The sequence below is a fragment of the Octopus bimaculoides genome, chromosome 23, assembly GCF_046866305.1.
Source record: "Octopus bimaculoides isolate indiv1 chromosome 23, ASM4686630v1, whole genome shotgun sequence".
Classification (NCBI taxonomy): Eukaryota; Metazoa; Mollusca; class Cephalopoda; order Octopoda; family Octopodidae; genus Octopus; species Octopus bimaculoides.
This window is the reverse complement of record NC_142950.1, coordinates 13,020,599-13,092,687: the sequence shown is the minus strand read 5'-3', so window position 1 is coordinate 13,092,687 and position 72,089 is coordinate 13,020,599. Positions and strand designations below refer to the sequence as shown.

The following is a 72,089-nucleotide window of genomic DNA, read 5'->3' as shown; positions in this document are numbered from 1 at the left end:
CCCGGCCTACCCACGTAGTACTGCTAGGCCTGGGATTTTTGGAAATTATCCATGGGTACCGGCCCGAAAGTCCTCCGGAAAAAGACCAGCCAGTTGATTTTCATCAACGCCCAAATTTTCCCACAATACCGTCGTCGCTTTTCCTCGCCACTAATCCTTCACAGAACGACATGATGGATCATTTACGATTGCATTACCTGACTAGTAGAGGATTATGAACTCTTGGCGATGTTTTAGATGCTAAGTTTTAGTTTTTGCTTCATCCAGGGCTGCAGCTTTGTCAAAGAGCTGAACTGAGAAAATACCCGTCTCGGCGCCCAGACCTATTCACCGGAAAGACCCAGCCCCAGCGCATGCTTATGCATCATCAGTTACGGCATGCCCAGTACTACACACAGCGAATGAAGCGCCTGACCAATGCAACTCGTCCCTTCCAAAGAAAACGGAACAGCAAACGCTCCAGTTTGATCAGATTTAAACCGGAGAAAAACAATGTGGAAGTGAAAAGTAAATAAAGCTTTGAGGAAGGGAAAATATATTTGCATTATTTATGTCTGGTTATGGTCTATATGTGAAGTTATGTAGTAAACAAAAAGTATTGGATTTAACCAGAAACGATCACGTAATCTTATAAACTAAAATTTGAAGGGAAACAACCCTAACATTATAGATTTTTCTTTTCATGTTAGAGTTATTTCCCTTACATAGTATTTTTCTTTCGTCATCGTCGTCGTAGCTTTATTTTGTATTCGAGGATTTAGTTTCTTTGCTGAACGCTTCCTTTATAGAGATGCCGTTGATGATTCTAGAGACCAATTGCAAGATTGTAGCTTCGACTCCTGGACCAGGCGACGCGTTGTGTTCTTCAGCAAAACACTTTGTTTCGTTTTGCTCCACTCCACTCAGCTGACAAAATATGAATAATCCTGCGCAGACCAGTGTCCCGTCCAAGTGGGGAATATATAGGCCACGGAAGCCATGAAACCGGTCCTATGCGCCCATATTGCTCGGGAAGCATCTATCTGCCTAGTACATGTTTACCGTCTTTTCCAGTATATAATTCGAATTTTTGAGACCAAAATTCACCGCTAAAAAGAAAACGTAGGTAGATTTATATATCAAGACGACTTTGAAGGACCAAATATTCCATTTGAAAATCATCGGATTTGAAAAGATAATGACGATGTTTGATGGTTAATCCTACATGCTTACACAATATACTACATCGATTTGTACACCGGAAAATACGGCCATTAATTCCCCGCTCTCTCGAATTCCATTCTGTGTTGTTGGACAACTTGAACAACTCATGGCAGTGTTGCGGGGGGATAAATTAACAAAAACAAATAGAAATCGATATAATACCTATTAAATTAATCGATATATCAATCAAATTGAATTTTCTGTGTCGTATTTTCATTTCGTAAACAGGACAAAATCATAGATCAGTTATCATTCTCTGCAAGACTCCAAGAAACCAGCGATCCGCTGTTATTCTTCAGTTAAGGATATCAACACGCTAAAAATAGCAGCCAAAGTATCCCCCTACCTAAATCACACGCCCATTGTACGTAATGTCCTAGATTATCCCTAAAAAGACGGTTTGCTGAAGACTGGAATGTCTTTGATGATAGGTTTGCTGTATCAGGCTTGATTTGAGGCTAAATAACAACAAAATTATGGTAAATTTCTATATCAACACCCGCACGATTTTCACTAAGAAACAAAAAAAAAACTTGGATTTTTTGCGTGGAATCAAGTACCCTGACCTCCTTATATGCTGCAAATCCCTTATTTTAGGTCGGAAAAAATGGGGGCGCCCCCACCTCCATCCTGGAATTATTGGAATTTTTTTTTTTTTTTTTTCATTGAATGAATTCCTGTGACCTCCTAATATGCTACAAAACCCTTTTTGGGGTCCGAAAAACGGGGTGAGATGAGGTGGAAGCCTCGGAAGTTCCCCTCATACACACACACACCATTGATCTTTTCACCCGCACGATTTTCACTAAGGACCATAATTTTGTTGTTATTTAGCCTCAAGTCAACCCTGATACAGCAAACCTATCGTCAAAGACATTCCAGCCTTCAGTAAACCGTCTTTTTAGGGATAATCTAGGGCATTATGTACAATGGGCATGTGATTTAGGTAGGGGGATACTTTGGCTGCTATTTTTAGCGTGTCGAGAACCAGGTAGAGGCTCTTTCATTGGTTCGATTGCATGATGAGATTTTTTTACACATATATGTATGTATATATATATCATTGGCACTTATCAAACACGAATTTGGCCATTGTCATTCTGTAACTTCTGCCTATCATTAGTGTGTGTGTGTGTATATATATACATATATATATATATATATATATATATATATATATATATATTTGTTTTTTGTCCGCCACTACATTCCTCCATGGCAAGGTTTAATTTGTGTATACAAATTTAATTTGCGGTCCATGGGAAGAGCCGTTTTAGCGATGCGTCCTGCCCAGCTCTTCGAAACGCCGGTGTTAAAACGGGGGTAGCTGATGAAGAAGAATGTTCTCTATGTGGCTTGTGTGTTTTCTCGTCTACGTTTTGTTTGCAATGTCTTGTACCCAGATATGCACCTATACATACAGGTGGATGTCGGTATGCACATACCTGTACGTATATATGCATATACTCATTTACTATTTGTTTTAATATATATATATATATATATATATATATATATATATATATATATATATAATGAACCCGGAAGTTGTTCGCAAACAGCAGCAGCAATAATTTTCTTCAGCTGAATACACGTCATTGATTGGTTAAAATTACCCAAATACAACTTTAACACGAAATAACTTCTAAAATACAAAATTTTGTCAAAAACGTTAGGAGTAAACTCTGTTCTATGTGACACATTCTATCAGTATCCAAAGTTTCAAAGTGCTTAGTTAAAACAAAATTAGTTTTAAAAAACCTGGCCGTCAAATTGAATAGATCTAATTTTTGAAGTCATAACGTTTCCGTTTACTAAATTCATTGACGGGTTTGGTCGCTCCGAAGCTACAAGGTACTGCTCAATAAAATTGAACCTAAAACTACGTGGTTGCAAAGCGAAGTTTTTAACTACTCTGTTAAGCCTGCGCCTGTTCAATTAAAAAGAGAAAAACGTGAGAGAAGAGAAAAGTCAAACGGAAATGGACAGTTTTAGCTAGAAACGGTGTTGCTAGACAAACTGTTGCTTTAAAGGAAAGAGAGAAGGCAAGGGAGAGCATTCTTGCGTTCTTAAGTAAGGCAAATGTCAAAACTTGTGTCAGTTGATTTCCCAGTGCTTTGGCGTCAATCTCAGCAATTTACGGAAATTCTTTTTTTTTAGGGCCTTGTTGATTGGAACGAGGTTTCGATGGAAGGATCGTTCTCGTCGTGCTCTTTCGTTTCGACTGACAGTGCCCCAGCATGGCTACAGTCTTTGGACTGAGTTCGACAGTGTCTTTCATATGCTGGAAATTGCTGAACACACGCACATAACATACATCCTTTTTTTAAGACAAAAATTCCCGTAAACTGCTGAGAATGACGTCATAGGTCGGGAGGTCTGCTAGCTCGAGTTTTGACACGAAAGAACGCTACAAGTGTTTACCTCATTCTTAGTTTTCTACAGTTAAAAATATTTGTAGTGGTTAAAGTGTATCAGTATGTGTTAAGGTAAACAAATGTGATAGGCATGTGGAAGCCTTTGGGGTAAACAAATAAATGACATCGATTTATAGTTAAAATAATTTATTTACTGTACTTGCATTTGCCTTTGGTATACAATAAGCTTCACTACATGTAATTGTAGACAACTGCTACGAGTTGCTAGTCATAGAAACAGGGCACATCTATGGAGGTGATATGTCAGAACTGAATGTTTGTGCGTGTGTGTGTGTGTACATACATCGTGCATCTGAGAATGTAGTCTACCAAAGCCGTCTGTCTGCGTGCGTGGTATGGCCTTTCTGTCCATCTCTCTGTTGACCACGGTATTTTATAACCACTGTGGCAGCTAGAAGGACAGGCATACTACAGAAAGAGATTGTGCCGAAATAAGTCAGCTCCTGTCCATTTGAACTTCGCCTGACATGGCTGAGGTCGTAGGTCAAAGGGAGATGATTTATCATTTTTTTTTTTTTTTGACAGGACAAAGAAAACCTTTTTTTCGTGCCTGTTGATCGTGGTGGTTTGGGCGACGAGAATCCTTAGATTCGGTTTCGAATCTAAGCTTGGAGAAGGAAGTGTTAATTTTTACATAGTCATTTCTACATTTCAAACAACAGAAATTATCCTTTTATAGATATTTGTATCAAAATTCCAACTTTGGTTTTCCACACATTCACTTCTCTAAGTCTTTGATATTTTTAGCAGCTCAATAGAGTCATTTAAATATTCGTGCCACTGCATAGCACCGAAGTTCCCGCCATCTCTGTCTGAACCCAATACTGTAACCGCTTAAAGACCAAAGACCCACAACTTTTCAAAAGATTGCCAAAAAGGCCTCGGAGGTCGACGAGGTGTAGATGTGGATGTGTTTAAACAATTAGACATGTTTACTTGATATACCAAATGGTAAGAAACGTAAAAATGGGCAGCTCTGTCCAACGCATTATTTCATTAGGATTGATTCTAGAGACAGGGTTGCAGTGCCCCAGCATGGCCACATCCTCTGACTGAAAATGATTATAGGATAATAAAATACAAGAAGGACGGATTAAGAAATTTGAAAATACATGGATTTTTGGAATAATTTTTTTTTTTTTTTTTAATGTGAATTACAAGTGTTTCCGAATGTGAGATATGAGAATGTTAGAATGACGAAAAATAACAAGAGAAACAAAAATTCAATTCAATTGTGGCAGCTACTCTAAAAAGTTAACTAAGAGATACGGAGTTAGGTTTTAAAAATCTGCTTTTTCTTTTTTATATACAATGCGAATTACATGAGTTTTAGAATGTGAAATATAAAAAGATGAAAAATACCGGTAAAAAATTATTAACATTAAATACGATTTTATTCGTGTCAGCAATTCAGAAAGTTTGCCCAAAGACCAGTTCTTCAATTCAATGTCACCATTTTCAAGACCATAACTTAGGTATCCTACTACGTATAACTATAATTACTGCTGTAGTGGAGGAATATACAGTTGAGATGTAGTAATCTTCATATTTTCCCAATAGTATTTCTATAATAAATCATTGCTGAATCCGAGTCACTATCAATTGGACCCTGGCGGGCGAACGATGTCATAAATAACAGTACCACCGGTAGTTGTTGTTGACAAACAACGGCACTAATTTTATTCAAGGGAAAAGATCCCATTACACCACTAGGACGTGTTCTTTACATTCCACAGCAGTAATTGTTTTCACCTCAATAGACGTCAGTGATTGGTTGAAATTACCGAAATACGACAATTTTAACACGAAATAACTTTGAAAGGATAAAATTTTCTCAATAACACTAAGAGTAAAAGATGTTTTATATGACACATTCTACCAGTGTCCCAAGTTTGAAAATGTTTCGTTAAGAAAACAAGTGGCGCCCGCCAAATCAGAAAGATCCTATAGTACTTGCCTTAAGACGACACAATTGTTTTTTCAATTGTATTGACCACGGTAAATTAAAAGTTAAAGCCTATCTCGAACTTAGTACAATGTTCGACCTTTAAAATCATGAGCCCAATACTACTAACCACTATTCCACGTTCTTTCACATATAATCTCTCTATAGTAAATTACTAAAAAGTCGTAGTTTGTGATGACATAAGCGACCCAACGGGGAAAGAAGGGACATGTCCACCTGATTAGCTACTAGAAATAGCAGCCTAATCTCCCGCAAATCACCAAACACTTTTTAAAAACTGTTTGGTGATTACGCCAAGATTAAATACTCACGATAGATTGTAGGTATAAATAGAACCAACTTACCAACGAACGGCTTTATCACAACAAGACAGCTTTTACGAATAAAAGCTGCCCTGATTTTAGATGGGTTGTTTTTTCCGGTTTAAAATTTTTCTAAATTGCTCGAAATCTCTTTTGTAAGTTTTGGTGTCGTCCTAAAATAGTCCGTTCATGCATGTTGTATTTAATAGTTTAGCAGTTTATTTGTGAAATAATTGTAGCTATTCTGCAGTTGCTGTCAATGAAAAGGGTTTTCGTTAATTAGTCACGCTTAAATAATAGCAACTAGCTGAAGCTGCCGCCAGTTTTATTTTTTGCTTTTGTTGTTGTTTTTTTCATTCTTCTACTTTGGATTAAATTTTTGTATCATGTAATAACAAATTTTATCAAAATTTGTCTCAAGGCTGTAGCATCGATAAAAACCGCAATTTGGAATTTGTTTTGGTCGTACTAATTTTTCTTGTCCAACTTAGTTTTCCTTTCAAATTTGTTCCAAAATTTGCTCTAGTACATAAAGCACAATCTATTCGCCATCATTGATACTGACAATGGCATCAAACTTTTTAAACCTACCGCAAGGTGGCGAGCTGGCAGAATCGTTAGCACATCGGGCAAAATGCTTAACGGCATTTCATGTCTTTACGTTCTGAGTTCAAATTCCGCCGAGGTTGACTTTGCCTTTTATCCTTTCGGGGTCAATAAATAAAGTACTAGTAAATCTCTGGGGGTCGATATAATCGACTGGTCGCCTCTCCGCAAAAATTTCAGGCCTTGAGTAGAAATGTTTTAATACTGTTGCTAATATACATTTTTCAAAAAATATATACAGGGTGTCCCAGAATTAACTATCAATTTCAATGAAATCGAGCAAATAAAAAAAAAACTAACAGAATTTTATGTTTATTACTTAATTATGATCCAAAACAAACGGATTTATAAATCTTAAGTCTAAACTTTATTGAAATTTTTCAACATGTGTTCCGTCTGTATCCCTGAAAATTATAAATCTATCCTTAGCGTTGCGACAGACATTTTGAAGCATTTCAGGCGTTATCTCCTGTATTGCTAATTGAATGTGTTCTTGAAGTTCAGCTAAACTATTGCTGCATCCTGGAGATGGCGGTAGACAAAATTATTGCGGCCAAATTGCAAAAAAGTTGTCGTGGACAGATAAGCGGGATTCAACAGGAATGAAGATAAAATTATCTTTAAAAAATAAAACTATAAACAAAGTTTTAAATTTATACACTTTTAACACCTATTAAACGTGATAAACATAGATAAAAGTTTGTTTTTCTCTTTTAAAATTGTCCGGTTTCACTAAAATAGTTAATTCTGGGACACCCTGTATTTATAAACTTTTTGACGCCAGGAACGTATCGACATTCACTCCATGATGGTACAGCGGACTGATCTTGCAACAATTCGATTTGCGTCGTACTCTCTAGAAACACAGCCAAAGTAAAAGTATACAAATTCTGTATAGTTTGCAAGAAAGGAATACCTGAAGCCTTTCGAATTGTTGATTTCGTTGTCTAACGATGTCTTATCATTTCTAACTCTTTTATTAAAGACAAGGTATGAAGCGAAATGACTTTGGAAGAAGTTTAAAGGAAGCCTTAATTAGAACGTTATTATGAAATTCTTAAAAATAGACCAGGAAAGTAATGATAAACAACTGCTTCTAATCAAGAAGACCCCCTCGATGTGGATACAAGCTAGTATTTATGGATACGTTCCAACCATCCCTACTGTTATTGCTCAATGCCAGATAGGGCTTTGCTGATTACTGCTATCGTGCCATACACCAGTCTTGTAAAGGACCAAGATCACTCAACTACATTAATGTTATTGACGAAAGCAAAAATCGTAAGACCGTCAGAGAAAAACTTTGTGGTATTTATTCCCGAATCCGTGCGTTCTAAGCTCAAATCCCTCTGAGGTCGACTTTGCCTTTCGGGGTTGATAAATTAAAGTACCAGTCAATCAACTATCCCCCTCAACCAAATTTCAGGCCTTGTGCCAATAGTAGAAAGGATTATATAAGGCGGCGAGCTGACAGAATCGTTAGCACGCCGGGCAAAATACTTAGCGGCATTTCGTCCGTCCTGAGTTCAAATTCCGCCGAGGTCGACTCTGCTTTTCTTCTTTCCGAAGTCGATAAAACAAATACCAGTTGAGCCTTGGAGTCGATGTAATCAACTTACCCAACTCTCCTGAAATTGCTGGCCTTGTGCCAGAATTTGAAATCTTTATTATTATTCCTCTCTCTCTCCTCTTCACAGCTTAATAGGTGAGCAGTTCATTTTTTAAGGGACAGTTGGTGAAATGTTTGAATGAAAGGTTGAGAGTAACGAGTACAAAGGAGATTGACGACACGGCAATGAACAAGCCTCTATATGGCCGTCCACAGGTTAGAAATAGCAGTCAAATCATTTTCATAACATCACATCTTAGCATCTTAAGTAGGGTGAAAATAAACGATGTATATGATAACTTGACATGTGTACTGGGTCTGAAATAGGTCGTAAATGGAATGACTTCTTTCTTCGTGTATTCATAGAAATGTAGGAATGGTGTTGGTGGAAGGATTGGTTGGGGATCGATATGTGAATGTTGCTTTCTAAGTTCCTTCGACGAAACTTATTCCGGAGGAGAGACAGAGAGTGAAAGGAAGATAGAGAGAAAGAAGCAGAGAGAGAGGAAAAGAATTAAAAAGAGAGAAAGAAGGTAATAGAGTAAGAAAAGGAGAGAAAGGGATAGAGAGGAGCGAGGGAGAGAGAGAGAAAGATGAACAGAGAGAGACAGGTACAGAGAGAAAGAGCCTAGTATTTAACTGGTATTTTATTTATCAATGTCGAAGGGATGAAAAGCAAAGTAGGCCGGCTTCGATGCGATTTTAATTGATATTGCAACAAGGCAGAGCAAATACCGCAAGGTACTCTGTACGCTTGCTCTAACGATTCTGAGGATTTCACTGCTTTTGATCATCGATTTACTCGATGTGACCTGCCTTGGGTTGAACAACAACAACAACAGGACGATGAAACCAAGGGAATTAAGATGGAGAGGTTGAGTAGAAGAGTAAGGAGTAATAAAAGAGGAAGGTGACATTTTTTTGTAAGGAGTGGGGGAGAGAAAGAACAAGAATATGGTAAATTACCAATACCGGTTCATTACTGATTCATCTTGAACCGGAACTAGGCAAAGAGCAATCGGAAGTAATATATAGCAGCAACTGCAGCAGCAGTCATGCTGTAAACAGTCAAATGTCTGAGTCATATTGGTTAGAAAGTTCCTCGTTTTGTTTACCTGGATTATATCCGTTTCGTCACGTTGTCTTCTGTCAGAATTTTATATATAGATATAATGGCATACCTACACAAGTGTGCCCCGCCCCACTGACTTTGTTTTCCCGTAACTTGAAGATAAATGGGTATTTTTTAATGAAATTTTCTACAAATATCTTTCAAAAAGTGTAAGCTACGACTATATTGGAATTACTATATAGATATAAATCTACAAAATGAAAGTTGAAATTTTGAATGATATATATATATATATATATATATATATATATATATATATATATATATATATATATATATATATATATATATATATATATATATAATATGTGTATTTCTGCTATCTTAATGAATAAAAATTCTTCTGATAGAATAAATGGGTTAATAGAAACCAATGTAGCAAAGAACACAAAATAACTGTGGTTTAGTTCCTGTTTTTAAGGCAGGAACTCCTTGAAATTTTAGGTATTTGAGTATAATTAAGTATATTTGAGTATATATATAATGCATATCTTATTTATTTTTATTTTTTGTATTTTTTTCGCAAGTTTAATTCCTATATAATCGTTATCTACACCATCTGAAAGGTATTCGAAGAAAATTTCTTTAAAGATAATATTTATTTTTCTGAAAGTTATGAAGAAACAAAGTCGGCATAGAGTATATTGCAGCCATGGTGGGGCACCGCCTTAAAGAACTTTTTAGTGCAATGAATCGACCCCGGTACTATTTTTTTTTCAAGCCTGGTACTTATTCTATTGATCTCTTGTGTCGAACCGCTAGCTTACGGGCACGTAAACAAACCAGCACCAGGTGTCAAGCGGTGGTGGGGTATAAACACAAACACAAATACAAGGACACACACACAGATATATACATACATACATATATATGTGTGTGTGTATGTATCTTTAGATAGATAGATATATGTGTATATAGATAAATATATGTGCGTGTGTGTGTGTGTATATATATATATATATATATATATATATATATATATACGTAGACACACGCACACACACATATATGATGGGTTTCTTTCAGTTTCCGTCTACCAAATCTACTCACAAGGCTTTGGTTGGTCTGAGGTTATAGTGGAAGACATTTGCCTAAGATGTCATGCAGTGGGACTGAACCTGGACCATGTGGTTTGGACGCAGGTGTCTTACCAAACAGTCATACCTATAGTTAATGTGTTTTTGTGCATGTGTAAGCTTTATCATAATTGCTTAAGCTCAAAACCAGAATAACTATCAACTTATAAGTATCAGAGGTAGAGGTTCTTGCATGGATAACTTTTATAACCTCATTATTCCTTGTGTTCAATGTACATCCTTTTCTCCCCTTTAATAAGATTCTGATCTTCAAACAGTTGGAGGATTAGAGTATGGTTAAGTACCCACTCATTATTTATAAGAAAATAAAGTAGGAAAACCATAAACCTTTATTTATTATATAAAATACTCTGAATTTCAGAATGTCAGTTTTAATCCTGGAATTCAGGGACAAGCAAAATGGCTTTATGGCTTTAAACCTTTAGCATTTAAAGTGGCCATATCTGGCCAAAATATTCTACATGCTTTGTGTTCAAACTGACCAAATCTGGCACTTCTCGCACCTACCCAATAATGACATTCTAAAAATAAGTAGACGTTCCCTTCTTGAATCCATCATACCACCATCACTTTAGAACAACATGAAAACTTACTCTAGGGTTTCTGTTTTCCTTTATTTATTTATTTAGTATTTCAGAATAAATATAAATCTTTTATCTCCATGAAACTCTGTTTACCTAGTAAGCTATTAATCTATGCAGCTAAACCCCTTCAATCACTCAGCTTTTGTAGCCAAGACATACATACATTCATACATACATGCACACACACACACATTATATGTGTGTGTGTGTGAGAGAGAGAGAGAGAGAGAGAGAGAGAGAGAGAGAGAGAGAGAGAGAGAGAGAGTGTGTGTGTTTATCTATTTAAGAAGGTAAATACTCAACGAATTTTCAAGTATTTCACTATCTCAATTTTTTGATAAGGTATAAAAGTAATGAAACACTTGTTGGTGTGTAAGGTATTTGTCTACTAATATATATATATATATAATATATATATATATATATATATATATATATATATATATATATATATATATATATATATATATATATATTCATACGCGCGCGCGCACATACACGCACGCACACTTATATGTGTGTGAGTATATATGTATGTATGTGTATGTGTAGATAGATAGATAAATAGATAGATAGGTAGATAGATAGATATTTGAATCTTTCGATTTCGACGATGTTTCTCTCTGTCTCTCTCTCTTTCTCTCCCTGCATATGTGTTTGTCTATACGCATGTGTGTGGGTTGGTGGAGGTAACATACCGTTTATTGTCATAAAAAAGTGAAAGTAAAATATATTGAAAAAAATGTTAAATAAGCCAGAAGTGACGCCACATATAAACCCACCCATCGGATATCAAACGTGTTCCTGCTTATATCCAATGTCTTGTAATGGGTCAAAGTGATTCGCTCAAACAAGCAGTATTTTCCTGTACCCGTTTCCACTACTTCAATACCCAGTGCCCTTCATTCTACTTTCCCCAGTGTTATTTCCGATGCCAATATTTCGATTCATCTACGAAGAGTAAACATGGCCACTTTGCTGGAAGAACAGAGATCAGTGATCCGATTTCTCTGGTCTGAAAGTTTGTCAGGGACTGAAATTCACCTCAGGCTTTCAGTACAATACAAGAAGAGCGCTCTACTGCATAGAAGTGTGTATGAGTGGATCGAGAAGTTTAAGAATGGTTAGAAAAGCGTGAAGTACCAAGAGAGAGCAGGACACCCACCAATTCAAAAGCTCAAGAGATGGTTCTGGTGGACCGACAAGTGACCATCGATCGGGTGGTACGTTCTCTGCAAATTAGTCATGGTTCCACCATCGAAATCTTCCACGACTAGCTTCGCTTCGGTAATGCATGTGTGAGATTGTTACATGACAAGGAATGCCCACATACGATCGCCCACACCATTGAAACCATTGAAAAATTTGGGTTTTGAGTTACTGGAACACCCTGCATATAGTCCAAATCTCGCCCATTCCGACTGTCACCTCTTTGGACAGATCAATTGTCCTTACGAGATTGTCGTTTGCTACAGATGAAAAGGCGCAGGAAGCAGTGCATAAATGACTGCGCAACCAACCGAAAACCTTCATTTCCGATGTAATAATCAAGTTTGTGGATTGCTGGAAGAAGTGCATTGAAAAGCAAAGAGACTATGTTGAGAAATGATGTAAATGTTCAATCTCTGCTTTTGTTTTTATAAATTACGGAAACAAGAGGCGTAAAATGTTTGATTAACCGTAGTATTTCCATAGTAATCCGACATACCGCATCATCCAACCCATTGAGTTGCTGCTGATGTGCTTCCAAGTACTGCTCACGGACATCTCTTAGGAAACTACACCAATCAACTGCGGCATTTTATTTGTCACTCAAAAGTCATTTTGTTCTGCTGATAGTCTCTTACACGTGCGTTATTTGAATTATGATGGATAGAGACAAATGGTTCTTCTCAAAAAAGAAAAAAGCTCATATAGTCCTAGTGAATCCACAGGAACAACGCCACCTCTTCCCGTCTGTTATGTCTCTACAGCTCATTAACTGTGCAGGACTTTTACATCGCTAGTATGTACGATGAAGTACTGAAAAGTTTCTGGCCTTGGGTAAAAGAAAATACTGGAAGATCTGTTAATTATGATTTTATTCAACATATTCTCCTCTCAGAGCAACACTCTTTTTCTGATAACCTAGAATACATGTCCAAAGTTGCACGACTCTACTGCAACGTATCATCAGATGAAAGGATGAGCCTATATGAGCAGAAGACTATACATGGATATATTAATAGAAAGCTCCGTGATGATAATAACGTGGATCATCAAAGCAGTTTATCATGGACCAATAGCCGGATTACTACCTCCCACTTTGAAGGGTATGCATTTGCAATCCAGGAACAGGAAATGTCAACCAAGTACCTGATGCATGAAAAGCAGTAAAATGTGACAACCGATGCAGACTTTGTGGCGTTCACACTGAAGGTATCACCCACATCATAAGCAGTTGTCTGAAAATGTCATCACGGTATTATCTATCGATGAGACATGATGTTGTAGCTAGGACACTATAATGAAATCCGTCGGAAGGATAATTCCAAGGACAAAGAAATAAGAACCTACAATATGGTAGAAGCCATAGCCACTCATAATGAAAAGGAATACTGGTGGAATGTCCCAGTGAAGACCTCAATAAAATGTAAGCACAACAGACCTGATATAATGATTTGGGATAGAGAAGAGAAACTGTGCACAGATGTGGATATTAGCGGCCCAGCGGAATTTAACATAAAGCTGAAGATCAGTGAAAAAGAGAACACTTATACTGAATTATTGAGAAATCTGCAGTTACTCTATCCAGATTACAAGTTCAGGTTTATACCTGTAATTATTGGGGCCTTGGGATATGTAACACACTGTCTAAATACCAATCTTGAGAAATTAGGCTTCTCAAAACCAGAAAGGAGAAAGCTAATTCGAAGACTATAGATCCAATCCATCACTGGAACTGTAAAAATCTGTAAAACTTTCCAGAAGTTCATCATTTAAATATGATATATTTATGATTTAAATATATGAGCATGTTTACAAATACATCTATATGCATAAGAATACATAAAACATACATAAAAGAATACATATGAGAAAACATACATACATACATACATACATACATACATACATACATTAACTGCCTAACTGTCAGGCTGGATAAGCTTGGATTTTCAGAAAAAGAAATCAACCAGCTAATTCGCACATTACAAATACAATCTGTAAGTGGAACAGTGAAACCATGCAAGACTTCTGTCAGGTTTAAAACGTGACATTGTTTTCATTATCTTCATTCCAAAGATGGAGCTTTGCATCTTTGTTAGAAACCAATTCCTTCAAAGGAAGAATTTAAATGATCAAAAACAGAAGACACACACACACATTATAGCTGGGATACTGACATGTGCTACCACTCCGGGTGATACCCTTGGTTTTCGTTAGAGCTTCCTTCTAGGCGAAGAGAAGGCAAACTCGTACAACAAAAGCCTTAACTGCAGTTGTTGATTTTTTTGTCGTCTCAGCTTCTGTTGTGCCACTGGTTTTATGACTGATTGCGCTGAAACGTGGTTCAAGGTCGTGCAACATTTTATCCACTCAAAACAAATTCACGCACAGAAACCTCTTGAACTCTTGGAACGTTTGCATAGACTTATCGAGTTTAGAAAGTGATCTATTCGGTCAGATGTGTAACGGTTGGTTCTTGGAAAAGCTGCAATTCTCTTGTTCGGGTTCACCACTTGTAACGATAAAGTTTTTAGTTAGTGTAGTTAATAATTGTAACGGGTAAGGTTGATTAGGTACACAATAATATGAAATGTCGGAGTCAACAGTTGTAAGGATAAAAATGTGTTGTTATAACGGCATGTTGTAGGATGTGAAATATGAACAATGCATGAAGTTTTAAGGAAATATTTATTTACCGTTACGATACAATACCTTACCTCGACGGGCAGGTCCAAAAGCATGCGAAGTAAAGTTTGTGTTTGTGTTCTCTTCATTGTTTAGTAGTAATTACAGAGAGAGATAGAATGTTGTAAGAGAACAGAATTAGAGCTAGTGAGAGTTGTAGGGTTGTAGGACGTTGTCTCACAGTTGCCGACAGTAAACTTCATTTCTCCCTCTGACCAAGGTTCTAACTGATGAGCCAGACTTCGTTCTCACCGAGTTGTCACCGAAGTGACTAACTGGTTGAGTCGTCCCCAAAATGACTGAACTCACTTTTGCTTGAGGTTTATGCTTTTATAACAATCCAGAAGGATAGACGTATCATTGAGAACAATAGATTTAGTTGGTGGTCTTGTTATCTCTATTCTAGCTTTTGGTGGAGTAGAAGAGGTTAGAAAGGGTCAAGTGGTGAAGACATTATTTCAGCCTAGCTAAAGGCATCTGGCATATGTAAAACTGCTGTCAGAGAAAAACCATTGTTCCACCGTGGGAAAAGTTCTGTTGCAGTGTTAATTTAAATTTGGCTATGGTGGATCGAATCCACTTCATGCCTGCAAGATCCTACAAATGTATGAATGGTAATGTATGTTTGTATTCTGAAATGAATTTTTTTAAAACATAGACCGATACAGGCACAGGTGTGGCTGTGTGGTAAAAAGTTTGCTTCCTAATCACATGGGTCCTAGGTTCACACCCACTGCGTGGTATTTTGGGCCAATCAAAGCCTAGCTAATGTATTTGGTAGACGAAAACTGAAAGAAGCCCGTCGCATGCGTGTTTGTCCCTCACCACCGCTTGAGAACCGGGGTTGGTGTGTATACGTTCTCGTAACCTAGCGACACAGCAAAAGAGACTGATAGAATAAGTACCAGGCTTTAAGAAATTAAGTACCGGGATCGATTCAATCGATTAAAAATTCTTCAAGTTGCGCCCCAGCATGGCCGCAGTCTAATGACTGATACAAGTAAAGGATAAGAAATAAAAGGAAAGTCTAGATTTTCAGGTGGTTTGTAAAATAAGACAGAAGCCTTTGGTTAACAAACTTCGTTTATTTTCTCATCTCCCCCCTTTTAAAAGGAGAGACGAACTATAAAAACATATGCTTCGAGGCCATAGCTAGCAACGGCTAAGATTTTAATACCCCAAACTCAACGTCTATTAAACCTACCACTTCCTTTTGTGATTATACTTGTTTCGGTGTAGTTTTATGTATTTTAGTCTTGAGGAGACTTCAAGTGTCACTTAGCGAAAGTGTGTAAACATTACCCATGAGTGGCAGTGGCGGTGGCGATGGAGGTGGAGGTGGAGGTGGAGGTGGTGGGGGGTTAAATGATACGCGAGACTTATTATGTCAATTCTCGCTCAAGGACTGCCGCCCCCCTCTTGTGTGTTTTGTGCGTTGTGTATGAGTGTGTCTTCCTTTGCCCTTCCCCGTCTCTCCCCCTCTCTCTCTTCCCTTATCTTTCCCCCTCTCTCTCTCCTTATCTTCCCCTCTCTCTGTCTCTCTCTCTCACACACACGCACGCACACACATACACACACACATACACACACACACACACACACACACACACACACACACTCTCATCTATCCATATCTACCTAACTGGGTATCTGTCTCTTCCTCTCTCTGTATATTTGTATATGTACGTATACATATACATACTTATACACGTGCATATATATGTTTTTATATATGACTGTATACATAATATATATATATATATATATATATGGGAGAATGTACGAAAAAACAACAACAGACGAGGACAGGTGGTGTAAACAACAAAAGGATGTATTAGTATGACGCTCGGGAATACGGAAAGTCTTTAACGTTTCGAGCTACGCTCTTCAACAGAAAGAATACGGAGACAAGGAGAATATATATATATATATATATATATATATGTACCGGAGTAAACACATAAATGTGAAACAAGGTGGGGAAAAATAGTACTCGAATACCGGCGGTAGAGTAATATGCTTTATTAATAAAGCTGCAAAGACATCACAAAAACTGAAAGAAGCCTGTCATGTATATATATATATATATATATATATAAGCTAAAAAAAACACAAAAAACAATAACAAAAAACAACAAAGTGAGGACGTGATACGGATAGTGTTATTGGACGCTCGGGAAAGGAAAGAGAGCGTGTATGACGTTTCAGGCGTAGCCCTTCGTCGGAAAGATGGAAAGTTCGGAGAATGGAAAAACGGAGAAAGAGGAAAATGGTACCGAGGCCCACAAGGTTACATTGTGAAAGGACCGGAAGAGGAGGTGGTGGGGGGAAAGTTCTTTCTAAGACAGGAGAGTGAAAAAGGGAGATGAATATCTGTGCGTGCGCGAGAGTCTGCGAGTGTGTGTGTGATAACAGAACGTGTGTGTGCGTATGTATGTGTGTGTGTGTGTGTGTGTGCATGGTTTGGTGGTTTATCTGTTAGTGTGTATGTGTGTTTGTGTGTGTGTGTGTGACGTAGTGGAAGGAATTAGTAGCAGGAATAGTTAGTGGGTGCTTATGGACAATGTTAAGTGGAAGGTCAGCAGGCGGTTTTTGAGTATGTGTGTGTGTTTGTGTGGGGTTGTAGGTGTTGGGTACGTGTACGTGTGTGTGTGTATTTTGTATGTGCGCGTGTGTGTATGTGTATGTTTTTGTGCGTGCGTGTGTGCTTGTGTGTATGTGTATGTTGTGTATATGTGCGTTGCTGTGTACGTGTGTGTGCGTGCGTTTGCTATTGTATGTGCATCACCCTTTTAGATACGATAAACATAGTAAATCTACAACACTCGCCAACCACATAGATCATCTCAAAAATAAATATATATCCTATACTCTATCATGGTCAATACTGGACCCAGGGCCTCCCTACCGAGGTCAACGCTCAACCTGCAAACCTTGCTTGAAGGAGGCACTTCACATATTAAAGCATCACTCTCCAGCTCTGCTAAATAAACATAATGAGGCACTAAACACATGTAATCACCGCTTCTTTCACACAAATGCCAAAATGACCATGCAGTACATTTCCACAATACCCCTTAGGTAATCCCTATGACCTTATAAATCAATATTTTAACTTCTAATCCCTATCTAACCCCTCACTCATACTCATACTCGAATTTCACAACCATCTAATTATATTCATGTGCGTGTGCATCCATGCATATGTGCGTGTATATGTATATGTGTGTGTGTGTATGCGCGTATGTATGTACGTGTGTGTGTGAATATATGTATGTATACAAGGTACATATACCTGCATGTACAGGGGCGATAATACATCAGAGTAACTTGGGACTTATGAAAGGAAAGTTTTATATTACTCAGAGCGTATGAGACAAGGGTTTACTAAAAGTCTAAAAGCAAGTATGGATGTGTAGGCCAAACTTATGAAAATGCTTTGGATAGACATAGGGATTAAACAAAACATACGTTTCTCTAAAAAACCGATATGCCCGCATTAGGAATATAAAAACAGCTGGGAATGTGCATTATATATGATGCAAGGACATATTTCCATTGTATCAAATGTGATACACAGGACAGGCAAACGGGTTAACACATATGTCTCACACGCCAGTACCCTTTTCGTAAATGTTTGATTGTATTCGTTTCTGATTTAGGCACAAACCCAGCAATCTTAAGGACAGAGGGTATTAGTCAATATTATCGATTATGTCAATATTATCGATTATGAAAGGCATTGTTGACCTACACACCAATCTACATATGATATTTCTGTCGAAGTTCATTCAAAATGTCGGCGGTAGCCATTTTCTTTTTATCGATAAATGATGAATGTTTCGGATCATACACTCAATAGTTTTTCGCAGTTGCTTTGATCGAAAATGGTCAAAATAAGCCAGCAGTTTCATTGAAAAATGTCCACAATGTGTAACTATGATATTCCAATCTCAGTAGCTAGGAATTGAACAGTCTATTTCAGCTCATATATTTAGACGATTGACTTTTTCATTGATTAATCACTTTAGATTTTAAGCTGATATATTATCGAATACTTATCAATAGCTAGTCTTATTAGATAATAGTTTTAAATATTAAGATTAAAATTCTATCTCTCTTTTTTTATACTTCTTAAATTAACTGACCTCTTTTTGTTTACATTATATTATTCTTTTATACTCTAGGCACAAGGCCCGAAATTTTGGGGGAGGGGGCCAGTCGAATAGATCGACCCCAGTACGCAAATGATACTTAATTTATCGACCTCAAAAGAATGAAAGGCAAAGTCAACCTCGGCGGAATTTGAACTCAGAGCGTAGCGACGGGCGAAATACTGCTAAGCATTTCGCCCGGCGTGCTAACGTTTCTGCCAGCTCACCGCCTTTTCTACATTATATTATTGTCTGGTGATTGTGTTAACTGAAGTTTACGTGTTTAAACCCACATTATTTAAAAGAATGGATTTATTATTATTATTATTTGTATTCATGTACAGTTTGAGTGAGATATGATCAAATGAACAGAAATAAAATTTAATCATCAATATATTTTATTCCATTGGCCACCTAACGGAGAAAAAATTTATCATCATTATATATCCCTATATTGCTTGCTTTAAACTATGCGACTCTATTGTATGTATATATACACACAAACACATTTACATCCACATAAATATTTGTGTGCATGTATGTACGTGTGTCTGCATATGTATGTGCATGCATATATACATGTGTGTAATTAAGTTTGAAAACAGAGAAATCTAATGGATACAAATTAATTTATTAATTATTTAACATATTCACCTACAATTGTTTCATCTCACAAACATTAATTTTGTTTGTGAGATGAAACAATTGTAGGTGAATATCTTAAGTAATTAATAAGTTAATTTATATCCATTAGATCTCTCTGTTTTCAAGCTTAATAATAATATTTGATATTTTATGACATTTTATATAAATAATATATTCATTGAAGAAATATCTCTTCAAAATACAGTATATTAAACCAGTGTATCTCGGATAAAAATACCCCTATAAGAGGTCTAAATATCTTCATTGTGACTATGTATATATAAAATACTACATCCATGCTGAGGGACCGCATTGAAAAATAGGGATCTCATGAACCAGTGCGGGAGCTTTTATGTAGTCACTTGACCTTCATGTAACAACGGGGAAGTAAACACACCAACACCGTTTATCAAGCGGTGTGGTGGGGGTCAAACATAAACACACACACACACACATATATATATATATATATACACCCGACATGCTTCTTTCAATTTCCGTCTAACAAATCAACTCGCAAGGCTTTGGTCGACCCGTAGCTCTAGCAGAAGACATTTGCCCAAAGTGCCAGACAGTGAGACTGAACCCAGAACCATGTAGTTGGGAAGCAAACTTCTAACCACACAACCACACCTAATATATATATCACAGATGAACGCTGTAAGCAGGACGATAGTGTGAAAAGGGCGAGAACAGACAGGATACGAAAGGAAGCAGATAGAAAAGGATACCAAACAGGATATAATTGACGCGACTAATATAAATAGAGTGGGGGAGTAATTGTGTTAAGGATGCCTGTAATAATGGCGGGGGAGAATGTATGAGAAAAATCCAGGGACGCCTGTTGCTTGATATTTAACAGTAAAGGGAGAGTGAGTTACACTAATAACAGTCGTTTTATATATATATTTATATATATATATATATATATATACGGTGTCAAAGATAACGGAGGTAATGTAAGTCGGCTGCTGCTGCTATTGAATATGCGGGAGGGGGAGGTTGATGACGTCGACAAAGAGCCTGCCCTTTCAGCCAATCGGATTTGCCGCTTGAGCAGATCGATATCAGTCATTATCACACTGACTCACCTCACCTCAGCATAATAAGAGATGAGTCATAGCGATGGAAGTGATGGCGATGGTGATGCTGATGCCGGTGATCGTGCTACTACTTATTGGTGGTGGTGGTGGTGGTGGTGGTGGCGGTGGTGGTAGGGGTGGAGGTTGTCGGTATTGTTTAGGTCTCAAGTCAGCCCTGATGGAGCTGGTATATATATATATATATACGCACACACATATTGTTATTGTTTAACCCTGAGTCAGGCCCTGACCGAGCATATCTCTCGGGCAGAGGTTTTATGATTTTAAGCTATTTCGGCCTTGACGAGCACAGCTTTATTTATTTATTTATTTATTTATTCATCTACCTATTTATTTTACTTTCGTGAGCGCAGTAATTTAAACCTGACTACGTAATGTAAATGTGACATATTTTTTTATATTCTTGTTGCTATTATTTAAGGCAGTAATATTGTTGCTGATGTTACTGGTCAGGTAACATCAACAGGGAGAGGAAGAGAGAGAACGAGAAAGAGAGAGAGGGAGAGAGATGTGATTGCGTTTGTGGAGAGACTGGCAAAGATGTGACGGAGAATGGGAATGACAGAAGTGAGAGAGAATGTGGTATATATATATATGTATGTATGTATGATTGTATGTATGTTCTTTCTTTTATTCTTTTATTTGTTTCAGTCATTTGGCTGCGGCCATGCTGGAGTACCGCCTTTAGTCGAGCAAATCAACTCCAGGGCTTATTCTTTGTAAGCTTAGTACTTATTCTGTCGGTCTCTTTTTGCCGAACCGCTAAGTTACGGGGAACGTAAACACACCAGCATCGGTTGTCAAGCGATGGTGGGGGAACAAACACACATACATATATATATATATATACATATATACGACGGGCTTCTTTCAGTTTCCGTCTACCAAATCCACTCACAAGGCTTTGGTCGGCCCGAGGCTATAGTAGAAGACACTTGCCCAAGGTGCCACGCAGTGGGACTGAACCCGGAACCATGTGGTTGGTAAGCAAGCTACTTACCACATATATATATGTGTGTGTGTGTGTGTGTGTTTTGTCACGTTCTGTGTCATGCTGAATCTCCCTGGGAACTATGTTAAGGCTATGTATGTGTGGCTTAGTGGTTAGGGTATTAGACTCATGATTGTAGGATTATGGTTTCAATTCCTGGACCGGGCAATGTGTTGTGTTTTTGAGCAAAACACTTCATTTCATGTTGCTCCAGTCCACTCAGCTGGCGAAAATGAATAATCCGGCAACGGACCAGTATCCCATCCAAGTGGGGAAATTTACACCATGAAACCAGGAAACTGGGCCTTATGAGTCATGACATGAAAAAGAAACCTTTCTTTTATGCATGTCTGTGGAGTACTCAAGCCACTTACATGCTAATTTTACAAGCAGGTTATTTGTTCTGTTGATTGGATCAACTGGAACCTTTTCCTTCATAATTGACAGGGTGCCAGTCAAATATCAACCTTTTTGACCCCAATGAGGTTATATTTTGTCTGACAAGTTCTACATCTATAGAGATGATAAACATACTGTAGAAGAAGAAGAAGCAGTAGCAGTAGTAGTAGTAGTAGTAGTAGTAGTAGTAGTAGTAGTAGTAGATGAAGCAGTAGTAGTAGTAGTAGTAGTAGATGAAGCAGTAGTAGTAGTAGTAGAAAACAAACCTAGATTCACCATTCTATTTTCTTTTTATTCTTTTACTTGTTTCAGCCATTTGACTGCAGCCATGCTGGAGCACCAGCTTGAAAGGTTTTCATCAAACAAATCGGTCCCAGGACTTTTTTTTAAAGCCTAGTACTTATTCTATCAGTCACTTTTGCCAAACTGCTAGATTATGGGGACACAAACACAATGGGACTGAACTTGGAACCATGTGGTTAGGAAGCAAGTTTCTTACCACGCAGCTACACCTGCACCATTCTTGACAAACATTTCAACAGCAAATGCACAGTGCATACTGGCTCGACCGATACTCTTTTACTCTTTTACTTGTTTCAGTCATTTGACTGTGGCCATGCTGGAGCACTGCCTTTAGTCGAGCAAATTGACCCCAGGACTTATTCTTTGTAAGCCTGGTACTTATTCTATCGGGCTCTTTTGCCGAACCGCTTAGTTACGGGGATGTAAACACACCAGCATCGGTTGTCAAGCGATGTTGGGGGGATAAACACAGACACACAAACATATACACACACACACATACATATACATATATACAACGGGCTTCTTTCAGTTTCCATCTACCAAATCCACTCACAAGGCTTTGGTCGGCCTGAGGCTATAGTAGAAGGTGCCACTCAGTGGGACTGAACCCGGAACCATGTGGTTGATAAGCAAGCTACTTACCACACAGCCACTCCTGCGCCTTGATGGTAATTTGAAAAGAAATAAAAACAAAAGGATTTGGCTGTTATTACTAGCCCCATTTTTCAAAAAAGATAACGTTACAGTCTCATTGGAGGAAGGTTTAGCTCTTATTTCTAGCCTCATTTTTAATGATAAATTTTTATTTTACAGTTATTTCTGTGTGGATGACATTTGTTAGCTGTGGCTTCTTCATATGGGACTAGCGAATGCGGTGATGTTACTCACTTAACGTAACTGTATGTACTCTGGTTTCTGCCTCTCTGTCTGTCTGTCTGTCTGTCTCTCTCTCTCTTGTTGTCTGTATATGTTAGAGTGCTTAAAACTGAGGAATGGTGATGATATACCTCAACACTGTCTAGTTTTATGCCCTCATCAAGATAATAATAATGAAATTATTGTATACAGTGCTCAGGTGCACTACAACTTGTCAAAAGTGCGCATAAAGCATATGCAGTATTGTACAATTGTCTGGAAAGTGAACAGTGTATGAGTCAGATACATGTTTGCGTGTGTATGGAGGGGAGAAAATCAGGTGTAGTGTTGGCGAATCTCAGGAAGCATGGAAGTTTTGAAGGATGCAGTGCTCCGACAACTAACAACTGACGCTGGCAGTTTGTTCAATACTTCAGCAACTCTTAGCGTGAAAAAGTGTTTCTGAGTCAAGGGAGCTGTGCTGTTTTCTGACTTTGTAAGCATGTCCACGGGTGTTAGACAGGTGGAATTTGAAGATCATCATCATCATCATCATTGTCATCCACTGGCTCACGGATGAAATTTGCTGATGGGATGCAAACCCAGGTCCAAAATGTTTTTTATAAACAAGATCTTGTTTTATTTTTTTTCTTTATATTTGTTCTTTGAAGAAGAAACCTAACTTCAAGTTCCTTTTTACAGATTACTTTTCATGCACTGTTTTCTAAACCTGAGAAAACCAAATAGGGGTGCAAATTTTGATCTTGCACCCCTCCAAAAATTTTAGGTGTACTTGCACCTCCTGCAGTCCCTGTTCCCAGGCCTAATGTCATCATCACCATTCAATGTTCATTTTTCATGCTGACATGAGTTGGGTGGTTTGCAGGAACCGGCAAGCCAGAAGACTACACCAACCTTTACTGTCTGTTTTGGTATGGTTTCTATGGCTGGGTGCCTTTCTTAACATCAACCACTTTACAGAATCTACAAGGAGGTGCTGAAAAGTTCCTAGCTTTAAGAGTATTGTGAAAGGCCTCGTTGGAGACTTCAACCTTCCAAAATGTTTTCTAAGGCTTAGAAAAACTGAAGGACTGCTGCAATAAGTGTGTGAATCTGAGAGGGGAATATGTTGAATAAAATCATACTTAATTGATCGTCCTGTGTTTTCTTTTACCCAAAACCAGGAACTTTTCAGCACCGCTTTGTGGTGTGTGCTCTCATAAGTGAATTTGTTTTTTTTCACATACAGTAATATTCTCAAGATCACTCTAAACAAGTATATATTCTGAAATCCTCTATTGATGTAAGCAAGTTATTCCTAACTGGTGTACATTCAACTGGTTTCATTTCTAATCTGAGTCTTTTTTTTCAATGTTCAACTTAACAAGGTGGGATATTTTTTAAAGGCTTTTTCACAGTTCACTTCCTGTGCATATTCTATGCACTGTTCATGCAGTTTTGGTTACTTTTACTGATGAGTTGTAGTGCACCTGAGCACTGTATAGTTCATTATCATTGTAACTATTGGTGAGTTTGCAGAAATGTTAGCACACTGGGCAAAATGCTTTGTGGTATTTCATCCGTCTTTATGTTCTGAGTTCAAATTCTGTCGAGGTCAACTTTGCCTTTCATCCTTTTGGGGGGTCAATAAATTAAGTACCAGTTTATCACTGGGGTTGATGTAATCGACTCAATCCTGATCATGAATTTGCTGGCCTTGTGCTAAAATTTGAAACCATTATTATTATTATTTCATTTTTATACATCAGTACTTTATTTTCATTTTGGTCATGGGTGCAGGCATTGGCTGTGTGGCAAGAAGTTTACTTCCCAACCATATAGTTCCAGGTTCAATCCCACTGTCAAGCTGACCAAAGCCTTGAGTAGATTTGGTAGATGGAAACTGAAAAAACCTGGCACATGTGTATGTGTGTGTGTGTGTGTGAGTTACTATCCTTTTGCATGATAGTAGTAAACAAGTGTCACTGTCAAACAAGCAACGTCCTTCATTTTAAATCTTCCATGATAAACATGTCTGGTCATGAGAAAATATTACCTACTTGGAAACATGCAAGGGTTGGTGACAGAAAGGGCATCCAGCTGTTGAAATTCTATCCAACCCATGCAGGTATGGAAAAGTGGATGATGTTAAGAGACAATGATGATGATGATGATGATGTTATGAAGTTTTGCAGAAATTTCAAATAAACCATTACAACTCATTATTGACTTAATTTCTTCATTAATGTTTATGATGGCTTGTTTTGATAAGATATTTTGTTTAATAAATTTAGTTTATACACATGGCCATGTGGTAAGAAGTTTGCTTTCCAACCACATGGTTCCAGGTTCAGTCCTACTGTGTGGCACCTTGGGCAAGTGTCTTCTACTATAGCCTTGAGTGGATTTGGTAGATAGAAACTGAAAGAAGCCCATCATGTGTGTATGTGTCTTCGTGTTTGTCTCCGACCACACCTTGGCAACCTGCGCTGGTGTGTTTATGTCCCTGTAACTTAGCAGTTCGGCAAAAGTGACCAACAGAATAAGTACCAGGTTTAAAAAATAATTATAAGTACTGGAGTCAATTCATTCAACTAAAAACTCTTCAAAGCAATGCCCCAGCATGGCCGCAGTCTAACAAAATGCTTAGCAGCATTTCTTCTGCCTTTGCATTCTGAGTTCAAATACCGCTAAGGTCGACTTTTACCTTTCAAGTGTCAGTAAAATATGTACCTGTTCACCGTTGGAATTGATTTAATTGACTATCTTCATCCCCCAAAATTTCAAGCCTTGTACCTATGGTAGAATTATTAAACTGGTGTTTGGAACATCAATGGTTTTCATTTAGATCACTTGAAAACAGGAAGTTAGAAGCAGAGGCAGTCGTAGTTGAGTTTATCAAATAGTCAAAGAATATTCAACCCTTTTGTTACCATATTTCTGTTGAATTACAGTTTCAGTTAATTTTGAAAATAAGAAAGAATAGGTGCAGGCGTGGCTATATGGTAAGAAGCTTGCTTCCCAACTACATGGTCCTAGGTTCACTTCCACTGCATGGCACCTTGCACAAGTGTCTTCTACTATAGCCTCGAGTGGATTTGGTATACGGAAACTGAAAGAAGCCTGTCATATATATATATATGTATGTATTTGTGTTTGTCCCTCCATCATCACTTGACAACTGATATTGGTGTGTTTACATCTCTGTAACTTAGCAGTTCGGCAAAACAGACCAACAGAATAAGTCCAGGGATCGATTTCTTCGATTACAAGGCGATGCTCCAGCATGGCCACAGTCAAAAGGACTGAAACAATTAAGTTTAAATTTATAATTGTGTCATAATTAAACTGGTGTTTGGTATATAAATTACCTTGTGTTAAGGTTATCTCTACAGACTTTCTATAGGAATTATAGCCAGCACTAATTTTTTTTTACATTTCATATTCAAATACACCTAATGTAAACAACAATGCGATTAAAGATGGAAACATGGGTAATGGGTGTATATGCCATTTCAGGGGTTTTTGCACCTTCTTCAGTACCACATCCAACAGTTTAACTTTGTAGTTTATTATGGTCGTGTAACAAAATATGGTGTCTCGGTAAGTCATGAATAAATTACCATTTAGATCGCTCTAAAACAGAAACTTTGTCATGGAACCAAGATGCAGCCTCAGGTGACAGATTGTGCTGCTAGGTTAATTATGGTAGGATTCGAACTCAGGAGACAAAGAATCATCGTAAATACCACAAGCCTAATTTTCTTATGGTCCTGCCAATCCACCACCACAAGCTTGTTCATTTTACTGACCCCAAAAACAGAAAAGCAAAGTTGGCCTTTGTGTGATTTGAACTTCAGTCAGTATAAATGCTACAAGAAATTCTGTTCAATGCTTCGATCAATTGTCTTTAAGATGGTGTAACTTGAGGGAACTTTTGTTTGTTATATCTGATATTGACCAGCCATGTTGAGGTTCTGGACTCTCCTTGTTGTAGAGGATAGATGATGGTTCTTACTGATCAGCCTGCACAGATAATTTGATTCGAGATCAAATTTTGTACATTATTAATTCACTCCTTTCTTCAAATCAATGTTTCCTGTAGACGCTTGGTGTTCCAGACATCAGGTGTTGAAGTGATCACAAAAATAGATTGTTTTGCTGAAAAACACAACACTGCCCAGTCCAGGAATTGAAACTATGATCTTGTAATTATGAGTGCAACACCTTAACCACTAGGCCATATACCCCTACTATTGCTATATTACAAATGAATATAATGCCTAGTCATTAGAAGACGGTAAACTACATCAGACAAATTGTTTACCATATACACACATACAGGAAGCCAGATGTGAGCCTAATACCCCTTTTCTATTTCTCATCTCAGTGCAGGCCTGGCTGTATGGTCAAGTTCATTTCCTAACAACATGCTTTCAAGTTTAGTCCTGCTGTGTGGAACCTTGGGCAACTGTCTTTTACTATAGCCTTATGAGTGGATCTGGTAGGTTGAAACTCAAAGCCTGTGGTAGATTAGATATGTGCATATAAGGTGTCTGATTGTTTTAACATTGCAGAATAGTTGTAAATGAGTGTCACCATCTTACAAGCAGTGTCCTTTGTTTTCAGTTTTCTCACAAAACATGTTTGGACCATGAAGAAATATTATCTTATTCATAAACAGGTGAAGAAGGGCAGCTGTCGAATATCTGCATTATTATCTCCTCCAAGTAAACATGAAAAATGGATGTAAAAATGATGGGTGTGGTCATGTGCTAAAAAGCTTGCTTTCCAACCACATGGTTCTGGGTAGTCCTACCGCATGGAACCATGGGCAAATGTCCCTTTTAAACTGGCCACATCCAGCTCAGACATTGTTTTATGTTCAAACTCACTAGGTCTGGATTCTCACACCTATTCTACAATGTCATTCTAAAAGTATACAATCACATCATGAAAACTTAACCCTTTAGCATTCGGATTACTTTACCAACTGCAATGCTCTTTTCATCTTAATTGCTTAGAATTAATCGTACATAATCTTGTAGCTTTCAGATTTTGATGATGTGATTGTTTATTTTTTTAGAATGACATTGTAAGGTGGGTGTGAGAGACTAGATCTGTCCTGCTTGAGTATTTGACAAAATAATCTGAATGCTGAAGGGTTGAATTAAGTCAGCCCTTGTCCCCTGCTGTCTCATCTGAAATCCATTAGAAATTGAAGCAGGAAGAAGCCGAGCTAATCAAATAAAATCATCATTCAATGTCCCCCTTTTCTATGCTTGCAGGTTTCAGACAGAAATTGTTGAGGCAGGTGTTCCTTCAATGGATAGATGCCTTTCCTATTGACAACCCTCACTTGTTTCAAGGCAGGTAGTATTTCCCCCCATAGTTGGACAAACTTTATGCAGAAGACTAGAAAGGAATATTGCTCACTTGGTGACCCAACTATCACAATGACATAAGGGTGCACACACACATTATCATTTAAAGCCTGTTTTCCAGGTTGCATCAAGCACCAGTGCTGCCTATGCCGTTTTCTTTGGTTCAACACCCTTTCTAATACCAACCATCTTACAGTGTGTATTGGGCATTTTTCTCTTTCTTTTGACACTGACACATGCATGGCTGTGTAGTAAGAAGCTTGCTTCCCAATTACATGGTTCTGGGTTCAGTCCCACTGCATGGTACCTTGGGCAAGTGTCTTCTACTATAGCCTCAGGCCAACCAAAGCCTTTTGAGCGTATTTTGTAAGAAGAAAGTGAAAGAAGCCTGTAGTATATATACATACAAGAATTTATGTGTCTATTTGCCCTCCTGGCATCGCTTGACAACTGATGCTGGTGTGTTTATGTCCCCAGAATTTAGTGGTTCAGCAAAAGAGACCAAAAGAATAATTACTTGGCTTACAAAGAATAAGTCCTGGGGTTGATTTCTTTGACTAAAACCCTTTAAGGTGGTGCTCCAGCATGGCCAGTCAAATGACTGACAAGTAAAAGAATATACATACACAAACACCATTGGCTTTCCATTTCTCTCTACCAAATCCATTTGCCAAAGGTGTAACAGTGAGACTGGACCAGGGACTACAAAGCTTGTTAACCAGGCAAGAATGCTCCATGCCACTGAATATAAGTAATCACTGCTTAACCACAGGTCAGCTTGCATTTATGATCTAAGTCAATCTCACCACCCTTTCTCAGTAGACATTGTTAAACAAATCCATCTTGCATGCATATTCTTTTACTAGTTTCAGCTATTGGACTGTGGTCATGCTGGAGCACCATGCCCTTAGATGGTAGACTAATCCACTGTCTGGTTTAACACCACAACCTGTTACCTTGGGTCACTTCAGCACAAAGTCTGTAAGCATTTGAACCAGGGTTAGGGTCTCAGAATCCACATCTCTGCCTCCTTCCAAGGGACATGAGCATCAGACCTTCACCAACTCAATGATAATAGTGTTGCATACCTTGATATAATTTAGTAGTTCAATAAATAGAGACTGATACAGGCAATACAATGAACTAAAATCCCTTAAAGGTTATGATTAAAACCATTAAATGAAAGAGGAAAAGCATTCTGGTTGTGTTTTGTCTTTTTCTCATGTATTTTATATCAAGAATTACTTATCCAATATATTCATTCAATTTCAGGACAATAGGTTGAGATTTGACTTTTATGTTCAGCAATTTGAGCAACCACATACAGGCTGCACACCAATAAGGTGGCTGTGTGGTGGACAAGTTTGCTTCCCAACCACGTGGTTTCAGGTTCAGTCCCACTGCATAGCACTTTTCTGTTACAGTTCAGGCCAACCAAGGTCGTGTTACTGCTGGTAATTCTGCCAATAAATCATCTTGCTTGGTGCCTTTTGAAGAGATCCATTACTTGAAGAACCAGATAAAGGTTAACAGCAGACAGGAAGACCATCCAGCTTTAAAACCGTTGCCCAATAACATGTCTAACCCAGTCGTTCTCAACCAGGGTCCATCAAGGTTTGGGAGGTGGGGGGTCCGCACAACAAAATAGCAAATTGGGGATCCACTATAGTATTTTAAGGGCCCTTGAAAAAATTTTGCTTTAGATGTCTGTATTGCCAAGAAACAGCTAGGTTTCTTTAACGCTTTCCAGTTCCACCTACACAAATGAATGTGTGAAAAACAAAATAGGAATTTTGTAATAAGTTTCTATAAAACTAGTTTTTAAACATCGAACAACTATGGGGGTCTACCAGAATAAAATAATAGTCAAAGGGGTCCACAAGCACAAAATGGTTGAGAACCCCTGGTCTAACAACCCATACTTAACAGTAGTTGTCAAGCAGTAGGGGGAGAGAAGCACCCACTCCACGCCACACACTATATATCCTTTACAGTCATTAGACTGAAGCCATGCTGGGGCACCACACACACATATATATATATATATATATATATAGGATGAGCTTCAATCTACCAAATTCATTTGCAAGGAATTGGTCAGTCCATGCCTATGGTGCTATGTAAATGGACCAAACTCAAAACTATGCAGAGGCAAAGCAAGCTTCTTAACATAAAAAAAAATAAATAAATAAAATTATCAGTTTTCTTAGTGAAAGATATTTATATATGCCCCAGCATGGCCACAGTCTAATGGCTGAATCAAGTAAAAGATAAAAAATAATATATGATGGGCTTTTGCAAAGTTTCTGTTGACCACAAATTACATGGAACTGGCCAACCTGGAGCAAAAGGTAAAAAGTTGCACAGGGTGATTGAACTTGGAACCACATGACAACTGTGAAGCAAACTTCTGGACCATGAAGCCATATTATGTTGTTCAGATAGTGGTCAGACAATCCAAGGAGGACCTTACCCACTGACATCACACAAAGGGAAAGAATGCAATATAAACTACTACTACTACTAACGAGAGAGAAGGAAGGGTGAGAGGGAGGTTTATGAATGAAGAAGTAGCCCCCATCCCCCGCATCCTTTCCCACAACTAACACTGAACTCTGCAAGCATTGGAAATTTTTCAAGAATGCAATAGAATAGGACGAGCAACCTCGTCAGTCATACAAGTCATCAACGGCAACAGACTCCAACAGATTTCTTTTATTATACATTTTCAAAAAAAAAAATAAAAAAATAAAAATAAAGTCAAAATTGAGAGAGAGAGAGAGAGAAAGAAAGAAAGAGAGTAAGAGAGAGAGAGAGAGAAAAAATATTTCCATATTTGGACAAAGTTTCCACTGAATACATTTTTGAAGTTCATGAAATTTCACTTGAAAAAAGCTGACCAAAAGCACTCCACCGACATGTAGCGTCCAGTTGGAACATACATCAAGCAGTTAAGTACACAGATTAACTAAAGATTTCAAAGCCAATGCAACAAAGTTGTTCTGGTCAAGTTAGTGGACAGACCAGCTGAGGAGAGAGGAGAGGAGAGAAAGGAGAGAAAGGAGAGAGATTAAGAGAAATTAGTGTTATATCTCAGGTTGTAGAAGTAGTAGAAGTGGTGGTGGTGGTGGTGGTGGTGGTGATAGCAATGTGTCAAAGTGTGAACAAAGAGCAGAGAGGTGGACAGCAGAGTGTGAGAAGAAACTAAGACCCTACAGCAAGGTTTTTGGGCAGAGTGTGTGTATGCGTGTATGTATGTTTGTACATGTTAGATATATCTATATATATATATAGTAGTAGTTGGGGCCCTACACTAAGGCAGACATCTAGACAATGATTCAAACCACCAACACAGACACATCCCAACACTTATCAAGCAAATTACATCAATCATTATTCACCCTTAGTCTATTGTAGCTTACAGTCAATGCAACCAAGCAAGCCACCCACAAACTATTACGGGGGGGGGGGGGGACACGCACACACATATCCTCTGTATACACAAGCTCCTGCACACACAGCCAGACACGTGGGTGGTAAGGAGGTGAGGAGCAAAAAGGTGACCAATATTGTCGGAATGTAAAATTTATATAAGCAACCTAACTACAGACATTAGGGAGTGGTGGGTCATGTAGGATACTAGATTAGACTCCACCAGACAAAACAGACGGACAGAGAGGGAGGGGGTGGGGTTGTGAAAGCCCAATCTCTTTGAGTTGGGTTCTAAGTGTCCATTTTACAATGGGGGAGAGGGAAACAAGGAAAGGAAAGAGAGGCAAGAGAAAGAGGAGGAAGAAGAGGAAAGAGGGAGGAGGAAGAAGAGAAAAGAGGGAGGAGGAGCCAAAATAAAAAATAAAAAAAGGATGTGAAAAAATCAAATGACAGGCAATGAGATATGAAATGGCCAGTAGATGGCACTTGCAGATGAAAAAAAACTGCATCAACATACACAGATACTCTCAAGAACCGCTTTCTGCCCTTCATCAATATAATTAGTATTATTATTATTAGTAGTAGTAGTAGTATTATTATCATCATTATTTCTTTATTAGTACATTAGTGGAATTTTCTTTGATAATATTGGTTGTTTTCAAAAAAAGTCGGACAAGCATCATTTAAAAGTTTTTTAAAAAAATTGAAAATAAAAAAAGAAAAAAAAAAAGAAAAAAAAGCCAATGCACGTTGAATTGAAAGCTGGCTGGCGGAGAAGCCAATCTTGAAGAACGAGAAGAACAAGAAGACGGGGTGCATGGCTTTTTTTTTTTTTTTGTGATGGTTAGTTTTGATATATGAAGGAAGTTGAAAGATTTTTGGTCATTGGTTCTAGTTCAGTTGGACAGCCCGTTTATTCAATAGTACTGGCTCAGTAAGAATACAGAAAAATTCTTTAAAGAAAAATATTTTCCAGGGAGAGGGGGGTGGGGAGGAAAATTTTTTTTTTACATTTTTCGGGGGGAAAGAAAGAAAAAAGTGTCTGGTTTGTTTAAAAATGCCAAGAACTTTGTCAACAAATGTATCCATTTTTGTCTCTTTCATTTCTTTTGTTTCTTTCTTGGTTTTTTCTCTCTTGCAGGTTAAGAGGTGGCAGAGAGGAAAAACAAAATCAAAAAAAAAACGTAAATAGAAAGAAACGAAGACACATTATGTTGAGCAAGACTTAAGCATGTAAATTAACCAGGAATTCTTAACAAAAAAAAAAAAAAAGATGGGGGTAGAGAGAGAGAGAGAGAGAGAGAGAGAAAGAGAGAGATAGAGAAGAGAGAGCGAGTGAGAGAATTAAAAAAAAAAAAAATTTCCAGATCAAAAGCAATATTTTTTGTGCCAATCACTCTGTATGGCAGAGATGCTTAACGCGCCATTTCTGAAACCTAGGACAGGAAGAAAGCAACAGTGGATGATGTTTTTTTTTCACCAGTAGGCAAATTTTGACACAAACACAAATGAAGACAGCACTTGCGGCCATGTGGCTTGGATGCCAGCAACATTAACTGTTGTCAACCACACACTCGTAGCTATCATCATCTTCATGGACAGACAACTTGTTTTTACGCACCTCTTCAATACGTCTTTCCTGAAAGAAACACAAAAGAACACTCGTTAGAAGGGCAGTTAATGAATCTGTGAGCTGCGCTTCGTGAGCTCGCAATAATTTTAGCATCAGTCAAGACCCGAAAAACTTTAACAACCCAAAACTGATTTAAAGAAAGAAAAATAATTAAAAAGATTCCAACCATAAAAAACTGATTCTAGAAATAAATCCCTGGAATTTAACAAATATGTCTCTAAAGAACTGAGCCAATCCATTGGAAACTGAATCTGTATTAAGGTTGATAACACTAGACACCCTGCTAACACTAAATATTCAAAAGAACTGCATTAAAGACACAAATGGTACACCACCATTCACCCTCCCATGTAACTATTTACATATTGAGGCGAGGGGCTGTAAAAATACCCAGAACCCAGTAAACTTTACTTAGAAACCTGTCTCTGGCTCAGCTATTAAAGGGGCCCCTACCTGTATTCATCTAAGAGAGAACTCAATTATGTTACCCATTGCTGATATTGGATCCCCCACACCCCACCCAAAAAACAGGGGTGAGGGGGAAGTAATTGTAAATGGGGGCATTTGCGACTGATGGAGCATTATTCAGAGCACAAGAAACATGCTTTCTAACTAGGAAACCAAAACATGTAGGATAAAGGTAGTAAATAATGAATATAATAATAATAATAATAATAATGATCAATAACGATAAATATAAAATGACAATGAATGATACGATGAACTCTTCTTATGAATAAGAATAAAAGGATGAAAATATCGTCCACATGCTTTCTTACATGTTCCTGAAGACGGTCTTGAATAGCTTTAATCACTCCCTCTCTGTTCTTGATAGCTGAATCCATTTTCTGGAAAACCTTTTCACCGATCTTCTCCCCAGAAGTTTTGTACATTGTCTCACAAGCATTGTTTACCTCCTTAATATGTTTGTCCTGTTGAGAACAGAGCCCAGATCAACTAGTTATAACAGACAGCCAACCAAACAACACAATCAGAGATTAACAAGCCATTTGCAGAATATCTGCCACCTAAAAACGGTTACTTAGAGCACCAACAGTTGTAACAAGCAACAGCTGAATAATCACAATTGATACAAATTATTATTAACATACACAGAAATTCATATATATATATATATATATATATATATATATATACACACACACATATATATACACATACATACACACACGTATACATACGAACATTCACACATACATACACAGATAGTCTACAAATGGCTCATTTTTCACTAATTTTTTTTATATATACAAGTGATGAAGCAAAATGGGGCATGCACACATATAAAAGTTCATGTTCAAATGTTGGAAGATTAGATGTTAAAGAAAGATCAAAGAATCGAAATGATTAAGTCTAAATTAATTAAGGAATTTAAAGAGAGTTAAATTATGACAAAAAAAAAAATTAAAAAAAGGAAAGAAGTCACATTAGCTTTAAAGTTGACTGTTTAAAAGAATATTGTGAAAATTTTGAAATAGTTTACAAGGAAACCACGTAAAATTATGGAAATGTCGTGGTCGGATTTAGAACGGACCATGCTTAACAAGATGCAAAGGAAATTTAAGAAATGGCTAATTGTGACAGATAAGCAGGGAAGGCTGCAAGAGTTATGCACTCCGCAGCTGCGAAATGACAAGCGATATCTAAGAAGAAGCAACTAGTTGCTCAATGTGTAGCATTGAACAACATATCTAATGACAACAACAACGAAAATAATAATAATAATAATACAAGGGTGCTGTGGAATAAAATATTAACAGACCAATCAGTCTAATAGGTATTCAAAACCTGAAGGCATAGAAATTCAGATTATAAGGGTTATCTCAGATAAACCCTTAAATCTGTCTATCAGATAATTACTGAACAGTCTGAGGAAGGGAAGGAAAAAAAAAAAACTGAAGCCAATTAAATTTAAAAAAATAAAATTAAGATGATTAACTGAAGAATTATACAAAAAAAAAGAAAAAAAAAAAGACATTCCTAAGACTAGCAGAGATTTGTTTGGTCAAAACAAAAAAACCAGAGAAACTTGGTGCTGTGAGGGGAGTGGGAAATAAAAAGTTTTTCAATGATGGTAATTAAAGAAAGTACTTTGGTGATGCAAGACTAGCAGAAAACAGTGGAGGTGGGAAAACGAACAGAGGATCTGAGGAATTACAAACCAATCAGAATTGCTAAAGAATGAACATGAACTTTTAAGGAGAGGGGAGGGGGAAGAACCAGAAGTTTATTTCGGTAAAACCATGCTGCTGCTGCTTCTGTAACATTGATAGAATGTTTGAAGAGGGGATGGCATTCTTTAGATCCATGAATTGGTTGACAATAGTCATGATAATTACTGAGATTTGTTATTAGAATATCGGAGCACAGTAAATGTCGTTATGAGACTTTTCAGCAACAGCAGCATCAAATAAACTTTGGCAATGGAACATGCATGTGCACAAAAAAGTACAAAAATCAAATAAAAAGAAATTTGAAGCAAAAATATTTTCAAAAGTAAATACTGGAAAATACCATTTTTTGTTTGCACTAAATTGGTAGATAGGCCTTGTATAATGACCAGTTTATTTTAATTAACCCAGATTCTCAGTTTACAATGACCAAGAAACTGTTATTAAACATGACATTAAGAGAGAACCCAATTAAGCATTCATTTTGCCCTAGATTTCACTGTTATATACTTAACATTGTTTATAGTAAGTAGGAGCTGCATGGAGAAGCTTCATGGTTGTAACGGACTCTCCAGATCTATGTTTAACACACTGAGAGAAACTTGTTCCAGACTTTGTACCAGGCATCTTAAACAAATTTACATGCTCATAAACTGCCAAATCCAATTTGTTTACAGTAAAGCCAGGTAAAGAATCTTTCCCTCGGAAGGCAGCTCAGTTAAACTGAAAGTCATTCTGAACAATATGCTCAATTCTAACTAAGAAAGGAAACAAAGTTTTAAATATTTTAAACTGGTCAGACGTGGGTGTGTGTATAGTGATTCACACACACACATTGTAATATATATTTAAATAGATAAAGTTTTGTGTGACTGCATACCTGCAAGCACACTATGTATTTCAGGCTTTCCATAAGATCAATTTAAGTCTCTTGTTTCATCTCAGAAGATAAATTCTTCTCCAAATGAAAGGCAGAGGCAATTCCAGAAGTAGTTATAGAAAACTACCTCAAGTTTCCCTGTGAAGCTAATAAAGTCTAACAGCATTAAGTTTAAACATCTCCAGTTAAAACAGAGAACTTTAAAGACATAACATTATGTAAGATGCTTGTTCTTCAGTGCTCAAATCAAAAGCACTTTTTAAAAATATATTAGCAACTTTACCCACATTCTACACCAACTAAAATTTCAGGTCAATTGAGATATTTAGCTATATTACATGTTTGTTTCAAGCAGCATAAAGCCATCTCCTGAAACTATGGTCCTAACTTCATGTTTTAAAGTTATCTAAATTGAAACCTTCTTCCATCAAAATTTCATTTTGATCTGTTTCAAACAACACATTAATAATGAGTTATTTTACTAAATTCATTAGTTTCAAAATTAATTGAAACCAAGTCAGTGTATTTCAACAGAAATATGATAATAAAAAAGTCAGTGTGTCTGTTGCCATGTCAGAATTTAAAGAATAACTTCTGGCTGTTTTTCCAGTGTTTTACTGAAACTCATTCTAGTTTCATTTGAGGAAATAGCCCCTACAGCAGATACTGCTCCCTTAGCACCAGACTTTTAAGGGTCCACAGTTGATAGGTCATTATAATTTCCAAGTTTATTTTATTCCAGTATTACTCAATGATTTGCACCAACAGAAATTTTTTTTTTTTTTAATTTTAAAATAAAATAAAAAAATAAAACTACAAAAAAGTGATCGGGGTAAAAAGCAATTAAACTAAAACAAAATAAAATAAAGACAGCTGGTTGGCCTAGTGACACTCACGTGCTCCCTGAGGCGATCGAGCAACAATTGCATCTGGACTCTCCTGTTCTGATCATATTTCTCAAATTTTTGATTTATCTTTTCCTCCAGGTCTTTGGACACCATTTCACTATTCTTACATGCGTCAGATACCTTCTTACGCTAAACATAAAAGTAGTCACATGTATTCTACGCCATTCTCCAGACAAGGAGGCTTGTTTCAACACTTTAAAGAGACACATGGTTTATTTTCCTGCCCACCACCACAGAGAGTTCAGTTAAAATAACCAAACATACACACAACATAAGAAATAGCAACATCAAAACCCTTTACACTTTATCAATAGTATTAAAAACCAACCTTTTTTATACCAAATCCCTTAATACTATATGAACCCTTTTTAACTCAAATCCTAATACTATATTGATAATATAAACCACCAACTCTTTACATTCTATCAACAGTATTAAAGAGAAAACCTTTTCAAATATCAAACCCCCTTTATACTACAATATCATCCCAACAGTATACAATACCAACCCTTTCTTCAAACTCCTTTATACGACAATATATCAACAGTATATAGCATCAACTCATTTTATACTGAACCCCTTTATTTATAATGTCCCAACAATACAAAGAACAATGCTCTTATATTGAGTCCCTTTATTGCTAATATGCAGTATCAACCCCCTTTATACTACAATATCACGACAGTATTACAATATGAACCAACAAATGGCACTGTAGCAATCTTCCAGAAACTTCATTTCAAAACAAAGTAACATCACTTGGTTATTTTTAGTTCATTCAGATATTTCAGCCCCCAAAAGTGGTACCAAAGAATAAACATTAGTGGAATTATTACATCAACAAGAATGGTTCACAACATAGTTTCTTACAAGAGTTAAGTGGTTCTTCTTAGCAACAGCTACTTGAGAGGAACACTTAAAAAAAAAAAAGAATCAAAAGTACCTAAGTACCAAGTTTATTATTTCAATTTTTGGTATAATCATGATAAAGCAATGCTATATATAATGGCAAATGGTGGGAAAAAAATAAGAAAATGAGTAGACGGGTTGTAATAGGAAATACAGTAAAAAAAAAAAAATTTTAAAAAAGAGTTGCTAACAAGAATCACAACCTACCACTTTTAACAGGGGGTGAGAAAAAACTGTTTCCTAGTGAATCTTCCACCTCTAAACAAGCGTTAAATACTTGCCATCAGGTTAAGAATTCAAGGGGGGGGGCAAAGGATTACAGAATTACTCCCCCCCCCAATCACTTCAAAGAAGTTATCGAGTTGAATCTTAATTTCCCGTAAGACACAGTACCAAATGAAACTGCACTGGTCAACCAGTCCAGAGATGTATGATATAACAAGAGTTGTACTAACCTTGTTTACATTCATTTCAACAGAATTGAGACATTCTCCTTAATGTAAGGGAGAGAACTCTAAATTCTTGCTTTTATTCATTTTTGGTTTTGTAAGTCATTACAAGGACTGGGTTTAACAAATTTACAAAATGTCCCAACGCAAAAAAAATAATTTTTAAAAAAACACTAGACTTACATGTTCCCGAAGACGATCTTGTAATGCCTTAATCTGAGCTTCTCTGTTTTCCTTATTTAATTCCAAACTCCTGCGAAGTTTTTCTTTTGTAGATTTGGAAAAGGTGTTGTTTTCTTCTTGAGCTTTCTGAAGAACTTGCTGTGCTCGTTCTCTTTCTTTCTGCAGTTGTTCCAATCTCTGGGTTTCTAGAGACTAGAAAATTGAAAGAAAACCTCATGAAGTACAGAAGAGTCAACTGCAGAAGAATGAAAGAATACGTGTATGTGTAAGACATTAAACCACTGTACACATGTACGTGAGTATGTTTTACATGTTTTTATGTTTTTGCACACATATCAACTCGGTATTTAGAAATACAACTTAAAAACTTTGCCATTCTCCAGATTATATAAATATGAAATACTGATCATTGGAAATTTTGTTTGGCATCATTTCTGACAGACTATAATATATATTAAAATATCCATAAGAATTGACAGAATCAGTTCTATGCTGGCATGAATTGAACTGGAAATGGTGAGCTTCAGTGGAATAAAGCAGAAACTCATCTCTTCAGAAGGGTGTATTTATCAGAAATGATTACACAATGCACTGGGAAACATTCACTCAGATATACCCAATTACTGTATTCACTCAGATATATATATATATATATATACTCACTATCTTCACTACTACATACATAGATATTACTGTTACACTGCATTCACTAATATTGACATAGATATACTCAGTTATAACACTACAACTATGTACCTTAAAACTTGTGACTTAGAAAAAAAGAAGTCAATTCACAGAAGCATCGACCAACATTTACATTCTAACCCACCAGAGACTGATCTTTGGTTCTAAGATCTAAAATTAAAACTCTCCATCAAAATTTCCCATTAATTTAAATTCCAAACATCAGCTTAATTATGACTTTATTTGATAGATTCTTCATTATTTTGAAACTTATTTCATTTATTACTATGTTGAATTCGCTTGGCTTGGAACAAGAAGATATGATGGCAGCCATATTTGTCAGATTTGCCACATAATAGTTGCAATTCTTTCCTCAATTAGACACTTAAAATTTCTGAAGATCTACACCAACTGCACCAAATTTTTACTCTTCCAAATTCATTTAATCCAAGAGTACTTATCAATCTCCAGATAAATCTCACCCTCTTCAAAATATGATGTAAATAAAATTGGCAAAGCTTCAAATGACTGGATATGCTTTAGTTTTTGGTTGCATTTCAAGTTACATTCCAGTTTGAAATGGATATTTGTGGTCGTACCTGAAGACTCCTGATATTTCCATTTCTTCCAACAAGAGGCCTTTCGAGACTAAGCTGCCTGAAATCACCTTTGGTTCTATGAGACAAACTATGATCTAAACTAAAACCTTTCAAATTTTCACAATTTATTTTCCAGACATCAGTTTAATAATGACAAAGATATTTTACTAAATTCTTTTTAAAATTAATTGAAACAAAGAGTGTATTGGCTATATCTGGCCCAAATACTCTACCTTTTTATGTTCAAAACCAACCAGATCTGACCTCTCATACCTATCCTACAATGTTATTCTAATAAAAAGCAATCATCATTTAAATCTCAAAGCTATGAGATAATGCATGATGAACTGCAAACAATGTGAATAAATAAGCATTACATTCGACAGTAATCTGAATGCTAAAGGCTCATTCACAGTGCCAGTATTAATTAGATTGTCAAGTTATGGTCTCACCAGAGTAAGAATACATTAGGAAGAAAGTCAATCAGTTGAGCTTTATGACCAACATAAATAGTTTACAAGACCAAAGTAGAAGGAGGAGGAAGAGAAAGAGGGAAAACAAACTGTGGCAGGAAATAAAGGATGTTCTGGGATTACACATCAGTCTTTACATATTCCCATTGTTTTATAACCTTAAATAGATAGTCGATAAAAATTGATATGACAGCAGTTTGATATAAACTTCCTATTTATACACTTTTTTTTTAATAAATGGGATTTTTCACCATTAATATCCCACAAGGAGAAGGCAAGCTGAGCCATGTCAGTGACCAGGTTGCAGTCAGTGGGACAAAAGTTCTGACACCAAATGTTTAAGCGAATTGACCATTTTTCTGTTTTTAAAAGGGCTTATATGCATCTTCCAGGCTGGTGGTTTTAGTTTCAATAGTCAGACGAAATCATTTGCCTGGGAAGTACATCTCCAATGCATGCACGTGTGTGTGTATGTATGTGTGTAGGAAAATCCGTAAGAAGCTAAACCAATGTTGTCCAATATGATTCACATTTGAAGGCAAGCACCAATTGAAAATGCTCAGACAAATCCATGAAGTAAATATTCCAATAACGGTAATTTGATAGAATATCCAGATGCAAAGGGATTTTAGCAGCAATAGTATTAATCCAGAAAGAATACAGACAAATGTAATCCATTATTTTTGTTTTTCTGATAGTTCCAATGTGGTAAGATAATCCATAGATAAGCAAACAATCCCACTGCAGTGGAGGTGAGTCTCAAGATTCAGAAAGTTGTGCCAATGTACAAAACCAACGAACAAGATGGCAGCTGTAAATGAAAGTCCATCCACCCCAGCACCACAAAAAGAGGAGGAAAAAAAAAACAAAAAAACTAGGAGACCAAACTACATGATTTAATATCTACAATATATTATATTTTACTGTCAACAAAATAGCTCCAGACACAGAACCATTTCCTAAATGATAGATCATTAATATCATTACATAGCTTACTAACCCATCAGCCAACTTTTGCACTAATTATTAAAGCTATCTTAACGAAACATTGTAATCAAATGGCTAATTGTATGTAATTAAAATAGTTATAATTAAGAACCAAAAAGCTCAATGAAACTATTATGTAAAGCTAAATGGTTCTAGCAATAAAAAAAAGCTACTGATATTTAGGTATAGAAGCAGTATCCTGGTTGAATTCAGTTTATTAATGGTGTGTGCATACCACCCACACACACACACTATATAATACAGAAGTAATGAAGAAAAAATGAAAGACAACAGAGGAAGGACAAAAATGTATAAGTTGTATTAACTTAAGACTTAAAAAGGAGTTCTGACGCTTCAGATGATAGTCCTTCATCAGAACAAAAATATGAAAGACAAAAGTTATATATATACACACATACACACAAGTGGACATCAAATGAAAAACGATTTTACTAAAAATAGCTCAATTATGTGTTTCTTAAACCACCTCCAGGACAAAGTAGGGTAGTGTGTAACAATAAGTATCTGGTGAATCCAAGGAGTAACGCCCAATGAAATGCAACAAAGTTTGAGAGGAAATTCCAAGAAGAGACAGCAGATAATACGTAATCTAATGAACAAATTTAATTAATGCTTTTGATAGCAATCCACTGGAGTCCAGCCTTGGTTCTGTGACACAAACTTGTTTCAAGCCAATGTCTTCTTCCATCAAACATCTGTTAAATTCATGTTCTAAACATCAGCTTGATAATTCTTTCTAGTATAGGCACAAGGCCAGAATTTTTTTTTGGGGGGGGGGGGGGGGTTAGTCTACTACATTAAACCCAGTGCTTAATAATAACAAAGTTATTTTCAAAGTTTCATTATTTCCAAAGTCAATTGAAGCAAAGCGTTATTTTTCAACAGATATAAGGAAATACAAAACTGGTTCTTTAAAGAATGAAGAATGAAAGATGCAAACATCCAAGTATGTCAGATGATAATATGAACACTCCAAGTTGTCATTAACAGAAAGTCCAAACAGTTCTCTTTCCGCAGGACACCTGGACATAAAATTCTGAAAATTAATTTGCATAAGAGGAACTTAACATTTGCAGGTCTTACATGACCTGCTAGATCAGGGATCTGCTAAGTCATCGATACTGACCCCTGAGGGTAGATGGAGACTATTCAAAGGGTCAATAAATGCACATCTACTTAATTATTATTTTTTTGTACATGCCTGGGGGTTGATGAGGGGGGGGGGGCAAGGATTCCATGAAGAAGTTGGTGGTCTAAAAAGTTTGGGGACCCATGCTAGATTAACTATTGCTACAAGCACCTCATGAAAAACACAAATTGAGCCATTTTCATTAAAACAGTATTAGACTATGTCTACCCTAAATACATGTATGCATAAATCTGAAACCAATTTGGCAAAAACATACAAGCATGATACAGAGAGAGGGGGATGGAGGAAGAGAAGTACAGAGATAGAGATAGACAGATTGATACATTACCTCTCTTCTCTCCTGAGCTTTCTTTAACTTATCAGCAATAGCCTCCTGGGTGAGAGACCGAGTCTCCTTGGGAGGAGAACCAGGCTTATGAGGGGTATAATTTGATGCAGGCTTCAAAATAACTTCATAAGCAACACCACCAGTACTTTCCTTGGCCTTTTCTATAAAGAAAACAGCAACACTACAGTAAAACAACAACAACATTTTTTTCACCAGTTATTTAAGACTTCAGAAAGAACTGACAGTTGGTTTTATGGTAAATATTTAATTAAATTAATTATCAAATTTACAGTCAACTAAACTCACTTTCAACACTGAACTCAGAACAACCTAATATCTGAAGCTATATAATTAAACGTATACACATACACACAATCATTAAGATGAATACAGGTGTACCAAGTCTTACACAAGATTAATTCTTGATATATTGTAAATATCTTCACTTCAAGGTAAGGCAAAGCAACACCTTGCAGCGATTAGGACTGACTTCAAATAGAAATGGGGAGATAATTACAAGGAGGCAACAGTTCTTCAGAATTTAGGATTATTTTTCCATCTGGAGATAAAATAGCGTTGTAGACGTTCCTGTCTCAAAAGGCATCATCAGCACAGCCGTTGTCATAGCTTCACATTAGACACAGACAGATAGATCTCTTTTGCCAAACCACTAAGTTACAAGGACGTAAACACATCAACACCGGTTGGCAAGAAGTGGCAGGGGACAAACACAATGCTTTGGTCAGCCCAAGATTATAGTACAAGACACTTGCCCAACATGCCATACAGTTGGGACTGAACCCAGAACCATGTGGTTGGGAAGCAAACTTCTTACCACACGCCTGTGCCTATTATATATATATATATATATATATATATATATATATATATATATGAACATGCATGTGGTCATTACACAGTGGATAAAATACCTTGTATTTGCTCCAACTCACTACATTCCGAGTTCAAAGTCCCAGCAATGTTCACTTCTTTTTTCACATTTTCAGTCACTAATAACAGCTACAAACCCAGAGCAGCAAATTAACTGAATCATTGAAGAGTTGCACCTTTTACTTGTTCCATCAACAATACTAACAATGATACTAGGATCAAACTGTGTTGCTCCAATACAACTTTCTCTTCTGCAAAATAGGTGGCACTAATGGTAGGGAGTTTTTTTTTTTTTTTTTTTGCACAGGCAAGTACTAGGCTTTGCCATTTCTGCACACAGATCAGATGAATGGTCAACACCCACTGAGAGAAGACAATATATATACATACACACATGTAAACATACATATATGTAATCCAAAATGGAGATGAACACTGATGTTCCATGTGAAAGGCTAAATAATTGTTAAGTATTTCCAAACATGAAACCAATGGTAGCCTTAATACACAAAGAATCTTTAACTACCAATGCAGTATTGAGCATACATTCTTAGTGTTCAATATTTATGTATGTATGTATGTACGTACGTGTGTATGTGCATAAATATATATACATACAAACACATACATGTGTATACTATCATTTTAATGCCCTTTTTTGCCATGTTCACATGGGTCATACGGAATTCACTGAAGCAGATTCTCTACAGCTAGATGCCCTTCTTGCGACCAACCCTCAACTGTTTCAAAGGTAACATTCCCTCATGACTAGACAAGTTTTTCATAGAAGACTGGAAATGAACATTGCTGAAAGTGACACTTGCTTGCAATTATTAGGTGACAAGGAGAGTGACACACATACACACACAAATACATGTGCTATGGGCTTCTCCCATTTTCTGCTTACCAAATTCACTTACAAGGTTTGGTTGGCCCAGGGCTATAGAAGACATTTGCTCAAAGTACCCCACAAAGAGACTGAACCTGAAACCATGCGGCTGAGACAAATTTAACCACAGCCATGCCTGTGCATGTACAGTCAATAAGTGTCTGCATGTGTGTATACAGCTACATCATCATTGTGTTGCGGTCTACATTTACATGCCTATAAGGCAGACTTTTTCCACAGCCAGATACTCTTTCTGTTGCTGACGGTCATCTGTCTCCAAGACAATTCCTTCAGTTCACTGGAAATGAACAGCACAGATATGGTCTTATGGAGGACAGCACACAAACACCACCGTCTATATGAACAGTGATGCTTTGTTTAATCAATACATACACACACACTATCACCAGCAATATAAAAACATAGAGGACCTAACAAAATTAATGCGTGTGTGATCATCATTGTTTAACATCCATGCATGAGTAGGACAGTTCACAGGAGCTGTATCAGTGTGTGTGTGTGTGTCTATATATACACACACACAGATATATGTATGCACATATACATGCATACTTATATATGGTTTTAACATCCATATTTCCATGCTTGTGCAGAATTCACTGTGGTCAATCCTTTAAGCCAGATGCCCATCCTGTTGCCAACCCTCACTCATTTCCAAGTAAGGAAATTTTTCCTCAAGGCTGGACATGTTCCTAAGGTAGACTGAAAAGGAACAACACTGCTTGTATGATGCTGGCACATACTTAGGACTACTGCAAGGAGTCAGAGTAGACATATACAACGGACACCTTTCAGTTTCCATCTCCCAAATCCACTCACAAGGCTTTGGTCATCCAGGACCTATAGAAGACACCTCAGCAAGGTGCCATGGAACAGGACTGAACCTGAAACCATATGGTTGGGAAGCAGACTCCTTCATTACACTGCTATACTTGTGCCGAAACATACACACACACACATACATACATACATACATACATACATACATATATATATATATATATATACACACACGCAAAGGTATGTATATGTGTTTGCGCCATAGACTGCAGCCATGCCAGAGTATCGATATTAAAAACCAAAGGATTTCCTCACAGTACCCTCACTTATGTTTTCCCAAATAGTTACCCAGTTAAGCACTAAATAGGCAAAATGGTGCTTAACATTGGTGATCAGACAAGAAGCAGTTTTTCAATATATGGCTGAAAACACACACACACAAATAATGATAAATACATATTTAAATCAATCTATAAGAATCTAACTACATACTTGTATATAACCATTTTACTGCAATGAACCAGATTGTTTCAAATTAATTTATGCAATTCTTTTAGTTAAAGCAAATCATTAAACAATGACATTAATTTCTTTATTCATTATGACTGTTATTAAAATTATTAAATACCTAAATTGTCCAGGTCTGCTTAAAAAAGACAAAACAAGTCTTCTGACGACCACATTTATGAGGTCATCGTCATCATCAAAATGTGAACACAAGAAATCATTGGATTATAATGAACAGAAAAATATATCGAAACCATGATGTAAATTAAGAAAACATCATGTATTCAGAGGGGGAAAAAATATATAAAATAATCAAAATATATTAGGGAAACACTAGATATAAGATTTTTCTGGATTAAGGTTTAGTTCAACAGTGTATGATGATACAAGCTTAAGAGCATGACTCATGTTCATGAATCTATTCAGATTCAGTCACAAAGGTATTAAGCGGCCACTCAGCTTTAATCCAAAAAGTCATCAATATTTTCAGTATTATTACAATAAAGATTTGATTACAGCAAAAGAAAGAGAAAAAAAGGCAGCGCTACAGACGTAAAAATTAGAAGACTAATCTGAAAGTTAACGGCAAACAGGAACAGAGTAAAAATTCATTTTTTTTTTTTTTTTTAAATATAATTTCGCAGGTTTCTGAAAGAAGAATTGTTTTACTGTTTTTTTTCGTTTTTTTTTTCAAAGGAAAAAATTACTGGCAAAATAGCAAACATTTAAGACTATGTGCAAGTATCTAGTTGAAATAGCCAACAACAGTGGGTGAGGTTATGATAGATATGAGTGGAGAGGAAAATAATGGGTGAGGCCAGAGAGTCGTATTTAGTACATTTAATTATCATTATTGGTGTCAGCATAAATTGTATACTGCACCTCACTCAAAGAGAGAGCCGTTTCGTGTAGCGATATACCAGTGTGTTTGTGTGTGTGTGTGCATGTGTTTGTTTGTGTGTGTGTGCATGCGCGTGTGCATATAGATACGTTTAACTTAATTTGGTTTCCAGCAACAGCAAATATCAGTGAAATACTGTTATCATCATCATCATCGTTTAACGTCCGCTTTCCATGCTAGCATGGGTTGGACGATTTGACTGAGGACTGGTGAAACCGGATGGCAACACCAGGCTCCAATCTAATTTGGCAGAGTTTCTACAGCTGGATGCCCTTCCTAATGCCAACCACTTTAATTTGCTGGTAAGGGATTAAAATCTAGCAGAACAAACTCCTGAAAGGATTCAGGGATTAACAATGTATCCCTTATTCTACAAGAAAAAAAATCCAGTTTTTGTGGCTCTTGCTAATTTTGTTTGAGGGCCTTTTTCTTTTCATTTCTTTTTTCAAGTTAGTCAAGTGAAAACTTTTTCACCTTTTCACCATTCTACAAATATTTCAGGTAGAAGAAAAAACAAAGCCTAAAACATGGGGTTTTACACTTATCTCTTAAAACAGATGTGTGGTGGGACTAAGGGTCACTAAGGAAGCAGAAAAAAAAAGTGCAACAGTTGATGGATTGTGTGGAATTTTTCAAACCAGAGTGAATTCAGGAGAGAGACAAGATAGGAGAGGGGTTGGGAGCAAGTGTTAATTAAGAACTTAAAGGAAAAAGAAACTGAAAAACAAGAGGACATGCAGGAATCAAAAATGGTAAAATGCAATGCTAAAATAGGAACTGAATATAAATTATATTTAAAACACACAGAAAATTAAATCGTGCAATGGACTGGCCATGGAACTAATGACAAACGTTTCACAAAAATTATGGGAACTGGTGCCATAAATGAACAACATCGAAAGTTTCTAAAATAAAAAAGTTGCAACTAAAACAATGGAGACGGAGGCTAAAAGCTGACATCTTAACTCTACCTCTCCATATTATAAGGGCATCAAATGGTTGCTGATCAGGATGGACTTGATGCTGAATTTTTTTGTGATTTTCCCATATACAGAAACCACTTATCCACTTGCAGACTGCAGGAAAAAACACCATTAAATAGAGAGGCATAATCATAGATTAGGAAAAGGCAAAAGAAAAAAGAAAAAGGTTTTAAAAAAGAGAAGAGAAATATATATGTGTATGTAATGTATTTTAGATATCAAGACAAGAGGGGGGAGGCAAAAAAAAAAAAGCTTATGAAGGCTTAATTTCTGGAGAGAAATGGTAAGCCAAATGTGCAAGTTTGATAAAAACGCAGAACTATGAGAGGATAAAGGGCAAGAGAGAGAGAGAGAGAGATCACAAACAAGTGCATCTTTTAATATAGCAAATGGCTGGGTGGGGTCTGTGTCACTCTGAAGAAACCAGCCTCAGCTATCAGGGCAAGGAATAAATTTTTAGAAGTTAGACAGGGGTGGGGAAAGAGAGAGAGAGAGAGTCAGTTTTAAATCTTAAATACAAACAAAATACAAAATCTTCTCATCACATTTTTCTATTTAAAATTAAACTAGTTAGCTTTTCGTTTTAATGTTTCCATTGAAGTAAAAAATAATAGTAAAAAAAAGCCCACTGAAAAATATTTTAAATACCCAAATTAAAACATCAATTAATCATTGAAGAAAATAAAACTAAAAACAAAAACCCACAAAATGATTTGAGAAAAACGAAGATCTGACAAAAATCACGTTTCTAATTAGTGATTTACACTGGCAAAATTTCTCTTTTCTCAGCACTATGCTGATTGTCAGTATCATCATCAACAGAAACTAACTAGTAGAGGAGCTACTTCACTGTAAGATGAAAGTTTCTGACGACGTTACAAGAGGTTCGGCTCAATGAGATGAAGTGCTGCCACTACCTAGCTGCAATGAATGACACTAAGTATAATAATAATAATGATGATACACTGCTGTTAAGACAAGGATCAGTTCTTTGAGAACTTAATATTATTAGTGAATAAGGATTTTTATAGTTTTATTAATTAGTAAGCTAATTCACCCATATAGAGTAGATACAGAAATGCTCATTTAGGGAAGGCTGTAGCAAGCAAAGTGGAGAGAAGCTTCACATTGGAGGGAGAGAGAGAGAGAGAGAGAGAGAGAGAAAGAAGCAATGACTATAATAAATGAAAGGCAGGTAGCAGTAGGTTAGTTATCAAAATGACAACTGTTACACCTTAATTATTATTATCTTCATCATTGTTAGAAGTTTGTTAGGTTAGAAAGAACAGTTTTAATCAAATAAAGAAAGCACCTCAAAAGCTTTGACTAAAATTTTACACATACACAGAAAAAAAAAACATTCACAAGAAAAAAATCAAGAGAAAAATTGAACAAAAAAAACAACACGGAATTATTTGAGATGAAAAAATATAAATTTCAAGTCACACAAAAGATACACACAGAGGTGGGTGTGGACTGCCATACCAATCAAGCTGATTAGTAAATGAGTCAGTTAAAAAGCCAAGAAGCTATCAAATACACACACATATATATATTAATATACACACACACTCCTTCGCATGCGCGCATACACCTTAGCATGCACAAACATACACACACACATATATATATATATACACCTTCGCGCACACACACACACACATATACACCTTCGCGCGCGCACACACACACACACATTATATGGAGAAAAAGTGAAAAAAGAAAATAAAGCAAGCAACAACAATCTCTTAACCGTTTCCCACCCTTAATATCAGAAGCTGAAAAAAGATTACAATCTGAAGTTTAACATATTTCAAATGCATGTTATTTATTTTTTTCTCAATATATATATTTTCTTCAAATCCTATTCACATCTAGGCTTTAATTAATAAAAGGCAGTTGCGTGGCTAATGAACTAAGATGCTAAATATTTTTCTGAATAGATTTCTTGATAAAGCCGGTTAATGGTAGAATGTGGGAGAAGATAGCCGCCGCGGCAGGGTGACAATCAGCATTCACCATCCACAATAGTATTTCTTGATAAGCTGCAGACTAGAGATACTCCTAGCCACATGAAATCAATAAAACCATTCCTTAGCACCGACAGACAGTGTCGAATCTATTTCAAGACTTGCTGCTTACTGCAGTTGGAATGGAAATTTGCAAGAGGGAGAAATAAGAACCTGCCATCTCTCTTTTACAGAAGGAGGGACTAATAGAAAGGGTTTAACAAGTGGATTAGAAAGATTTAATGCAACATGAGAATGGATTAGAGCTAAAACAATGATTGTGTTTAAGGGTTAGTAGCTGAAATGAAAAGAGTTAGTCATTTAAAATTTTAAAAATGACCACCAGTTAATTAGGAGATTAGTCAAGAAAGAGAAACAGATGAAGAAAAAAAAGGTAAAGAAAGAGAAGAAGGAATGAGAAGAAAAAGTCGAAAGAGAAACTAGAAGTGAAAAAGGATAGGGAATGAAATGGGGAAAATAGACAGGTGAGAAAGAAGGAAAAAGGCAGATGAGAAGAATAGGTTGAGAAAAGTGAATATTTTATGTTAATAACATGGCTTTGGTTGAATGAAATCATAGCAAATTGATCATTGAAAAATATACAAACACACCCAGACTGACAGATTGAACTAAAAAATAAAACAACCATTGACAGTAGATGTTCTTACATTTAGTAAAACAGTGTCTTAAATCATAAATAATAAACAGCCGTTCTTTAGTCAAAGGAAAAATTTAGTATATATTATAAAAATGTTACAGATAATAAAGTAATAGAAAGCTGTTCTTACCTGCAGACATGTCTTTAGTTAAAAGGAAGCAGTCACACTGAAGGCACTAATAACTATTCACTTTTAGTCTTCCTTCGGTCCAGCTGAAATAGAATACGGGAGGCTTAGCAAGAGGCAGTCACGACGAGAGTCCGGTAGCTGAACATCTCAGTGTAATATATCCTATAAAGTGTTCCAGTGATGTAGCTGGATAGCTGCAGCCTGACAAATAGAAGCCCCTATGAGTAATGCTGCTGCAGTTGGCAAGATTTTCTCAAGTCTGACGTAATGATGGGCATATTGATTTAACTAGCAGCAGCAGCAGTAGTAGTAGTAGTAGCAGCAGCAGCAGCAGCAGCAACAACCAAAGCAGGCCTGCATCAAATCTAGTAGATGCAGCTTTACAACACTTGATGACAAATAGCTTACAACAGCTGAACTACACTTTACATTTTAGACCTGTGCACACAATCTGCCGTACCTAGTGATGGATAATTTAGGAGCAGAGAAGAATAAGCATTCTGCTAGACACTACCAGGATATGGTCAGTTTCTAGACAAACATGAACCAATGGAATATTGCTGGCTGTCACAAGCAAATAGTTTCTTTTTTTTTCTTCTTCGTCTTTTTAATTACCAATGACATACATTTCAACACATGAATTAATCAAAAGGAAAGGGAATCTCTTTCCAACAACCCCTCTCCTGCCACTTGACAGCTCATGTGATACTTGTAATTTGTAGAGATAGGTGAACAACAAACAACCCTCACCTTAACCACTTTCTAGTCAGACCACGAACACATACACGCAATTAAATGTATGCAATAGTTGAATCTTCATCACAGAGAGGGTAAATGGTGGACATTTCTGATGAGGTTTTTGACTCCCCAAACGCATAACATACATTTACACTAATAACTGCAATCAATTCACATATAACACACAAGAGGTAGCATCCCACAAAAGTATAATCTCTTATTAACCCTTTTTTAAAGCAACCAACCTGAAACTGCCCCCACCCCATCCCCATTCTATCATACAAACCATTACATTTTAAAGTGATCAAAATTAAACCCTCTTCCACAAAAATGTCATGTTTATGTCCTCAACACCAGCTTAATAATGACAATGTTATTTTTACGAAATTCTTCATTATTTTCAAAATTAGTTGAAAAAAATGCAGACTATTTCAAGAGAAATGTAGGAATCATCAATGAAGAGGGGAAGGAAGAGAAAGTTGGCATTCAGTTTTGTGAGATGGACTTTGCTGCTGGGAGTCAACTTTGAATTGTCAACACAGTTATTCTTAGGAGCACATCAACACTAGTCTCATTCCAATCAGATATTGTCACACACACACACAATGATAGACAACATACCAATGGGAGAATCAAAGTTTATAGCTTTAAGTCATTTACAGCACAATAATGTATACAACTGTCAACTATTAAACATTTTACAGGTGAAATCATTTAATTAGTAAATGCAGGACAATTATACATTGATAGCAGGCCATGGATCAAATTCTAGTGGTAGCTGACCAAGGATCCATGACTCCAGACAACAGGTAAAGTATCAAGGTCCTAAATGCAACAGGTTTCAGTATGAGGCTGCACTGGTACTAAGACATTAGGACTACAAGCAATGGCCTCATTGACACAAGGCTCAGCATCAGACCCCACAAGCAACTGACTGTGCATTAAGTCTCAATGGCAAAACATTGACCACAAGGCATCATTGGCACAAGGCTCAACACTAGGACCCACAGTAAACATTTCAAAGATCAAATCTCACAGGTAAGATCAAGTTCCATAGGCAAGGCCAAGGAGTCAGAAAACAAATGTAAAATACTCAACTATGGCTACATTTTGTCAACTAAAATTAGAAACCAGGATTTTAAGATTGAGTCAAAACTTTTAGTTGCTATTTTTAAATATATTCAGTGAATTCTACCCCGCAAAATAAAATCCCATCAATTGGCAACCCACCACTTTTTAATATGAGCTAACATTATTATTATCATCATTAAATTGAGAAAATAAAGTATAAGAATGCATTATCCTGGCAGGGCAGGACCAGCCTATACTCAAGATATACACACACACATGTAACACGGTACAATTTATGGAAGCTTCTGTCATGGAATTAGTGGCAGAGATAGAGACGACGAGGGAGAAACATCAGCAGGCTGCAGTTCTCTGCTAGCCAGAGCTGCACAATTAACATAAGTAGAGAGATGTGACTGCAACTAAAAGCTAAAAACTGTTTTCAATGTCACAATCAATAAAAGCCTAACGCCGCTGCCAATAGGCAATGCACTTTTGTAGCAGCAAAGACCTAGACAGAAAAAAAAAGTGGGTGGGAGAGGAGAATAAAATTTTGAGCCAAAGAAACCTCGTGACTCATTGAAGAAATTCTTGAAGGGTATATATATATATATATATATATATATATATATATATATATATATATATATATATGCGTGTGTGTGTGTATATATACATATACATATATACACACACACACTTATGTATATATGTAATTGAAATTGGCTCGTAGTTCTGCTAATTAAACAGAAATTATGCAAATTTATAAAAAGAAAAATCATAATCTATCATAATTTCTTGCGATTCCACACCCATTTACCGATACAGCAATGGGAACCTGAGCAATACACATGGTTACCATTTCTCTCTATTGAACAACTAAAGGTCAACTTGACCCTACCAACATTTTGGTCAGGGTCAAGAAAATGGTTTTAAAAAATCCAATAAGTTAATGGATAACACAATTTTAAATTTATAAAATTTAAACGAAATATTTTTCATCAAATCGAATTACTAAAAGTGTGCTGGTGTTAATTTATTTAGCTGACCCTAATTCGAATTTTAGCTGGGAACTTGTTACATCAAAGTTGTCTTGAAGGCAAGACGCAAGAGAATTGTTTAGAGAAATAGCAAGTCATGTCTTTTGCCTCCAGACTTAATATACTGCATCACATTGCTACTGTCTTTATTATCATTATTAATAATAATATTAATATTATATCAGCCTCTCTACTCTTTAAATGACCACAGGTGGAAAGTCGGAGAGTTTAACTGATGTAGGACTGGCGTTAAATCGTTATAGTGCGAGTCTGGTGAATGTCCAGAACGTTGTGAGAAGAGGTAACTGCTGACCCATCACCAGGTTGTTGTTGAGTCTGAAGAAGGAAGAGAAGCAGGAAAAAAAGCTGCAACTCGTTTGATGAAAGCATAATTAACATCTTGGTTCAATCCAAACTCCAGACTACAAATATTGATCGGTGAGCCATCCTCTACCTTATCGCCACCACCTCCACTACTGCTACTATATTAGATGATTCGCCTGGTCTGCTGCCGGCAGATCTCATCTCCTACCACACCCGAGTGTAGTCAAAGCAACCACCAAAGAGAAAAGAGGTGGGGGAGGGGGTAAAGATGAAAGAAATCACATGAAAGACCCAGTTCAAACGACACAAACTCAGTCATAGAAAGCGGGGATGGCGTTGGGGATGTGATGGAATTTAATAAAAGGGGTGTACAATGGAACAGGAAACGGTTATCATTCATAAGTAGTGTCCTAAGACAATCGTTGTGGATGGGAGGCAGTGACGCTGGTCGTAGCGTAAAAGAGATAGCGACGTGAGTATTGTTGAAGCAACTACCACAGGGAATTAGTTGATACTACATCATACATTAATATAATTATTAGTCATAGTTATTAACGATGTCACCAAAGTCAAAAGCTGATTTAGTTTGCACCATCTTCCCTTAACATACTTTTCTTCTAAAGAGTTAGATTGAGGTGTAAAGACGGTGGAGCTTATATTATTTTTCCTTGTTTTCCTTTGATTCTTAATATATGAAGACGTCACGAATGAGATGTCAACCGTTGAAACCAACCGATTCAATAAAATAATGTGTCACATGATGTTCTTACTTCATGAGGACACTTCTCTTCAAACCCCTCTACATACCCACATTCGAAAGCGAAAGTAATTTAAATAAACATTACAAGTTACATAAATGAACTCCCATCACGAACGGAAGGTGATGAAGACAGGGACAGAACCAGTGGGGTGATTTCAGTGGGAGAAAACGTGGTGTCATTAAAGCCCGGTAACTGATAATATTATCATCACATGATTTCGATGGAGGTTGATTAGAACCACAAGGGTCTTGCCATTAGCTATCTCTCAACATATCAGTGGGCACATATATAAGTCTATACGCGCGCAAACAAACATGTATACACAAGAGAGGAGAGATGATGGTTGGGGATTTATACATAAGGTAGAATAGGAGGAACAGAGAGGACAACGAAAAATGGAGAATAGACAGGTCAAGCAAGATTAGAGATATTAAATGACAGGAGGGAGGGAGAAACATATACATACACACACACATTGATACGTATGTGTGCACATATTTATATAGAGGACGCAGTTAAAAGAAAACAGAGAGAGGGGGTTAGGTCGGTCTGTGCGCGTTTGAGAGAGATGGCGCGCAATTATCAGCCCACCACAACCACCACCACAAATTCAATTCGCGGAGACGGTTAAACCATGTCCTACTTTTCTTCTCCTGTCTCTCAGCACACAAACCCTCCCTCCTTCCATATACCCCTTTCCCCTCTTCATACAATAACAAACGTCTTGCATAGGCACGAAGCTGTATGGGGTTTGCAGGGAGAAGAGAAGAGAGAGAGAGAGCATGCCACAAAAATGAATAGTGGCGGGGTTTATTATTGAAACCCGCTCTTTCTCTAATCTAAAAAGTCCCGGGATTTTCATTTTATTTTGACGATAAAGGAGTGGCGACTGAGGATCGAAACTGATACCAACAAGAAGTAAACAGTTGCTTTATCAAATACTCTCTTCATCACTGAATCATTAACGCATTAAAAAATAAAAAACAAATACAATTACACATAAATTACATTATGATAATGTCACATGTGATTATATATTCCATATACACAAATTGTATATTACAAACAAAGATATTATACATTTATGGACACAGAAAATGACTTGTGTATATGTGTGTACACACGTAGACATACATTACACCTTGTAAAAAATGCGCATGAGAAATTAGTAAAAAATAAATGACATGAATATATACACATACATTATATTCATCCGCAACTACATGCCGGTATAGCGGCTTATACTAGCGTCAGTGTATGTCTGGATGTGTGTGATATATATATATGTATATATATATATCTGAAACACACATTAATGCATTTGCGTATTTATTATTTGCGTGTGTATACATTTTACATATTTCATTCATCACTCAACGTCTGCTTTCCATCCCATCTATGTATGTGTGTGTATACAAAGGTATAGAGTAACCCATCAGATGAATTGCTTTTATAACTGAAACACACACACACACATATATATATATATATAATCGTAACATATAATTGCCAACCAAATAACATATACATACACATAATAATCTATAGAGCCAACTATTTAAAAAAAAAGTAACTCCTAGATTCACTAATTGAATAAAAAGTAAAAAAGGAGAAAAAACAAAGATGATCAGGGGTGAAAGGCTTTTGACTCCTGCTAACTTGGGGCTAAAAAAGCGGGGGTGGTAGCAACACTATCTCCCTCTTTCTCGCATACAAATATATAGTCAATGAATGTATTCATAATTGGGATATTAAGTGGATGAGATGATAACGAAAGACGAAGAATATTAAAAGAGGAAGATGGTGACACTAGGGAAGACATTAATATCTTCCCCATACTTTTTGTGGTTGTTCCTAAGTTGGGTTTTTTTTTTTTTACTTTTTCGACACCGATTTCATGTTAATTTTATTTCATTCGTTTCAATGTTACTGTTTGTCATTCTACACCATGGAAACGATTTTACAGCGACGCAAATGCAATTAAACCACTAACATCAACCAAAACAATAACGCTAGATCTGCTGAAAATACAAGCAGTCAATGATGACTCCTTCAAATCATACCATACCTTAGCCCTTAGATATACTGTGCTGACAAATAGATAAAAATGAGATGGTCACCACTGGAATGTCTGACACTATATATATATATATATATAAAACGTTCTACACTAACCTGAAACTAAACTATAAACAATGGTATCAAACTATACACCAGGCTTAAACGATCTAAAAACTTCAAAATTATTGGGTTTTTTTTTAATGTTTTTGAAAAAAAAAGGGAAACGGTTTGGTGGTAAGGAAAACAATAAAACAGGCAAAGGGACAGAAACAAAAAGGGATAGTGGTGCCATATTAAAGTAATATCAGAGAAAAATATGGTTTATATTATTGTTTAGCTGATCAACATGACCATATTAAAGAGAAAAAAATGTTCTTGTCTTTATAAATCAGGAGTTGCATTGTCCAAGGTCCCTTTTTTTAAAAATTTTTATAAAACGTTAGGGAGTGTAAAAGAAAGACTGGATTGTTATTTCTAGTTTGTCTGGTTTCCCACCAGAGGCTGTCCTCATTCTTTCTGGGCAGAGACATAAATTGCAGGGAGAAGGAGACGACAAGAAGGGCGCCAAAGAGGAAGAAGAATAAAGAGAAGCTATTTTCTACAACTTCAAATGAAAGCACACATTTATCGTTTAAACCTACGCAACCCCGAACCAGAACACAAATCTATGATTAGGGGTGCTTCCAGCAATGACCACCCCGTTTAATTTTACATCTATAGATGAGGAATGATTATGAAAACAGAACAGTTAAGGGTTACGAATTAGGTGAAAATGAAGTGATTGGGTGGAGGGGCTGGAATAAGGCGCTAATGGAATGGAGATGGGAATAGTAAATTAAAAAAAAAAGTGGGGGTACAATATCCCTTGCTCATCATTCTGATTTTCAGAGCATGGTGAGACAGACATATCGCACGCACGCACACACACACACGTGTATGTGTGTGTATATATACATACATATATATATATATATAAGGTGTGTGTGTGTGTAAGTATTGAAAATGAGGAGGGTGGGTAACAACGACATCAAAATAAAGTGGGGGGGAGAAATGGCAGGGCCTTGTGGTTTAGAGAGGAAGCAGGGCGCTGGGATGTAGGACAGAGATGAGAGTCGTATATATATATATATAGAAAGATCTAGAACAGATATGCAATAAAATATGTGTATGTGTTATATTATTTCTGAAGGTGCATATATTTACAAAATGCCGCATTTAAAATAAAGAAACGAAGCTTATTAAGTATCGAATAGAAAATAGTGGTTGGACATATTAATTAAAAAAGTAACATCACATTGTATTGTCTCTCCCTCTTAATGTATGTCTTTGAAATTAGTGAAAAACATAAGGGATTCTCTGTAATGTATGTATAAACGTGTGTGTATGGTTGTATGTGTATATAATAAATTAAGGATTGTGGAAAAAATAACAAACCTCCAACAATACCTGCCACACGGATGAAGCGAGTAGAACGCGTAGCTTAGTTTGACCAGCTTAAGAATGGGAGGCTGGTGGGTGATGACGTCAAAACTACTGACAGCTTCTGATTGGCTAACATGTTGCTTGACTATCGTTTCATTGGTGAAATTTCACAAACTCTTCTTCTCATTGGTCGACGCAGCCGGAGCAACTAAATTTAAAATGCCGGTACGGCGTATATATACCGTTACATTGTTAATTGATAGTTATAATATATTTACTAACTACGTCTTTTGTTATATGTACATATACATGACCGGACTCCTTTCTCCTAATGTCATTTTTTTTGTTTGTTTGTTTTTTTCGAGAAGGGCTGCTTTAACATGAACATCTGACAGTAGTTTCTCACCTACAAACATGGCACTTGTAGCAGATACCTTTTTTTTTCCAACCAACCCTGGTTATATATAATCGCACAATGGATATTTTCATGATTAAGAGGAGATACTGCATGAGACGCCATCACCTTCGCAACATCAGCTCCAAGTCTCTCAATCAGCCACAACAGCATTTTTAAAAAAATGCCTATTGTAGACAAAATTACAGATTAATGTCTCACTGATGTTCACCCCCACCTTATAATTTAATGAATAATGCATAAGTTTTAATGAAATGCTACAGAAATATCCTTTGGAGGGTACAAATTACAATTACGTTAAAAACTATTAAAATAGACGACTTGGGAGGAATTTCAGATCGTTTCAACACGTCCTCCTAACTTAGGCATTTTTCATTTTTGGTGTAAAAGATTTTGTTGGTGGAGATTATGGATGGGTTACTTAAGCCAGTATTTCGTCGATTTCCGACGTTAATATTACATCTGCATTCTCGACACTGTATTTCTGCAAAATGTCATTAAAAAATATGCATTTTGAAGAAAGTTATGAGGTAACAGAGTCGAGAGGGTGAAAGAAAATGATCCGACACTAATTTTTTAATTTTTTTTAACATTAGTTTTAAGTAATATAGTTGTAATTGGTACCCTCAAAAACGTACCTCTGCAACATTTTGTTTAAAAACGTGCATTTGCCAGAAATATATACACTTCCTCTGATAATTTTATAATTATTCGTTTCCTTCAGTCTGTCATGTGGAGTAAATAGACTTATTAACGTCAGGAATAATAATAATAATAATAATAATAATAATAACAATAATAATAATAATTGTTTCAAAATATGGCACAGGGCCAGTAAGTTCGAGGCAGGGTATAAGTCGATTACATCAACCCCAGTGCTCAACAGGTACTTATTTCACGTAGTCACACAATATACACACTTATTTTATCGACTCCGAAATAATGAAAAGCAAAGTCAACCCGGGGGCATTGCAGAAATAATTGACGTTGGAATCCTCATGCCATTCCCGGAAGCATATAATGACCACTGTCACATACCTGAAAATAATAGAACCAGATTTGAAACCGCGTTGCGGATGTAGTTGGCTACTAGATTGTCTGCTTCTTGGAAAAAATTTGCCTATTGATATATGTGTGTGTGTATAATATACACTTACCTACTTGCATCTTTATACATTAAATGTATTCTGTATTCTTAATACTAACGTAGTTCCAACTTTAAAAAAATACTAATTCTACTGATAATAAAATAAAACTACAATGAAATAATCACGCTGATGCATGAATTAATTATAAATTCACTTCTAATATTTACAACGAATTTTTTAATCTTTTTTTTTTTAATAGAAACCAGGGCCTTCCCAAAATTTATCCACAGCAAATAACATGCTATTTTATCTGTCCATTTTATCATTGATTGCTTCCAGACGAAAGGAAAAGGAACAAGTTGTCTCGGGTTTTAACGAGTGAAATGAAAATGTGAACGACATTCAGGGTCCTTTGAGTCGATTTTGTTCCAATTTTAATGCTTTCTTTATTGTCATGGAGTTAAACAATATTTGGCTACAAGCGTGATTGGAAACCCGACTGACGGATTGGATTCCTGGACAGACTACTACTACTACTTTTGAAATATTAGAATCAACAGTCGAACACTCTGTGTGTGTGTAAAGGTTGGGGTAAGAATAGAAAGGCTGAAAGATTTCAACAACAGTAGGAGTCTTCCACGATACTAATTAATACTGAGGACAGTACCGTCCCTGGTACGCGGTACCTAGCACCATTTGTAGGGTGGGGAGGGGAGTTGGATTATGATTTACACACACGCGCAAGCATATTTAAAACTAAAAAGTATATACGTATATATATACACATACACAAGCTTTTAAAATAAAAACATACATGTGTATATATATATATATATATATATATATATATATACACGCATTTAAAATAAAAACCATCCACATATGTATGTATATATATATATATATATACATGCATTTAAAATGAAAAAAACATGCATACACGTGTGTGTATATACACGGACGTATATATATATATATATATATATATCTATATATATATATATATATATATATATATACATGCATTTGAAATTAAAAACATGAAATCTATAGAAAAACAAAAGACGACGGCAGGTGTATGATCAACAACAAACAAGTGTATTAGTTTGACGTATATATTCACATATACATTTAAAATAAAAAACATACACGCACATGTATATATATATATATATATATCCACACAGACATAACATCCATGCATTTGCACACGCACACGCACGTATATGTGCATTATATATATAACATATATATATATATATATATATATATGCATATGTATACACACACATACATGCAGTCACATAATATACACACTAATTTATTTACCAACCAAGATCATTACCAATTTTCTCAGATTATCATTAATATTATAAACTAATATAACCATCTGTACGCACACACACATACACACACACACGCGCGCGCAACACACAATGCATATTTGTACAGTAATAAAAATTATTGATACCTATGCTATGCGGGTGATTCATCATATTGTTACACCTCACAGAAATCTATTTCACTACTGGTTCAATTGTTCTCGCAATCATGTTAACCAAGTAGAATGTGTGTGTGTGTGTCAATATATATGATATATACTCACACACACACACAATCTATGGAAACAGCAAATATATGCAAACTCCATTATATACACACACACATATAGAGAGAGATATGTGTGTATACATATAAATATGATATAATATATATATATATATATATATAGGTTTCTGTTAAGAAGTTGCACAAGGCCGAATCAAACTGTTTTAAATAGTAATTATACATCTATATAGATAGATAGATACATAAATAGATAGATACATAGATAGACAGATGGATAGACATGTGTATGTATATGTATATACACGTATATAGCCATACATTTACATTTATATACATACATATATGTATATACTCTCTTTTACTCTACTTGTTTCAGTCATTTGATTGCGGCCATGCTGGAGCACCGCTTTTAGTTGAGCAAATCGACCCCAGGACTTATTCTTTGTAAGCTTAGTACTTATTCTATCGGTCAGTTTGGCCGAACCGCTAAGTTAAGGGGACGTAAACACACCAGCATTGGTTGTCAAGCGATGTTGGGAGGACAAACACAGACATATATATGTATGTATATATATATATATATATATATATATATATATATATATATATATATATATATACATATATATATATATATATACATATATACGACGGGCTTCTTTCGGTTTCCGTTTACCAAATCCACTCACAAGGCTTTAGTCGGCCCGAGGCTATAGTAGAAGACACTTGCCCAATGTGGTTGGTAAGCAAGCTACTTAACACACAGCCACTCCTGTGCCTATATATATATATATATATATGTATTATATATACATTTATGCATATATCTGTATATAATACATGCGTTTGTTTATATTTTTTTAATCTTTTACTTGTTTCAATCATTAGACTGTGGTCATGCTGGGGCACTGCCTTGAAGAAAGTAATTTCTTTTTTAAAACCCTAGTACTTATTCTATCAGTCTCTTTTGCCAAACCTCAAAGATGTAAACACATCAGCCATCAAGCTGTGGTGAGGAACAAACACAAACAGACGCACACACATATAGATGCATATATGTGTGTGTGTGTGTGTGTGTATTTATATGTTTATATACAATGGGCTTCTTACATTTTTGATCTACCAAATCTATTCACATGGCTTTGGACAGCCCAAGGGTATAGTACAAGACACTAGCCATGCATTGAGACTGAAGCCAGAACCATGTGGTTAGGAAGCAAGCTTCTTACCACACAGCTATACATTGCATGTATGCATATATATATATACATATATATATATATATATATATATATATATATATATATATATATATAAATATAAATATATATATATATATATATATATATATATATATATATATATATATATGTATATATATATATATATGTGTGTGTGTGTGTGTATATATATATACGTGTGTGTGTGTATGTATATATATATATTCTATATGTATTTATTGTCTCAAAGCCATTTGCTCTCTACATTGTCTCCAAGCAGTACACCAGTCGCACATACCTCCCTATACTGACTCTCAAGCTTTACACCCATCACCCACCCAAAGATCAAATTCACATCACATAACAACATTGCAAAATGACTTTTTTTCTACTATAGATGACCATGCCTTATTTTAAATAATTCCAAAAGAAATTACGATGAACAAATCCATAACATATGACCTCAAATGATAATATCTTATTCATTGAAAGATCTTACATGGGAAACCATAAAGCCATGCCAGCTATGTACTAAGGAGAAGTTAGATAAACATATTCCCCCACAAAAAACTCCACAATAGAACAAGTGAAATAACTTCTTGCATTCATAAAGACATAGAAACACTTCAATCTCTCTAATTTCATGTCAGAAACTCTTTCATAACTGTAATTTTAATTCTTAACCTATTCTTAACCTTATTTATTTCTCTATTCACCCATTTAATTATTTATTTATTTTATCAATTATTCACTTATTTACTATGTACATTTAGTACTTATTCTTTGTGACCTATTTTTTGCAAATTGTTTATGGGTCATGATGTGGGAACATTAGTTCATATATGTTGCATGCATCATGGGTACATTTTGAGTGCATGTGTGTGTGTGTGTGTGCGTGCATGCATGTGTGTGTATCACTTTCATCATCAGTATCATTATCATCATCATTATTTAACATCTGTTTCCCATTTTGACATGAGATGGATGATTGAACAAGAGCTAGTGAGCTAAAGGTCTGTGTCAATCTCCAATCTCTACTTCGGTATGATTTCTATGGCTGGTCATCCTTCCTGATACCAGACACTTTACAGCATGCAAGGGATACTTTTCATGTAGCACCAGCACTAGTGAGGTCACCGAGTAACTTGCAAGACAAGACACCTCGACTGAATGGTATAGTATTGAAGTACATGGTTTTGTGCCAAATGATGATGGGTTAAATTGTGTTTGAGAGACAGGAACAGGTGCTTTGCTGTTGAGGAGAAGATGGTGGTGAAGGGCAAAGCCTCTAGTTACAGGAAGATGAATATGAGAGAAGTGGTCCAAAGGATTGGATAGTGAAGTTGATAAGTTCACAAGAGAGTGGAAGGAGAGTGACAAATGGATAAAGGTGAATGCAGGGAATAGTGAACATGATTAGAGGCATGGTGAATCATAAACATCAGTCAGAGGGGAAATAGAGGTGTGTCAAGTAGGTAATAGGTACCTGCACAGATGATGTGAAGAGTGTGACATACAAGAGAGATGTACAGTGCCTGGGACAAGGTCAAAGGTACATAAGGTGGAAATAGTGGGAGATGAACAGAAGTAGTGGAAGGGGGCTGGTGTTGATGAAATAAAAGAGTGTACAAGAGAAAGGAGAAGTAGAAGGGAGCATTCAGAAGAAAATAAGGGGATAAGGGATGATACTGAGTAGGGCCTAATTTTTTCTTAGATAGTTGGGTTTTCTGGAGCACTGCAAAATGCCAATCATCTCGGTCCTTTGTCAACTCCATGAGACTCAAAATCCATAGGTCCTTCATTCAATGTATTCATGGGTCTCCCTCTTGTCATATTCCAAATACACTAAGCAATCAGCTAACCCCTTCACCATATTGGTATTTCTCTCTGGCTGCACCTCCATCTTGTTCATCATTCTCTATATTCCTCTTTACCTCATCTCTAACTAGCTATTCCTCTTACCTCACACTCTTATGAAACCACTTCCAACTCCTCATCTACTATTTGCATCCTCTCTTAAATTTGCCATCTTGTATCTTGAGATGCTCTGGCATCCCATCGTCACCATCATCCCATTGTCACCATCATCCCATTGCCACCATCATCCCTTCATCACCATCTCTACCTTCTCACATAATGCAGGGTAGCTTTGTATCTCCTCTATAGCAAGACACCTGTGCTTGTCCTTCAGCCATAGTTTAGCTTCTCAACACCTGGTATATATGTTTTAACTATAACCAGGTATAAAAACTTCCCCACCAACAACAACAACATCTCATCAATACCCCCACCCCACTTACTCAAGGGCTCACCAGATACTGTCAAATAAAAAATGTCTGAAACGGCTGTAGTGAACCTTTATTTAACCCATTTGTCTTCTTATTTTATATATCTCATGTATATATGCATGTGTGTATGTGTATAAGCATAAATGGATCAAAAAGAGTGAAGATTCATTTGTTCAAACAACTGAATCAGTATGTAACTGGCTGAGTATTCCACAGATGTGTCCATAATTCTCAAGACAGAGTAACAGAGTAAGCATGACACCATGTAAAAGTGACAAGGTCATACCTTATGAATTACAGGTTCAATCAATTTGATAAACTTCTATATAGGTTCCTTCTTCACAATTGAGTTCTGGATCAATGTAATTAACTTACCTATTTGTATTCAAACTCGAAACCATTATTATTATTATTATTATCAGCGACATTATTATTGTTCAATATTTGGTAGTTTCAAGCAAATTTCTACTGTATCACCTGTTACATCTCCATGTTGCTGGGGTGTGTGCAGCATTTTGTGTTCTTTTTTGATGTTGGGAGTGTGCAAGCTCTTCCTGGTATTGTATTGCATCAGTTTCTGCACTGTGGTACAGTTTTTTGCTATATTAGTATTTGTATTGTGTGTTGTGTGTGCAATGCATTGGATACACGGCTTGCTGGTTATAGTTTATTTCATTGGATATATACTTCATAGAGTGTGTCTCATGTTTGTGGATTGTTTTGTTTTGGTTGCATTATTGAATTGATGGTGTTTTGCGTAGGATGTGGGCTGTTCCTAGCAGGGGTAGTTTTTAGATAGGGTGTAGTGTGGAGAATCCAGGTATAGCTTCTATGTTTTTCTTCATATGTTTTTTTATCATGCTTAGTGTTCCAATTATTACTGGTATTGTTTTCACCTTCATTCCCCACATCTTGAATACTTCAATATCAAGGTCTTTGTACTTTGACAATTTCTCCACTTTTTTTTGGACAATTTTTTTGGTCAGAGGAGACTGCAGTAGCTATCAGTAAGCAGATGGTTTTTTTTCGAATCCTTGATTATTATGTCTGGGTGATTACCTTTTATCATAATTATGTCTGGGTGGTTATTATTATTATTATTATTATTATTATTATTATTATTATTGTTCAGTAGTTTTATTTTTATAACGTGCTTTCACTTCACTACCGAGCGCAGCTCTGTGCGCCTTGGGTATGTGCTGTGGTTTGCTGTGGTGCTTTTATGTTTACTGTATTGAAAGTGTTTTGCGTAGAATGTGTGCAGTACCCAGTAGTGCATATTATTATTATTATTATTATTATTATTATTATTATTATATAACTGTTCAACATTTGGTAGACCGAAGCAAATTTCTTCTGCATCACCTGTTACACCTCCATGTTGGTGAGGTGTGTGCAGCATTGCGTGTTCTTTTCTGCTGTTGAGAGTGTGCAGACACTTCCTTGTACTGTATTGTGTTTTCTTTTTCCTCTTGAGTGTGGTGCAGTTTTTTTATTGTGTTACTGCTTGCATTGTGTGTTGAGTGTGTAATGCATTGGTTATTCTAATTGCTGGTGGAAGTTTATTTCATTGGGTAATTGCTGTACGGATTGTGTCTTGCTGTTTTCTCTATACCTCTCATGTTGACTGTTGTATCACCAATTGTTGTAACACTACTTTTTTGCACTACAAACATGTAGTAACAATAAAACATATAATGAAGCAGGGTAACAACAATGTAACAATCCAAACAAACTCTTTATGAACTATACACAAACTAAAAATGATTTTCTGACAAACTACCAAAATGACACCTTATGACTTCCTGTGATTAACGTCTACTCTCTCTTTGTCTCACTCAGACCACTACTGTTTATAGTCATTCAGTCAGTCTATTCTCACAGGGGGTGTCATGACTCTCGGCACAACATTGAGTTTTTCATCATTTTGGACTGCAGAGTCAATTATCTGGCACTTTCTATTCTCTTTGTCTACCACTACTAAATCAGGCATTCTAGCTTCTATTAGCCTGTCAGTCTGAATGTTAAAATCCCACCTCTTATTTTTCTTACTTTCTAGCACTTTATTTGGTTCATGTTCATAGAATTTATCAGTATGGTCAAATCCTAGCTTTCTACATAACTCCCAGTGGATTATTCTCCCTAGGTTGTCATATCTTTTTTCCCATATTCTTTCTGTGCCAGCATGCCACATTCACTTACTATATGAGTAACACTTTTCTCTTTTGATTTACATAACCTACATTGGGAATCTACCTGATTTTTGTCTATTTTGGCTTTTATCCAATTAGTCCTCAATGCTTGATATTGTGCTGCTACTAACAAACTTTCTGCCTTTCTTTCCAGCCTTCTTTTCTGCAACCATAGCCATATCTCACTGGTACTTATTTTCTGCACTATTACTGTTTTCTGCAACTAACTTTCTCTTGCCAGTCAGATAATCTTTCTTTTTTTTTTCTGATTTTTAACTCCATTTGGCTTTTTGGTTTCCTTTTGCCTACGGTTACTCTAGCAGCTCTTAATAAATGTTCTTCACTATCACCTACATAGGAGCTCTAACTAACTCCACATAGTCCTCTACTAATATTAACCCTCTACCACCTTCCTTTCTAGGTAAGTATAATTTTGCTACTCCTGCTCTCAGGTGAAGTCTTCCATTCATACTGAACTCCTTCTTAGTTCTTCTATCTAGATTTCCTCACCATTCTAATGTACTCCTTCTCAATATTCATTTTCATTCCTATAGTTAGTACTCTGTCAGCTTCTAATACTCCTGGATACTTCTGTCAGTGATTTTAATTTCTGGCCATCTGGTAATTGCATGCCTTCACTGCTGACTACATGCTCTTTTTTTATGACTAATAATTACACATTCTGAATCCATCATAAAGATTACCCTGCTGCCTTCTTTTAAATGGGAAAGACAGACAGTCTTCATATTCCTGGTGGCCATGGCAAAAGAGGTTGCATGGAAGATGAGATTAAAGGGGCTGAAGACAAACACTTTCCTCTTTGGCCAACCTCTCATAAACTTCTTCAAGTTTCACTTGAAGAGGAAAATATGGGTGGAGAGGGAAGTGTTGACTTCTTGCCATTTTATTGAATGGTGGATGGAAGTGACAAGTATGGTGCAAGTGAACAGGCCTGCCCTGAGCAGAGGCTTATGAATCAGAGATAAGAAACTGAGAAAGGGCTACTGTTCCAGAAGTCGTCAGGGAACCCATGGTTTTATGGGGTTTTTCCCATGGGCAGCCCTTGAACATATCCTCCCTCTTGAGGATTTAAACTTTTTTTATATGCAAACCCTCACAACAACATAGACAAACATATATACATACATACATACATACATACACACACACATACATACACACATGCATACACATACACATACATACACGCACATACATACACACACATACATACACACATACATACATACGTACACACATACATACGCACACATACATACACACATTCAGTGTTTTGTTCTGTGCCATCCATAATGTTTTTTTTTAAAGTAAACCCTTTGTGATCAATAAAGAAATCATCATCATCATCATTATTATTATTATTATTATTATTATTATTACTGTTATTACTATTATCATCATCATCATCATCATCATCATTATTATTATTATTATTATTATTATTATTATTATTATTATTTCCTTTTGCTCTATCTAACAAACTTGTCTTTGTTGCTGTTATATGAAACTAGGCTCTTGTAACCGTCATTGAAGCATGTTCTAAAATGCCTTTGTTCATGAAAGCAATACAGGTCTAACATGAGGTGTTTTCTTTTTCTTTTTTATCATTGTATGACTGTTCACAGCTGCTGTGCAGAAGACTCGTTGTATAAGGAGTGTTTGGCTGGTTAATATCAATGTAGGAATGTATTTATGTTAAGCGATACTAACTGGGACATTTAATATATAAACTAAAGCCGGGTTTCATACCTAAAGCTTGGAATGTTGTTGTTGTTTAGTACCCAAGTTAGGCTGGTCATAATGCTCATCATCTGCCTCTCTTTCCCTCTATGATAAAGGACATGCCAATAACTGCAATCACCCCCCCCCCCCTGTACTTTAACAAATCCAGGTCAGTATTGTTCCCTGTGTCACCACTTCTTTTATTAAGACATTTGCTACAAAATGGGGTTAAGAATTTTTCTGTGCATCTACATGTTTTGGGGTTCAGTTTTACTATGTAGCACCTTTGGTAAGTGTCTTGTATTATTGCTCCAGGCTGACCAATGCCTTGTGAGGGAATTTGGTCGACAGAGACAAGGACAGTTGTGTAAATGTGTATAGATTGGGACAGCTGTGTAAAAAAAAATGACTGATCTCTAACTGTGGAGGGAACCTGTGGAAGAGGTAGACCCAGGGACACATGGGATGAGGTGGTGAAGCATGATCATTAAACACTGGATCTCACAGAGGCAATGACAAGTGACCAAAACCTTTGGCGATATGCTATGCCTGAGAAAACCTGTCAAGCCAAGTGAAACCATAGTTGTGGCCAGTGCCACTATCATGTAACAAACACTCGTGTTGGTGACATGTAAAGAGCACCCTTTGAATGTTGGGCCTCATGGAGGTGATAAAACCCGTCAAGGGGGTGCTCCAGCATGGCCTTGGTCAAATGACTGAAACAAGTAAAAGAATAAAAGAGTAAAAGAATAATGGTATTTAATTATAAAAGTAGAAAAGGATTTTTTTTATGTGCAGACATGGCTGTGTGGTAAGAAGCTAGCATCCCAACCACATGGTTCTGGGTTCAGTTCCACTTTGTGGTACCTTGGGCAAATGTCTTCTGCTATAGCCTTGGGCCAACCAAAGCCTTGTGAGTGGATTTGGTAGACGGAAACTGAAAGAAGCCTATCATGTGTGTGTGTGTGTGTGTGTGTCTGTGTTTGGTTTGTCCCCCACCATTGCTTGACAACCAGTGCTGGTGTGTTTATGTCCCTCTAATTTAGTGGTTTGGCAAAAGGGATCAATAGAATAAGTACTAGGCTTCTAAAGAATAAGTCCTGGGGTCAATTTCTTCGACCATAACCCTTTAAGGTGGTGCTCCAGCATGGCTGCGATCAAATGACTAAAACAAGCAAAAGAATAAAAGAATAAAATGGTTAAGGGGTTCCAGCCATGTGAAATAGGAACCAGAAGGGTCAATAGGGAAGAAAATGATTGAGAACCACTGATCTAGTCTGTATATACAGAATAGATTTGTCCAAGACTTCCTTCTGTGTTTAGAATGTGAGAAGAGGGAAATTTGGTTATTATTTCTAGCAGGTCAATCGGCCATGTAGAAGCTCACTGGGGTATTGGGGGTGACAGTAGGGAGGGTTCTATTGGTGCTTCTTCTCAGACTGTCTAATATAAAAGTATTCACACCCTTACACTTATTATCATTATTATTATTATTATTATTATTATTATTATTAGTAGTAGTAGTAGTAGTAGTAGTAGTAGTAGTAGTAGTAGTGGTGGTGGTGGTGGTGGTGTGGTGGTGGTGGTGGTAGTAGTAATGGTGGTGGTGGTGGTGGTGGTGGTGGTAGTAGTAGTAGTAGTGGAAGTAGTAGTGGAAGTAGTAGTAGTAGTAGTAGTAGTAGTAGCAGCAGAGGGAGAGAGGAAGGAAAGACAGAAAGAAGGAGAGAAATGAGAGAGAGAGAGGGTGGCAAACAAAGAGAGAGAGAAAAAGAGATAGGAAGGGAAGAGAGAGAGGGAGTAAATAGAGAAAGTAGATGGAGTGAAGGTGAAAGATGGAGAAGAAAAGAGAAGGATAGAGGAAGGAGCGAAGAGAGAAGGGCGAGGTATTAAGGGGAAAGAAGGGAGTGAGATAAGTACGAAGGAAGGGGAGTCCCTAAACTAGCCGTAATGATATTATTCTGTGTTAAAGTTACTTTGACATAGAATAATAATATAGCTTCAACAACAAGGGACGGCCGATAGGTTTGTTGTTCAACCTGCTAGAAATAGCAACGAAAATTACATACTGTAATTGCCTGTGTCGTCGTCGTTGTTTAACGTCCGCTTTCCATGCTAGCATGGGTTGGACGATTTGACTGAGGACTGGTGAAACCAGATGGCTACACCAGGCTCCAATCTGATTTGGCAGAGTTTCTACAGCTGGATGCCCTTCCTAACGCCAACCACTCAGAGAGTGTAGTGGGTGCTTTTACGTGTCACCCGCACGAAGGCCAGTCAGGCGGTACTGGCAACGGCCACGCTCATCTCGCTCGAGAAACCTCATGTGTCACCCGCACAAGAGCCAGTGCAGGGGCACCGGCAACGATCTCGCTTGAAAATCCTACAACAACCCCACACAAGAGCCAGTTCAGGGGCACCGGCAACGATCTCGCTCGAAGAAATTTCATGTGTCACCCGCACAAGAGCCAGTCCAGGGGCACTGGCAACGATCATTCTTGTATAAGACAAACCACTACTTTTTTGTGGACAAGCATGGCTGTGTTGTAAGAAGCGTGCTTCCCAACCACATGGTTCTGGGTTCAGTCCCACTGCATGACATCTTGGGCAAGTGTCTTCTACTGTAGTCTCAGGCCAACCAAAGCGTTGTGAGTGGATCTGGTAAATGGAAACTGAAAGAAGCCCATCGTGTGTGTGTGTGTTTGCATCTGTGTTTGTGTTCCCGGCCCCTTACTGCTTGACAACTGGTGATAGTGTGTTTACCTCTCAGTAACTTAGCAGTTCAGCAAAAAGTAACTGGCAAAAACAAGTAATCCTGCGATGGACTGGCGTCTGTCCACATGGGGAAATACATGCACCACAGAAATGGGGAAACTGACCCTACAAATCTACGATGAC

General features: G+C 36.6%; 1 protein-coding gene and 1 long non-coding RNA gene across 10 annotated transcripts; both read right to left on the bottom strand.

Annotated features, from left to right (window-relative positions):
• Positions 1–4,260: 4,260 nt before the first annotated feature.
• Positions 4,261–6,796, bottom strand: LOC149131307 (uncharacterized). The gene is made up of 2 exons (XR_016238041.1): positions 5,952–6,796; positions 4,261–4,693 (listed from the first exon to the last, which is right to left on the bottom strand). It is a non-coding gene; the product is annotated as an uncharacterized LOC149131307 (long non-coding RNA).
• A 24,569-nt stretch (positions 6,797–31,365) lies between these two features.
• On the bottom strand, positions 31,366–61,724 carry LOC106884330 (uncharacterized). 9 transcript variants are annotated; one of them, XM_089340046.1, is made up of 8 exons: positions 61,654–61,724; positions 51,266–51,348; positions 48,457–48,561; positions 43,497–43,657; positions 39,255–39,446; positions 37,702–37,842; positions 34,513–34,665; positions 31,366–33,739 (listed from the first exon to the last, which is right to left on the bottom strand). In XM_089340046.1, exons 2-8 carry the CDS (start codon positions 51,273–51,275, stop codon positions 33,653–33,655), a joined length of 849 nt encoding a protein of 282 aa, XP_089196172.1. In that variant the 5' UTR covers positions 51,276–51,348; positions 61,654–61,724; the 3' UTR covers positions 31,366–33,652. The 9 variants fall into 9 exon arrangements, with proteins under 9 accessions (XP_089196172.1, XP_014791149.1, XP_014791151.1 ...); XM_014935663.3 differs by lacking the exon at positions 61,654–61,724 and adding an exon at positions 58,692–58,759; XM_014935665.2 differs by lacking the exon at positions 61,654–61,724 and adding an exon at positions 58,704–58,759.
• Between the last annotated feature and the right edge of the window lie 10,365 nt (positions 61,725–72,089).

Coding starts and splice junctions, on each gene's coding strand:
- LOC106884330 (XM_089340046.1), bottom strand. Junction 39,447..43,496: donor AAGCTCAGGAGAGAAGAGAG/GTAATGTATCAA, acceptor TCAATTTTCTAG/TCTCTAGAAACCCAGAGATT. Junction 34,666..37,701: donor TCGATCGCCTCAGGGAGCAC/GTGAGTGTCACT, acceptor TGTTCTCAACAG/GACAAACATATTAAGGAGGT.